This window comes from Malus sylvestris, chromosome 11, assembly GCF_916048215.2.
Source record: "Malus sylvestris chromosome 11, drMalSylv7.2, whole genome shotgun sequence".
NCBI classification, from domain to species: Eukaryota; Viridiplantae; Streptophyta; class Magnoliopsida; order Rosales; family Rosaceae; genus Malus; species Malus sylvestris.
The window spans coordinates 24,621,197-24,682,144 of NC_062270.1; the positions used below are offsets into that span (position 1 = coordinate 24,621,197).

The 60,948-nt window shown below is 37.5% G+C and overlaps 1 protein-coding gene and 2 long non-coding RNA genes across 10 annotated transcripts; 2 read left to right on the forward strand and 1 right to left on the reverse strand.

Annotated features, from left to right (window-relative positions):
• The first annotated feature begins 29,186 nt into the window (after positions 1–29,186).
• LOC126589735 (uncharacterized) lies at positions 29,187–43,240 on the forward strand. Of its 8 annotated transcripts, none has more exons than XR_007611905.1 (4): positions 29,187–29,439; positions 30,416–33,677; positions 42,755–42,968; positions 43,080–43,240. XR_007611905.1 is itself a non-coding variant. In XM_050255120.1 (3 exons), exon 2 carries the CDS (start codon positions 30,632–30,634, stop codon positions 33,647–33,649), a length of 3,018 nt encoding a protein of 1,005 aa, XP_050111077.1. In that variant the 5' UTR covers positions 29,187–29,439; positions 30,416–30,631; the 3' UTR covers positions 33,650–33,677; positions 42,755–43,076. The 8 variants fall into 8 exon arrangements, 6 of the variants coding, with proteins under 6 accessions (XP_050111077.1, XP_050111078.1, XP_050111079.1 ...); XR_007611904.1 differs by lacking the exon at positions 43,080–43,240 and adding an exon at positions 42,042–42,108 and having other exon boundaries at positions 42,755–43,076; XM_050255120.1 differs by lacking the exon at positions 43,080–43,240 and having other exon boundaries at positions 42,755–43,076.
• LOC126589739 (uncharacterized) lies at positions 39,708–40,804 on the reverse strand. Its single transcript, XR_007611906.1, has 3 exons — positions 40,613–40,804; positions 40,418–40,481; positions 39,708–40,321 (listed from the first exon to the last, which is right to left on the reverse strand). It is a non-coding gene; the product is annotated as an uncharacterized LOC126589739 (long non-coding RNA).
• A 2,525-nt stretch (positions 43,241–45,765) lies between the features above and the next one.
• LOC126590732 (uncharacterized) lies at positions 45,766–46,878 on the forward strand. The gene is made up of 3 exons (XR_007612146.1): positions 45,766–46,234; positions 46,403–46,588; positions 46,775–46,878. It is a non-coding gene; the product is annotated as an uncharacterized LOC126590732 (long non-coding RNA).
• Positions 46,879–60,948: the final 14,070 nt, after the last annotated feature.

Consider the following 60,948-nt stretch of genomic DNA (forward strand, 5'->3'; position numbering starts at 1 on the left):
TACAATTCCAAATTTATATACATAAGCAACGGAAGAATATTATCACAAATTATCAAAGCTATAGTTATGCAAATCCCTTTCAAGAAGCATAGGTTCATGTATGATGCATCTAACACAATATTGAAGAACAAAGTGAAGGTTGAGTTTTATACCTTTTGATCTAGACTTTGGACCAAGGATGGACCACCTCCAAGCTCTTTGTTCTTGGAACTCCTTGAGTTTAGCCTCCCTCCTTGACTCCTCCACCTTGATAGATTTGGAACTCCTTTGATTCTCCTCTAGTCTCCAAAGTAGAAGACCTCTAAAGATCCACACCCACTAGTGTAGTGAGATGGACGTTGGAATAACCAAAAGGAGAAGAGATGATTAGCTATATCTCCTTTTAGTGGCCGGCTATGTATGTATGCACAGAGAGAGAGACTTACTTTTCTCTTGTTGAAAAATTCACACAAAAAGCCCTAATGAAACCTTTTCATTAAACTCCCTTTATAAATGTCAAAGAAGTGAGTCAACCAATTGACTACTTCTCTCTCTTCTTTCTTTAGCAATGGCCAGCCCCTCCAGCCCCTTAGTGTGGGTTTGGACTTTGGGCTTTTGTCATCTCAAGTCATTCTATGCTTGAATAAAAAGACCTAATGGGTTTGGGCCCAATAGGCCCGAATGAAACCAAAATTTTCTTTAATCCCGAAACGATCTTTTATCGCTTCTATGAGACTTTCTAATTAATCATAACACTTAATTAATCCAATTAATTAATTCCATCATCCTTTAGTTGTCTAACCACAAGAGTGTATTGGTGTACAATCATTTTAGGTTCTAATTTGCGAGGCAGTGAGGTGATTGGTATCAATCCAATTGATTAGTATTTATCCAATCGCTTAGTGAATTAAAACTTACTTTTAATTCTCCTTCTTCTTTGATGACTACTTATTTAATCATCTAGAAGAACCTACAAGCCATGAGTGACATCTAACCATATATCATGGCTACCCAAGCTAATGTATAATTTGGTTGGAGAACTCATTCAGTTGGAATTACAATGTAATTCGATCATTCTCTAATACAATACACACAATCACATTACTAAGGTATGGATACTTAATGTCAAACCCTTAATGTGATTATACCAAGTTATAAGATTCAATTGAGTCATATAGGAATGTCTTCCATCATTACGCTCGATACTTCGGCTGAAGATTCCCGAATCATATCTTAGAGTATTCTTCCTCTCTTAACGAGGATTAGAGATCCCTTGTTGATCATTCACATGCCTCTGAGAATAAATCACTGACCCCAACAATGCATAGAACACATCCAAGATGAGATGTGGTCACGTCTCATTATCAAATGATCAACAACGTATCCCCAAGACAACTATGATGTCTCAGGTCAAAGGATTACTTACATTATTCCAACCAGTCGAGTTACTTGCTTGACATGTGAGTAGACCTTCATGCAAGTACTCTCGTTTGATTGTGTTCAGTGAACTCATTCCCTTAATGAGCACCTACATACTTGTCTTAGTGTCACTACACGAATGGCATGAGACTTTCCATCCTTCCATTTGAAGGGAACATAGTATGTACTGATCTATGTATTCTCAGTGTCCCCCTAACAATCCTATGACCAGGAACCTTTTGGACATTGTGGTTATGTGAAGAAGGTCTCTGCAGTCTAACATCATTAGATTACTTCTTCCATCGATCTGTTGTCCATGGATTCACTATTTTGGACATCTATTGTTTATTGAGATAGTCCTAATGAGTGACTTTGCCTTTTGCTGTATTAGAGTTATCTATACATACAGACATTGTCCTAAATGGTTTCTTCCAAAGATTGACTTTCAAGGCATATCTCCAACAAGGTGAATAACTTTATCATTTGCCTCATTCAGCTCAAGTAGCTATTTTCTGTTAACCTCATGATACATCATGGTATTTGCATTCAACACATGAATTTGATTCGTTAAGTTTTCTTGAGATTCTAGCAAGTTTTTAACATGAGCTTCAAGAGTAGTGATGACATCATTATCTTCAACTTTATTATTCCAATTATGAGCCTTCTCATTCAGCTCTTCAACATGGGCCTCAAAATAACCAATATTTTCATCTAGTTCAATTCTTACTAGACGAAGAGACTTGTTTTCCTTCTATAACTTAACAGCGTTCTTAGTTAGTTCAATCTTCTTTACTTTTGAAGAGCAAGTTTCATCAAATAGTCTATCATACTTAATGCACAATCCATCATAAGTCATCTTCTCCACCTTATGCTTAACTCCAATACATTGTTTTTCCCGACTATTTGATGACTCACTAAACCATTTAGAATCATGTCCTTTGTTTTTTAGAATTCTTCTGAATTGTTTGACGAATAGGGCAAGATCATCTTATGAGGCATGTCTACGCACATCACTAACACCCTCACAGTTCTCAACACTTTTAAAGGCTACTTCTTTTCACTTCTTGGAGTCACTTTCATCCATGTCAAGCTCCATCTCATAGGTAATGAGTTTCCTAACCAATTTTCCAAGCATGGTCTCATTTAGGTCCAGAAACTCTTGAATGGAAGCCTTCTTTGCTTGAAATCTCTTGGGCAAGCATCTCAAAATCTTTTGAACAACTATTATTTCATCAATAGGCTTCTCTAACCCTAAAAAGCTTCATTTGTTAACATTTCAACTTTCTCAAAGAAGACAGAGAAAGCCTCAGACTCGAGCATTCCCAAATGCTCAAATTTTGAAAGGGTCATTTGGAGCTTTAAATCTCTCACTTGTTTATCACCCTCATGAAGAATTCGAAGTTTGTCCCAAGCTTGCTTGGCAATTATGCAATAGTGAATATGAGCAAACTGATTAGGTGAATTGGCAGAAACAATAGCATTTTTTGCTTTCCTATTAGCAGTCGGAGCAATTTCTCCTTGAGACCATTCACCCTTTGGCTTAATCACATACTCTCCCTTTACTCACTTGATGGAGCCTTACACTCAAGAGTGAAATAATTAACAGCTATAAGATCTTAAACCACAAGGAATATTCGAAACTTCTCTTTCCAAGCAACATAATTTCTACCATCAAAGAATGGAGGTGTATTACACAAGCCACTGACAAGATCACGGTCCATGGTGAGATTCCACCGAATGCCAGCAAATCCTAGAGATCACTCTATGTATATCTAGAGCAAGGCTCTAATACCAATTGAATTGGTACCAAGTGAAATATTTTGTATATAAAAATTATAATCCGATGGACTAACTAGTCAAGCCCGTTAATCAACTAAGATAGATTTATTAGTCAATAAATCGAAGACTCAAATACCAATTTCAATTCCCAAAAACTATCCTAGTCAGCAAGGCTGTAGTTCATTGCAAGTTATTTGTGTGTCAAGTGAGCATGATAGTGAGCACATACCATTTAAATGTTCCAAGGATATATGTATCAGGTATGCGTATGTGGGATGTGAGACACCATAAAAATAACTTGAACACAAGATATTTTTGGCTAGAGAAACCCACCTATGCGTTAAAAAATCGAGCACTCTCCACTAAGTCCAATCCATTAGTGTAAACAAAGGTTCATACAAAGATCACACAATCTCAATTCCTAGATCCTTATCTACGAAGCAACTTTACCTTTGTGCAACCTTGCCTTACACGAGATGGACTCCTTCTGTCTTCACGAAGTGGCAGCTCCTTATGAGCTCATCACCTTATGGCACTGAGATCAACCCAATCAATGATATGATATTATTTTATGATTTACATATAAAATCTAGATTCAAATGACCAGTCAAATTCTCCATTCAAACAGTTGAAGGAAGAATCTAACTTAAATCCAAAAGCTTGGTCTAAAATCAGATTCAAGGCTTAAAAACCATACAAAAACATTAATGCAAAACCTAAAATAATGCAACCCTAATATACAATGATTGGGTGTTTAATGCATGAAGAAGGTTTGGCAATTAGGGCTTCATAAATGGAGAAGATGCAAGCTCAAAGCCTTTAAGGCAACTCTCTCTCTCTCAAAATAAATTCTAAACCTTCCCCCCCTCCCCCCCCTCCCAAGTTCAAAAGTAAAACCCTATAGAACAAATATACCCAAGAAAATTAGATTTTCCATCAGCCATTTTATCCTAAAGACATTTGTCGGTTGCAAAATAGATATAGGCAGATCAATGGCCAGCAACTGACTACCAACAGAAAGGTGTCAATCAGCCCATGTGGGTTGTCTTAATTTGTGTTCCAAGACAGCTGGAAGTATGCGCGCAAAACTGACTAAATAATTAAACTAGACAAAATGCAACACAAATAGAGATATGAGATGCACATGCATAAACAAACCTTTGAAGTGAGGTAAACCACGTCCTTGAACGTTTAATCCCAGTAGCAGCGTCCCATAATCAGAAAATGTAATCTAAAACTAAATTGAGCATGTGGTACACAAATACAATATTTGACAAGGAAAACCAAACACTTAAAACTAGACTTTACAGAAACTTTAGCCCCAAATCGAGATAGTAGGGGTGGATTCTAGTATAAGAATGGTTGGTATACTTGGAATTAGGAAGGTCGCTCGCTACATTGTTATAATCTTCCCACCAAACTCAACAGTTGTTATGAAGATGTCTACGACTTGCAGGGAAGGCTTCTTCTTCCATTATACTATGAAATATAGCCATAGAGGGCTCAAGAGAAGTGTTAAGACTAGTGTGAACAACAGTGTGAGCAGAAAAACTGGCTACCATGATTTTACTTGAATACAAGAAAGCTAACAATGCCGAATATAAAATTAAAGTGCTCTTTGAATGAGATTTGGGAATTTGGGAAGAGAGTGAAGGTTGTGGTACGATCGATATTTAAGTCAAATCCTACCATTGAATACGAACCAGTTTGTCTCTAAATCAACAGACTTGACTGTTATCGAATGAGATTTCTCATTTTTATGGTTTTACAGGTTGCTCAGGTCTACTCGGATTTGTGATCAACTCCCGCACATGGAGGCGAGTGAATTTGATTCCAAAATATGGCTTGCATGTAAATTGGGTTCCATCATTTTGTAAGCATCTTTGTTAAGTCATAATGTTGAGCAATCAACGTGCAAAGAGTTCTCATTCATTTTTCAAGCAATATGTGCATAAGAAGCACTCTTTGATTGAATTCTTGATTTGGTTTAATCGAGTCCTTGAATAGTGTGATTTGTTTCTTAAGGAAGAAGTCAGGATATGATAATGTGGCAGTGTACAAAGTACTAAAGAAGACTGCGAGGGTGGCAAATATGAAAAAGATTGGTGGTTGATACAATCATGGGTTATGCTAATTCCAACTGCAAAGAGATTAAGTTTTGGGGAGTTCCTTGTTCGGCACATATTGGCCTATTTGAGAATGAAAAGAGAGTGAAGAGGGAGCTATGAGTTCTCAATCCAATTCAAGTGGAAAGAAAAGTGGCATAAAAAACAAGTACAAAAGGGAAGCGAAGTCAATATCGGAATCGCACCAAAGGCTAAAAGAATTGTCCACGTCTAGATATATGTAACAAAATTAATTATTGCTTTACGCTTTACCTCACAATATATTAGTAGTAGTAATATTTAAAACAACTTTGGATTGGTTTCTTGTTGTCAAGGTCTTGCCCGACCGAACACGAAGAACACACACTGGCCACATCGAGCGCTGTTACCGGTAATGTTACCGAGGCAAATGAAGATGGTGTCCTTGTGTGTAATTTAATCCCAACCAAACACAGTAACCATCATTTTTTTATAAAGTTTTATGAATATATGTTGAATGACCCATTAAACAGGGTCTGAAAAGTAATTTATGGCGAGTCATTTTATATACAAGATGTGTTAAGTTTGTAAGGGAATGAATTAGTATTTCCTTGTGGTCATAGTTGGTTGTTTTAGAATGTTTATATGTGTCACAACAGTGATGGAAAATGTAATACACTAACTATGACTCGTGATGAATGTATAGGAATATTTGTGACACCATATGAACATTTATGTAAATAACACTTGAATAACTTACGGAAGCTTGAAATTACGATATAGTTAAAAAAAATGCGCAACATGTATAAAATAACAAGTCGTAAATACATAAGAAGGCAAATTTCAGCCTAAGGATCTTTAGGTGCCTTGTGAGCCGCCTTTAAGTACTCATGCTCCTCGTACTCACCACCATCTCTGACGATGTCATCCCAATCATATCCCTTGGGGTTAAGATGGAGTACAAACGAAATTTCTCAAACTGGTCATTGAAAGTAGAGTCACACTCTTGTTGGAGCTGCTTCAACGCAGATTAAATGATTGATCTACGATGTACATCTTCCTCCTCTTTTAGAGCCAGTTTATCATACTCCCACTTTCAACTATGTATTTGGCATTTGTACTCGGCCGATTTGTACAACGCCTCATTCATTTGTTGTTGTAACACAACCAAGGTGGACTCTTGTTCGATGCACTTTTAATGACATTCAATGACGAAGCTTGAGTTGGCACAAAATTTGATCTAATTAGTGAAGGAAATTATTTGTGAAACTAATTCATTTAAGCAACATCTATGCATGCAATTAACAATTAAATCATGCTTGTATGCACTCAAAAACAAAACTTTACCCATGAAATTCAAGGCCTAGTAATTGTGGTGAACCAAGACTCAACTAAAGAACAAAGTGAGTTGAGAAATATTATACCTTTATTGAATCCTCTTTGCATAAGCAAAGGCTAATCACCCAAGAGAGATGGCCTTCATTCCTGACTTCTTAGCTCCATGGATTTCTTGGTGGAGGATGGTTGAATGGATTTTCCAAGTTCCCAAGAAAGGGAACCTCTAAGTTTCCACACCAAGGAGGGACTTGAAGAAGAGATGAGTGACATTGGAGGATGATTCATACTAGTAAATCCCCTCCAAGGGGCCGGCCTCCTAGAGAAAAAGAAGAGCTTTTGTTCTCTCCAATATCCTCAAGAGAGAACCTTAATGAATTTTGGCTATAAAGTCCTATATATAGTCACTTGACTTAAGTGACAAAAAGAACCAAAATCCTTTCATTCATAATATGGCCGGCCTTCTAAAGGCTTTGGGTTGTTTGGGCCCTTTTGAGTCTTTAGTCTTTAAGTTGTCATACAACTTAAGTTAATGGGCTTGACAGTTCTAAGCACAATGGGCCTTGAGGTCCAATAATCACTCAAAAGCAAAAACGAACTTATTCATTTGATTAATTAACATATTAATTAATCCTAGCCAAAAATAATTAAACCATTTAATTATCTTTACTCATCTCTGTTGTTTCTTCAATCTCTGCCTTACACAGTGTACGATCCACTAGATTCCTTTTAGCAAGGCAATGGGCGATTAGAACTCTTCAAATCGATTGTGAATTGAAACATACTTTCAATTCTCCCTTTAGTGATGATACTCTTTTAGGGCTTCCACAAACCATAAGTGACACCTAATAGTATGTCATGGCTACCCAAGCTAATCAGAAGAGGTGGAGAACCTATTCAGTTTAGGATTACAATGCAATACGGTCTTTCTCTAATACAAAACTCTTGACCACATTGTTTGGTTTGATAGTTTATTCATGTCTACTATCCAATGTGATTCTCTTACTTATATGATTACCTTGAATGTGATTTTGAACAACTTCCTAAATCTCATTCATACTCTGGCCAGAGATTCTTAATCATATCATTGAGTATTCTCCCTCAAACGGTTTGAAGGTTAGAGATCCCTTGTTGTGCAATCACTTACCTCCATGGCTAAGTGGCTTAACCCCAACTATGTCGTGGACACCCTTTGAAGAAGTGACTTTGATATAGTCAAAGATCAAGGACCTAACCACAAGAGAACTATAATGCCTCGGGTCAAAATACTACTTTGCAATATCCCAACCATGAGTTCTCATGTGACATGAGTATGAGAACTCCTCGTTTATCGCGCTCAATAGACTCATTCTCTATTGAGCACCTACATGCTTGTCTTGGTGTCAGTCACACCAATGACTCGAGACCGGTCACTCTCCACACCAATAACTCGAGACCAATCACTCTCTCTAAGAGAAGACATAGCACATACTAATCTTAACGGACTGTCAATACCCAATTGGCAATCCTATGATCAGGAACGTTTAGTATATGTATACGAAAGAGAATGGTCTCATGAATCTAACTTCTTTAAATCACATTCTCCCAATTACATATTCCTTGGACTTATCGTTTAGGCATATAACATTTATATGAGACGGCTTTAAACAATAATCTTTGCCTTTTATATTAAACTAGATTAGTTTAACATGTGAAATGTCTGTAAAGCATCATCATATGATTGGCTTTAGGATACATTTCCAGCAATCAATCGGATCATCGGGCTCAGCATCACTCAGAGACATAGCCATGACATATGTGGTTGCCATGGTTGTGGAAAAAGTAAGTGTTGGCTACTGAATTGACCTTGGCTTCCATTTATAGATGATCAATTTAGATGTCATTAAATGCTACACCAAAAAAAATCTATGGAACGGATGGATACATGATGGTTTGTTGTAGATATATGATGACTTGTGAATAGTTGTGTAAAGTTGTCAGATAGTTAGTTTACAACCAGTTGATTTTCATTGTTTAAATTCTTAACCTTTTTCTTTAACTATATTAATGTTGGAACCAAATTATCGCACCATCGTGAATGGTAGTTGTGCATAAACTCAAGCAACCTACGAAACAATAAACAATCGTGAGCAAGCCTAAGACCGAGGGGATGGGGTGCCAGCCAAAGGCTTTTCGACGGTCAAGTTAGTGAATGATTTTAAACTCAAGCAGTGGGTAAGAGAATTCAAGTGTTTAGATTGTGTTACTAGAGATGAATCGTAGATGGGTGTATTTATATCGTGGGAAAAAGATCTTTTTAAGGTAGAATCCTCGTTCTAAGCCAGGAGAATCCTAGAGGATATCTAGAAGTAAATATTGCACTCTCTTAGGAGTTGATTACTTACGGCGCATGCAAATTTTAGATTGTAGGAACTCCAAGACTTATAGGATCTGATTGAGTCTATATCCAAATCAAATCGCATGTCTTGCAGAACAAGTATGGTCTTCCAGCGTGACTTCGCCTATTACCCCGAATAGGGTGATAATGTCACCATTGCTTCGTTTGATACAGCTCTGCCCAGAGCTGGTGAGTGCATAACCGAACTTCTGAGGTAATTGTATTCCGATCAACTTTACTCTGACCCTAAAAATTATGGTCCCACAATTGCCTTTAATTATCCATCTGAGAGGCAACTTGTTCCCCTTGAGGATGGATTGTTATCCTAAGACCATGGCTCTGGGAGTAAGTTGGGATAAGTACCGTTTAGTCTTCAGTCTTTCGGAGAAAATCCAAGCTTACTTACTCCAAAATGCGTGGTCTTTGGATAATAATCCATCCTTAAGGGGAATAGGTTGCCTCTCAGATAGATAGTCAGGGGCAATTGTGGGACCATGATTTTCTAATGCAGAAGTAAGGCTGATTTAAATACATTTACCTTAAAAGTCATATCATGGACTCACTAGTTTAAGCAGAGCAGTATCAGACAGAGTAGCGGTGCCACCATCACTCTACTCTGGGGCACTAGGCGAAGTCCTAGCGACTCCGCTGGATGACCATACTTGTTTCGCAAGACACGCAATCTGATCCAAATATGGACACAATCAGATCCTATAAGTCTAGGAGTTCCTACAATTTAGGAATTAGCTTGCACCGCAAGTAATTACAACTCGTCAATGTAAAATAATATTTCATTGGTATCAATACATAGTTTATATGTCGTTGATGTGTTATTGATTTATAGTCGACTACAGGATAAGAACAATACATTGCAGAAATGAAGAATTCCAAAGCAATTAATGAATTTATCATGTCCACGTACACAGTGAACCTCAAAGGAGTAATGAAGTTGAATTAATTCCTAGTTGGATTGTTAGTATGAGAAATGATAAAAAAAAAACTCTCTCAAAAGTGATACTCTTCATAAATTCTCTATCACCTCATGTTTTTGGAACAATGTTTTATAATTTAGCACAGGAATTGACGTTAAACTGTGAAGTGATATAGTGTCTATAGAGAGTCTCACTTTAAGAGTCTCCTTAACATTTCTCTTGTCAATGTATTTTAATGTCTTTCAAATATTGCATCAAACTACAAGTTTTCAAAAGTTTACCTCAAACATTTTACTTACTGAAACGTTTCATAAAATGCTTCATCTATTTGTGGTACTTATCTCAAGGCCAATTTTGTCAAAAAATAAATAAATAAATAAAGGCTAATACTAAATATATTTAGGGGCTGATAAATCATTCCATTGTCTTCCCACTTTTTAATAAAAAAATTTCTATTAATTTAATCCTCTTGTAAAGTGATATTAAGGACCAAAGCCAAAAAAAAAAGAGAGGAAAAATTATCTTCTATGTCCACTATCACATTGCAACTATCTCAATTACTTCAAATAAATATTTTATTCTTCGGCAAAAAAAATGTATTATTCATTTTTTTTCCTTTAGTGTAGTCATAGATAATAGTTGCAACGACCCGTCCTGAAATAAAATATATTATATCCCCGAAAGCGTGGAAATGACAATTTTGCCCTTCAAATGATGTGATGTGAACGTATGAGTGGGCTAAAGGAACGGACCAATTATTTCATCTCCTATTTTCTTGGGTTCGAATAAAAACTTGGTAAGGTTGTTTTGGATCTAATGGTGGTCCTAAGCTTGCAGCCCAATAGAAATTATGGCAATTTAAAATTGCCCAATCCGTGACAAGGACACACACACATGCTCCATCTTCCCTACTCTCTCCTTCTTTCTTGAACTCTCTCTTTCCGTATAACCCGAGCTCACAACTCCCAAATCCTTCCAAAACTTCACAGATCGAGTGTAAGGTTAGCATTATCGTGCTTCCTTCGACCTCACGAGTCGAGCCGTACCCTTGGTTTGAGGAGAGGACTTGTAGAACTCGAGATACCCGAACTCCGGCGAGGAGTGTGAATTTCTCTGATGACGTTGGGACACTCAGGTTTATCAAGTTACAGGCCTAGTCGAACTGTCAAAGGATTTTCCGACCATATTCCGTTCATATTAGAACCTTTGAAAGGTAAGATCTGTTGGAAATGTGCCCTAAAGCCAATCATGTGATGATACTTTACGGACATTTCACATGTTAAACTAATCTAGTTTTACATATAAAGGGCATACATTATTGTTTGAGCCGTCTCATATAAATGTTATATGCTTAAACGATAAAGTCCAAGGAATATGTGATTGGGAGAATGTAATCTAATGAAGTTAGATTCATGAGACCATTCTTTCGTAGACACATCCTAAACGTTCCTGATCATAGGATTGCCAATTGGGCGTTGACAGTCCGTTAAGATCAGTACGTACTATGTCTTCTCTCAGGGAGAGTGATTAGTCTCGAGTCATTGGTGTGTGTGACATCAAGACAAGTACGTAGGTGCTCAATAGAGAATGAGTTCACTGAACGTGATCAATGAAGAGTTCTTATATTCCATGTCACATGAGAACTCATGGTTGGGATAATGCAAAGTAGTCCTTTGACCTGAGGCATCACAGTTGTCTTGTGGTTAAGTCCTTGATCTTTGATTATGTCAAAGTCACCCCCTCGGGGTGTCCACGGCATCGTTGGGGTTAAGCCACTTAGCTATGGAGACAAGTGAATGCGCAACAAGGGATCTCTAACCTTCAAACAGTTGAGGGAGAATACTCTATGATATGATTTGGAATCTCTGGCCAGAGTATGAATGAGATTAGGGAATGCGTTCCAAATCACATTCAAGGAAATCATATAAGCAAACGATTTACATTAGATAGTAGACATGAGTAAATAAACTATCATACCAAACAATGTGGTCAAGAGTATTAGATTAGAGAAAGACCGTATTGCATTTGTAATCCCGAACTGAATAGGTTCTCTATCCTCTTCTGATTAGCTTGGGTAACCATGATATGCTGCTAGGTGTCACTCATGGTTTGTGGAAGCCCTAAACGTGTGTAATCACTAAAGGGAGAATTGAAAATAGTTTCAATTCACAATCGATGTAAAATGGTTTTAATCGCCCACTACCTCGCTAAAAGGAACCTAATGGATCGCACACCATAAAAGGTAGAGATTGGAGATTAAACGGAAATGAGTAAGAATGATTAAATGGTTTAATCATTTATTTATGGCAAGGATTAATTAATATGTTAATTAATCAAACGAATAAGTTCGTTAAAGACTTCGGGATAGTTTTGGACCTTAAGGCCCAATGGGCTTCGAACGTCAAGCCCATTAACTTAAGTTGTATGACAATTTAATGAATAAAGATTCATTAAAGCCCAAAAGCCCAAAATTCCTTAGGTGGCCGGCCATATGGTGATGAATTAGGGTTTTTTGGTTATTTAGGTCACTTAAAGAAGTGACTATATAAATGACTTTATAACTAATATTCATTAAGTGATTAAGGGTTTATTTTGGGGGAAAATTGGTGAGAATTGTCTCTCCATTTTCTCTCTAAAGAGGCCAACACCTTGGAGGGTACATCTAGCAATCCTACTACTCCAAGGTCACTCATTTCTTCTACAATCTAACCTTGGTGAAGAGACTTAGAGGTTCTCAATTTTGGGAACTTAGAGAACCTATTCTTCCATCCAAATCCATGGATCTAAGAAGCAAGGAATGAAGGCCCTATCTCTTTGGGTGATTAGCCTTTGCTTATGCAAAGAGGAATCTACAAAGGTAATAATTTCAACTCACTTTGTTTTGAGTTGATTATTGGTTCACCAATCTACTAGGCTTTGAATTTCATGGTAATGTTTTGTTTTTGAGTGCATGCAAGCATGATTCCGCCTTTAATTGTTAATTGCATGCTATATGATGTTGCTCAAATGAACATGTTTTTCAAAATAAATCCTTCAAGATCGTGTTCTACCCGCTCAGAGCTTCAATTTGGTATAAATTTCATAAAATTTGGTTGAAAAATGAAGAAGATATCAAGTTTTAAAGATTTTCCAAAAACCAACGAGTGCAGTAGCGGTCGGCAACGGATTCCAGCGAACCACCAAAGAAGACAGAGCATATTTCGTCAACTTTGACAAAATATTAATAACAGAGTCAGGTATATTTAACGGCTAGCACGCCTCGATTTGGGTCGGGGTGTGTCAATAGTTGTTCAAAACATTTTGCTAATAATATAATTATTTAAAAATTTGAACAATGAAATCGGAGACCAAAAGAAGGAATTGGGCATGGACGGGTGGGATTGGTTTGTCAAAAATTTGGGAAAGGGGCATGAGGATACAATTTTGGAAATACGGCATGAGGTTTGGTCGTGGGATTTAGAAGGGAGGGAAGGGCAATGAAGCCACAAATTGTCGGGGAATGGACGAAATTGAAAGGGCAAAAAGATTAAGAATAAGCAAGCAAGAAAATCAGAAACTCACCGGAAAAGGTAGGAAGCACCAACAAAGGCGATACAGAACACTCCATCTTTGATGAGTCAAAAAGAACCTCTGTTTTTGCGATAACCCTATCGCACAATAAAGATTTCAACTCTTTTTTCCCAGCAAAAGTTAGAAACCGCGACCCAAAAATGAAATTTATAGGAATCCAATCCTTTCCAACTATAAAAAAAGAACACACTGGCTATTCACTTAGGCAAAAAAAAAGATGGAAAAATCAGAAGTGGCGAAAGAGCAAGCTTTGAGACAAAAAGAAAAGCAAGCCAAAAGTAGGGAAGATCAGTGAGACAACCAAAGAAAACCCTAAAGAAGAACCAACGAAATCAAAGCAGGAGACAATAAACAATGAATTTTAAACAGTGCATTACCTGTTGAATCAGACGAAAAAACTGAAAACCCATACCATCCCATACATCCCTCTGTCATTCTCTCCTCACTGACCCTGTGTACTAACCCATTAATTAATCCCAAAAAATGCACACAACCATGCTTTCTCCTCTCCCTCCTTATCTCTATCTCCCTGTCCATCTCTCTCTCTAAAATCGAAGAAAATCGCATAAGCCCTAACCTACCTTAATCTCTCTTTCACTCAGTCCAAACCCATAGCTCCCATCTCTCTCCAATCCATCAGTCCCTCTGTCCTCCTCCTCCCCTCCCTCCAACAACCCTCTGACCGATGCTTTAGCCACAGGACACCCACCCGCACATTCCTCCCGAAATCCCGACAAGTCTCTCCCTCTCAACCCTAAAATGGAGGCCGTGGTTGAGAGAAATTGGACGAGGGACGGCTAGGGTTGAGAGAAATTGAGTAGCTAGGTTTTCTTTTAGAAAAGATGAAGAAGAATAGGGTGAGCGGCGCTGGGGCTAGGGGTTGAGAGAAATGAAGACAGAGAAAGAAGAAGTCGAATGCAGCGAACCCTACGCACAAAATTACCCTTCTAACTTTTAATAATTACCCTTCCAACCCATCCCAAATCTGCTGGGTGTCTTGTAAATAAGTGAAATCAAGGGGTAATCCATCCTAAACCCAGCTGACAAAATTACCCTTCTAAGTTTTAATAATTACCCTTCAAACCCAGCCCAAATCTCATGGGTTTGTTGTAAATAAAGTGAAATCAAGTGGTAAGCAATTGACTATAGCCATGAACAGTCCAATTGCCCACCAACTTTAGAATAGATAACTAAAAAAATTGCCCGCGCTTCGCTGCTGCGGGTTTTAAAACCTTTGTCCACAACAGGTATGAATAATTTGCACAGAAAGATGCACTACAAAGATGGTACAAATGGAGTCACGCCTTAAAATGCACAAATGTAGATAACACACATTTCACCAGAGTAAATCCAACAAAATCACAAATCAATACAGGCATCTCTAAAGAATTTGAATGACCAAAAGATGAGGGAATCGAGCTGATAAGTATTTAAATAACCAAGAGATGGGTGAACCGAGCTGATGAGAATTTAAATAACCAAGAGATGGGTGAACCACTAGAAGAAAAGCATGCTACCTTTTAGTATAATTGGAATGAATTTCAAAATATCTCACAATCACACAGCCCAAAACTACAACTCTTAAGGAGAAAGTGACAATTAAAGAGGTATTCTCCGGATGATTCTCAAAACATCCTTTTACAATTTTTCACCTAATATCTCCCATGTATGATTATATGCACAACAGTGAACTGGGTAAGGGGGGAAATCTATCTTAGGAGCCAATAACGAAAGGAAATACAGGCTAAAACACTCTTTGAATTGTTCCAACAATAGGATTCACTAAATCATTAGAGATTGCAACGCTGAGAGAGTATATAAGCCCACCAATGTTCCCCTCTACACATAGAACAAAATATCTGCAAAACAAGTAACATTCAGTCACCCTAGATACAAATCAAAATGCACAATCAAAACTTAAATAAGATTATACTGCTCAATAAACTTAATGTAAAGGAATCTTATTGAGAGTAATGTAGGCGCATGATGTTTTAACATGAGTCCAATAAAGATATGCTCCAGTTTAGTGAGAATTAGGATAAATCTAAAGTTATCAGTTATAGGTTCCACTGAATAAGGGTGTGTGAGCATAGAGTTCACCTGCAATGATACATCAGACCATCCTTCAATTTCACTGACAACAAACCTACCCTCTCCCTTCTCTCTCTGTCTGAATTCTTTTCAAATAACAGACAAATACAACCACGATACATGAAATCACATTTTCGCTTCTCCCAAGCACTAAAGCTGAAAAACAAAGTAGACTTCCAAAATCAAAATAATTGATTTTACCATCCTCAATGTGCTCGAAACCCAAAAAAACAAAAACAGAAATGAAAGCAAATGGAATAACTTCAATAATAAATGGACTTAAAGCACTCAATTCAGTGAATTCATTAATCTTCTATCTTTTTTCCCTCAATTTTCTTGGAAATCAAACAGAAAATGAGAAATGAGTTCAATGCTATTCAAAAGGGAGAAAAGCGCAATCACTCAATTTCTAATATCAAACAAACAAAATTAATCCAAACCCAATACAACATTAAACATAAATATTCAAACTTTACAGCATTTTAGCTCTCTGAATTTACTCTCAAGCCAAACACAGAAACTAAATCCAGTAAAAAAAAGTATCCATTATTTAAAACCACTTCTCAATTCAACATAAAAAATAAAATAAAAAAGGAACAGAAACAGTCCTAATTACTCCACGACATTGCGCTTTTTTTGGTCTAGTAATGCTGGATACATGAAAACTTAAAGCTCAAAAGTAGACATCCAAGAAAATTAAATCTTTCTGCAAGGGATACAACTATTAACAAATATTTGGGAAATTTCAATTTTCTGAATGAAGCATCTCTTCTGAATGACAAACTCAAATCTTGGAAATAAACAATAATATTACTATAGGCAAAGAAAAAAGAAGAAAAATGTAAGCCAGTATTATAGGTGGTCCGTGGAAATGACAAATTGCACTGCGATAAATCTCCAAATTGCTCATTATCTACCATCCCCAACTCAAACTCAAATAGAGAGAGGCACCACCAGGGTTAGAAATTTAATATTAGCGTTCAACTGAACTTCTAGAATCCCCAAAAAAAGATCATATTCTGCTAAAGATACCCGAAACAATGTATAATGCAATCCAAAACCCAATCAAATTAAAATCTCTAATATCAAATTTAAGAATCCCAATTAAACAAAAACTGACCTAATTAATAGGATATCCCCGTGAGTACTATTCAAATGTTTCATTCCAGAAAAGAGGTAGCTCAGAAACCTCATATCTGAGAACTGAACAGAGAAGTTGGTTTACGCTGCGGAAGTGAACTGAGAAATAACTTCTCCATTGCGAAGCCAGTAAATTAGAGTCTATAGCTGTCGGATTCTCTCTATCCCAATCAACCAAGTTCTCCATTTCAAACTTCCCATCAAATATTTGACAGCAATACAACCAATAACAACAACACAATTTAAACCAATCCAAAAACTAAAACCCTTTTAATTTTCCATGTGTATTCAATGATTTGGTTCCTATAAAAATAGGAAATATGGACTAATTATTTGGAGTAGAATCACATATAGAGCTAGCAGAGGAAGCAAAGAAAATATGCAAAAGCAAATTAAGAGATCATCATATCACAAAAGCTACATAAGCAAATTAAGAGATCCTCATGTTTGGAGACAACACACATATAAAGCTGACAAAATAAATTATTATTGCTGACAAAATACTTGAAAATCTAAAGGCTAAGGATTTTCACTCTCTCAATGGAAAAAAAATATCCCGTTTCTGAGTAATATAACCAAATTCATCTTATACAGCAAAGAAGCATAGGACTGAGAAATCAAATCCTAATTTCCAATATCAAAAGAGTATGAATTATTCAACTTAAACGCTAATTTCGTTAACGAAGATTAAAATAGGCGTGCAATCCATGCAATTTATACGTTACCATTGATTCAAGTTCTGGTAAGGTGTGCGACGGCGATGAGAAGGTGAGGTGTGCAAGGGAGATCAAATATACTTGCCAAAACCAAATGCAAGCAAAACCCATAAGAAAAACCCACGCAATGTAAACCATCAACCAAAACCAATAATTTATCAATTGTAGTAATTAAGTCAAACCCACATAGACATTTCAGCCAGAAAAGTAAAAAAAGAAAAGCTACCTTGCACTAGGCGGCCTCCTGGCTATTTCATGTTCAAACTCCGGGCACTTCATTGGTTGGTGGAAATACCAATGGAGATGAGAAGGCGGGGTGAACAAAGGAGATTGCAAAGCAGGATTGAAGAGAAAACGAAACAGAGATTGAAGAAATGGTTAATCGCGTTGCCGAGTGAGAGTTAAGATAAGGAGATACTCACACAGCCTAAAACGAATAACATCACCAACACGTAAATCAACATAAACCTTTATGTTCACCTGATTATTAGGCAAGAGAAAACCATTAGGAATAATCAAGAGCCTTTGTATAGAGTATAACAAAAATCAGCCATCCACACTACAAAGTTAATTACTAATTTGTAAACAACTCTTAAGATTTCTTAGGTCAATGCGTGTTTTCATTCTTTGAACCAAACGGTATGGATAAAAAGCGAGGAAAGCAATCAGCTGCATATAAATACCGAAAATATGGAAATTCATAACCCATACACCGAAAACAAAATCGGAAAGAATTCAAATTAAATTAAACAACACGATCGAACAAAAGAAGCGTTTGAATTACTCACCATTGTAGAAAATTCGAATGCAATAATGGAGGAGAAGTTGCAGAGATGAACTCTGTTCAGCTAGTACTAATTCTATTTACTGAAAAGAGGATGATGATTTTTGGTGTGGAAATAACCAACCCTACACCCGTACCTCAACCTACACCTCCTTCCCCACAACCCCCCCTTGGGCAACCATACCTCCCATTCTCTCTGCAGCAAACACGCGTCCCTTTCCCAGAACCTGACCCCCAAATCGAACATTACCACACCCACCCTCTCACCTTCTCTCCCTGTAATCCCGCACCCAAACCCCACTCTGTCCACCCAGAACCCCTCCCGTCAACTCTCTCTCTACCTGCAACCCATCAACCCCTCTAACAACCATGTCTCTAACGACATCGACAGCAACCACCCCTAAACACGGAATGACTAAAGTGCCTCCAGATCCTGTCTATTGGATCTGGTTTAAAGAGGGCAAAAGAGTGATTTTGACTCTTTCTGTGCAACGCAGCCCAACACATTAGACAACCCAATTCCGAAGCCCACACCTGGCCCAAAACCAGCAACCCAAAATAGGCCTAAATCAGGCCTAGGGCACCCAGACCTACGGACAATATTACCCTCCTAACTTTTAGTAATTACCCCAGCCCAACATAGATTTAATGGCAGCAGTGTGTAAATAAAGCAAAATCAATGGGGAAAATTTTGACTGAAGCTAAGCTACAGTCAAATCCTTCCTCAATTTTAGAATAGATAATTAAAGGTTAGGAATAATAGTTGGTGGGAAAATAGCATTTCAACTTTTTAACTTTCTTTAATTCTATAAGCAAGGGGATTTATAGCCTTTTAGAGAACAGAACCCTCAGATACTTAGAATCAAGCAAGTATCAAAAATCATTTTTGTCCACTTGTAGATGAAAATTTTTTGCAAATTATATCAGCAAAACAGGTGTATATCACAAATAGTCCCTGAAATTGAAAATTAATCAATGTAGTCCCTGAAAATAAGTGTTGCAAATCAAGTGGACCTTCCATCTCAATTCTATCAACAATTTTGTTATATGTTGATGTGACACATAAATGGGGTCGACATGATGTTAGAATTTTATCATAAATGATCCCCTGAAATTGAGACCTACACCATCAATATGGTCCTTGAAATTGAAAATTGATAAACGTAGTCCATGAAAATAGGCGTTACAAATCAATGTGGCATTATGTCACAATTATGTGAAAATATGTTGATGTGGGCTTAATAACTAATTAAAAAAGTTGTCAAAACATCATTTTGCACAATGAGATTATCTCAAGGCAGAGCTCGTCGTTCTTCGTGTCACCAAGATCCGGGGAGCGCCCCATAAAAGGTGGTCTCAATCCTAGTCCAATTCGATGAAGGTTGTCGAAAGATATAAAAATGGGTGTCTTGAGAATTTTTTTTCAAAGAAGAGATGCATAGGCTAACATAGATGGAGGTAGAGGAGTATAGGTTGGGATCATAGGTAACTGCAGGGCCGAGTTTCTTGGTTGACAACTTTTTAAATTAATTAATAAATTATTAGACCTATTTCTAATTTATTTAGTTAGACTTGTAACAAAATATTAGACAGAATTATAACTAAATGACCACATTGATTTGATGTGACAACTCGTCCCTAAAAATTATGATTTTTTAAATTTTAATGCGTGAAATTACAGAAATGCCTTATGGGCAAAGCGTGATTTTTCGAGGACGTATGTGATTCTCGTATATTTGTCATGTTTCTTGACATATTTGGATAGAGCTCGATCTTACGGATGCAAAGGCACAGGTAGAAGTGATTTTGGAGTTACTGTTAAAGTTTTATTGAGTTACGAATCCGAAAGTATTTGGAATGAAATACTATTTTAATTATTTTATACTATTTTTTTTTCTTATTATTACTAATTGAATTATAGGCTATTGGTGTGTGTGTGGGGGGAAAATGAGGAAAAATAGAAAAGAAAGAAAACCGGGGGGGGGGGGGAGAAAAGGGAACATGAGAGAAAATGAGAAAGTGGCCGAATGGGGAGAAGAGAGAGGAAGGAGGAGATCCAATCAGAAACCAGAGAAGGGAGAGAAGGGAGAGAGGTGTAATCACACTGGATCCCGTCGACCCGCACACCCAGCCCATTCGACCCGGCTGGATTTCGGTGGTTCCTAGCCAATTTTTAGGCGAATTTCACCCAAATACCACCTGTAATCACCCTCATACTCCTTCTCCTTCATCATTCATTCAAGATTGGATGAAAATTAGACCAAACTATAGCGTTTTACGGTAGGATACCTAAAAGCTTCTATGGTGGGAATCCGCTATTTTTGAATGAATTATAGTCGACCTCCACCACCATTAGGCTTCCCTTGAGGCCTAGAACAATGCCCAATCATTGGTTGGAGCGTCAGAGTCAAATTGGGGACAAATCAAGAACACTCATTTCTAGGGTTTCGACGGGTTTTAGCAAAATTGGGGCTCTTCCAGGCCAAATTGTACTTGGCCATAGGTATAAAGTTTACTCTACTCATTGAGATATTAATTCTTGTAAATTTTGATAATTTTTTGAAATAGTTAGATTTTCTGGCGAGTCGCGGCGGCCGACCGCCACTCACGATGGCGCGTGGCCAGGGGGCCGCCGATGTTATTCTTAGGCTAATTAGATGCTTTGAGTTTAGTTTTGGTAATTGTATGACGTAGGTTGATTGTTAGAATCTAAATTCTCTACGTTACGTTAATAGGTCATTATATGAATCGACGATCCGATCGTTGGATCATCACCAAACTTTGGTATGTTATAGTACATAATATTTGAGGACCATAGAAACTTACGAATCAGGAATCCGATATACGGATATTCCCGAAATGAAATTGTAAGTTCGAAAAATAAACATTAACCGCCACTTAGTTTTTGGCAATTGGCGGAGATACGACCATTGGATCGTAATAGGACTTTAGGATGTTGCTCTAAAAGTATAATGTGGATCTTTGGAAGCAACGGATTGGAAATCCGTCATGCAGATCTTCCGAATTGAATTACATAGAGATGCGTTTTATGTAAATTGTGTATTTTATCAGTATGAATTCTGAGATGTGATTTGATAATTGGTCATAGGCGACGATGGTTTGTGATGTCTCGATATGCGTTCTAGGAAGTCGTAGCGCGGACCTCAGGTGAGTGGGTCTTTTCCTTTCTATCATATATTAAATATATGATTGACAATTCCACAAATGTTTATCAATTGACTATTGCATATAACTAATGTGAACTATGAATGACTTGATCCATGTTAGGGTACCTAGGCAATCTAACGAGACGTTAGATGCAGCCATACAATAATTGAGACAATAGCCTTGTTTAGGGAATTAAGCAGTGTGAGAGACATTGGTGGAAAATATGAGATTTAACCTTATGATTTGGTGGTTAAATGTTGGTCATAAATCAATATGTATAGAATCAAGAATCTGAAGTAAGGAAGCGTAGGTAATGATAATTAATTAAACTAATGTCTAGTTGGGCTTGTCACCTATAATTATTCTTGAAAATAAATAATTTGGGAGTAGGGCGTTATAGTTTATGCATTTTTATGCCACATTATTTATATATATATATATATGTATATAATTGGAAATGCTATAAAGTGGTTGAGTATCAGATTTCATCGTGGTTTATCTATATGTATAATACTTGCACATAATTATTGTGAACGCTTAAAGTACAAAGGTGAACACAGGACACCCAGGTAAGTTCAGGTGAGTTTATGGTATTAGTTGAAATGATGGGGTTATGGCATGACTATATAATGTTTTAAGCAACTCCGACACTATTGTACAGGTTGCCCATGAATCATACATGTTATGTTGATATGCATTGAGAGCTCATAAACCTGCACCCCGGTGTTAGTGCTCCCGCCCATGGCCAGGGCATAATCCTTCACGTGATGTTCACCTCCCGCACTTTATGCTCACCTTGGATCCAAGGTAGGTGCACAGTCCCATCGTACAGACCACTATAGGTGGTTCCGACTCGTAAGTGACATGCGATTATTCGCATAGTCTTCACATGATCGTAGCGTTTGAGCGTATTTATTTACACCCAGCCCTGTCGTACAAACCACTTTAGGTGGTTCTGACTTGTGTGTAGGTATAATTATTGAGCTATGGATAAGTCGTACAGATCACTAGAGATGACTCCAACTTATGAGCTAGCATATATGATGAAATATGTGATGAGCTAGCATATGTGATGAGATATGGATAAGTTGTACAGGTCACTAGTGGTGACTCCGACTTATGAGCTAGCCTTGATTGATAAGATATGGATAAGTTGTATAGGTCATGTGAGGTGACTCCGACTAGCATGTTGATGAGCTATTAATTCAACCATACAGGCCACTATAGGTGGATCCGGCTAATATGCCATTTTATATTGATTTATTTCACCTGAGTACTTATTTTTATTGAGATATTTGACACGATATAACTGTGAGACTATTATTTTGGTTATGGTATTGATTTATAGTCACGCCTGTTACTTTCCGGGAAATTATACAGGTATTACGGTGAAGGGCTACTGCCTTTGGTAGTTGGAATTGGTTTGAAAAGTTTTGTTTCACTCACTTACATTTTCTATTTTTGTACCCCTCCATGTTCTAGCAGCAGAGTTCCGTATCGACTAGGATTCATGGCACTTTTCAGTACATATGTTTTCTTGTGATGGTATGATCATTGTCTCACCTTACTGTACTATACCTATGCTCTGTATCACACGTGAAATGGGTCCAGATCTGCTCATCGCGCACTCGCGTACTTAGGGACTTTTAGGTTTTAATTTATTCACATTTTATACATTATCACACTTTATGGCTTCGTCACCTTCCAGGTGTCGGCCAGCACAGCTCGATTCGGAGTCCTAGTGGATATTCAGGGTTGGGGTGTGTCATTTGAGATATATGTTTTAGGACTACATTGATCAATTTTCAATTTTAGGGATCATCCTGATGGTGCAGGTCAATTTCAGGGACCATTTAAGATAAAATAAATTAAAAATTAAAAATTAAAAAAAAAACTTGTGGGATCCATTTATGTGACACATATTTTTGGTGCATGACTTTTTTATTGGTGATTTTTGGCCAAGTTTAGACCCAATTTATCAATTTTATCAGGGAAAAGTCTAGGAAAGTCATATTTTTTGAACCACGTGATGTGATAGTTGATGGTTGGATTCATTTTTTTAATGATCTAAAAAAGAGTGTAACCATCAATTGCCACATCACATGGTTTACAAAATATAATTCAAGTAAATAGTCTCTCAAGCATAAATAGAAAACTATTAATTAAAAAAACATTTTCTTAAAAAAAATAATTGGGGGAGTTTTAATGTCAACCATTCAATTTGATCTGAAGATCGCACCTTAGATCATCTCCAAACCATAGAATAAAACTTAAAATATAAGCTTTAAACCTCCCCCTCCCCCTAACCATCTCCAACCATTATTGGTTCAAAAAAATCAAAAATCGAAAAAAACTAAACTGAATGCCAAATCGAAGCCAAAACAAATCGATCTGAACTGAAATTGGTTGGTTCGGTTTGGATTTTGGTGGTTTGGAAACTGAACCGTTGTGTGTGTGTGTGTGTGTGTGTGTGTGTGTGTGTGTATTATTAATTGTGAAAATCATATACAAAATTACAAAAACTCAAGGTCCACAATTATGATTACAATAATCATAATTGGTCACTGACTACTACATGGAGTCCTTTTACAAGGAATTGGATCCCCTCCTGAGCAAATGGTAGGGATCCTTATGACCACACAACACAGGCCTTTGGATTTTGATCTAACGGCTACAAACAGGGGGTCCCTCTAAAAGTTATAATAATTATAACAGTTAGATCAAAATCCAACGGCTTGTGTTGTGTGGTCATAAGAATCCCCACCATTTGCCCAGGAGGGGATCCAATTCCCTTTTACAGGTCTCTCATGGTAAAGTCAGTACAGTAACTTAGCAGGTAAGCAACAAGATAGTATTCTTAGTTTCTTTTGTGTCATAAATATTGAAGGAATTTCTCTGGAACCAAGGGATGTAAACCATCCATGAACAGAAGATTTGTTGTAATCGGAGTATTCTGCTTCCATAAACTATTGTAGTCTTGTAGGTGTTAGGTAGTAGTGCTTAATTGTGGTTTTATATATGAAACATGTAGGTTTTGACATGAACTTATAGACATTTGAATTAAAGGATTTGTGTGTCCAGACTGTATTGTTTAAAATAAAATAAAAAATCTGAAACCAAACTGGAAAAAACTAAACTGAACAAACATCGAAAAACTTTGAATTGAACCAATTGGAATCTAACCCACCCCTACCAACCGTTGGGCTAAAATAAGCCTTAGGAGAAAATAAATTTTTGGGCTAAATTCACCCCAGAAATTAAGTTGGCCTTACAATTATTCTAGACCCAATAATCTGTCATATTTCAAACATTTGTTTGTTTTTTACTTATAAACCAACGGTTGTAATCAAATGAGATCAAATCTAACGGTTAAAAAAAAAAGATTTGATGGACCAAAATTAAATCTAATATCTAAATAATTATCTAAATCAAGTTTCACTTAAAATTTTATAAATCAAGTTATAATAATTATAACAGTTAGATCAAAATCCAACGGCCTGTGTTGTGTGGTCATAAGAATCCCTACCATTTGCCCAGGAGAGGATCCAATTCCCTTTTATAGGTCTCTCATGGTAAAGTCAGTACAGTAACTTAGCAGGTAAGCAACAAGATAGTATTCTTAGTTTCTTTTGTGTCATAAATATTGAAGGAATTTCTCTGGAACCGTGATAGGAGCATATTTATGCGCCTTAGTTAGCTAGTTCTTATGCATTTATGTTGTGTTTTCTTAGTTAAGTCAGTCTTTTAAGCTATTTTCATGTGTTTTCAGGTTTTAAGGACAAAGTAAGCAAAAAGATGCAATTTGGAGCATTTTGGAGCAAAATTGAGCTAGAATGGAGCTCATGCATGTGGAGCACAATGAATGGACGAATTTGAAGGATTGAAGAAGCTAGGAATGTGTTTCAAAGTTGAAGAATTGAAGATGCAAAGTTTCCTAATTGAAGTAGGAAAGTGCTTAATTGAAGATGAAATCCTAGTCAACAATGGATTCCTAGTTGAAGAAGGATTCCTAGTTGAAAAAAGATTCCTAAGTGAAGTTGGATTTCTAGAAGATTGAAGTTTCCTACTCAAACAAGGTTTCCTACTTGAAGAAGGGAAGTTAAAGCCAAAGAATCAGCTCAAGTGAAGAAACCTTATCCAAACCTTATCCTATCCTATCTTATCCTAATCCTAATCTACCTATATTTCAGCTACAAAAGGGATTTCTTTTCCTATTTGGAGACTTAAAACCTAATTTCTAGAAGCCTTATCCCTTCCTACAAAGGTGCCACACCTTATCCTTTGTTTTTCTAGAAATCAGCCACAAAACAACCTTTCTAGAAGGCCTTATCCCTTGTCCTACAAAAGTGACGCCCCAAACCTTTCTAGAACTTCTAGAAACCTGATTATTCCTTTCCCCCTTGGTTTCTAAAAGCCTTAGCCTTTTCCTTCAAGGATTGTGTGTTATTATCCTATACAAATTAGGCCTTTAAATCCTTTTCCTTTGCTACATAGGGGCTGTGAATTTCAGCCTATAAATACCATCCATTGCTGCACCATTTAGTCACCACCCTCTACCATATTTTCACTACATCATTCACCCAAACATCCCTCTTGTGCCGTGAGTTTGCAAAGGAGAAGGAAGGAGACTCTTGGAGCCGTGCATGCCGTTCAAGGAGCTTGGATTGTTGGAGCGTTTCTATGTGTTTTCTATCTTTATGTCAATGTTTAAATTTATTTATCTTTGTTTATTTGCGAACATGAGGAACTAATTTCTTTATAGTTAGAGGGGAATTCAAAGCCATGATCATATGTTTTATATGACTTGATTTCCTCCAGTTATGATTTCATAAATCGTGAATGTGGTTTACTTATCTATTTGATTGATAACATGTTTATGTATGTTGATTGAGGGTCGACACTTAGTTTGCATGCTGAATTTGATGCTAGAGTATAAGGGAATTTCACCTAATCGTTATTAACTTATATTCATAAGTAGTAAAAGTCGCTAGTCACGATTGTGTTAAGTAAATCCTTGGCAAGAGTAACATGCGTATTCCATAGTTATGAATGCCTCGTCAAAGCTTATGATTTCCATTGAACTTAATGATCTTTGATATGTGTCTCTATCATGCGTATTCCATAGTTAGGGTCCTTGATAAGAATAATTTGGTTGTAATGCGTATTCCATTCAATTCAATGAATCTAGGGAAATCTGAGAATTAATTGGTGCAATCTAGTTAATTTGGGGCATTGTCATTCATGGTTTGTTGAAAGAGTAACTGGAAATCGAGTCGTATGCATATGTTTCATGTGTGGAGAAGGAACCCTCTAACTAGCCTTTCACCATTCTTTTTCATCCAAAATCGTTTTTGTTAAGTTTGTTTTTAAAGTTTATGTTTTAAAGTCCAATTTCGTCAAAACCAAACCTCTTACTTTTAAGTCTTGTTTTTAGAGTCAAAACTTGTTTCTTTTAAGTCTTTTGAGTCTTTGAAGTTCTATTTTCGTCCAAATCACTTTCTAGGTCTAGAATTGAGTCTTTTTTATTGTTATTTGCTGTTTTGAGTGTTTTGAGTTAGTTTTGAGTCTATAGAGTCTAGTTTAGTATTTTTGAGTCTTATTTGTGTTTATTAGCATCCCTAGTTAATCCCCGGTCTAGAACGATCCCTACTTGCATCATTACTACAATTGTCATCAATAGGGTTTAATTTGTCTGCTTAACTTTTATCACATCAAACCGAGGGATGTAAACCGTCCATGAACAGAAGATTTGTTGTAATCGGAGTATTCTGCTTCCATCAACTATTGCAGTCTTGTAGGTGTTAGGTAGTAGTGTTTAATTGTGGTTTTATATATGAAACATGTAGGTTTTGACATGAACTTATAGACATATGATTTAAAGGATCTGTGTGTCCAGACTGTATTATTTAAAATAAAATAAAAAATCCGAAACCAAACTGGAAAAAACTAAACCGAACAAACATCGAAAAACTTTGAATTGAACCGATTGGAATCTAACCCACCCCTACCAACCGTTGGGCTAAAATAAGCCTTAGGAGAAAATAAATTTTTGGGCTAAATTCACCCCAGAAATTAAGTTGGCCTTACAATTATTCTGGACCCAATAATTTGTCATATTTCAAACATTTGTTTGTTTTTTACTTATAAACCAACGGTTGTAATCAAATGAGATCAAATCTAACGGTTAAAAAAAAAGATTTGATGGACCAAAATTAAATCTAATATCTAAATAATTATCTAAATCAAGTTTCACTTAAAATTTTATAAATACCTATGTATTTGTATGATTTTTTAATTATTTATCAAAATTCAAATATTTTTAGGTTAAAATGTTCATAAAAATAAATTAGTATAATTTATATGAGTTTATTTTTTTTAAAAGGTTACCTAAAAAAATAAATTAGGCTAAAATCATTATTTAATAATTTCAGACTAAAATTTAAGTGAACTTTCATGAAAATGACTTGGGTTAAGTATATTTTAATAAAAAAAACTATGCCATAACTTTGTTTAATGAAAAAGACTTAAATTTTAAGGAAAAACTCTTAAGTTTTAATAAAAATGACAAAAGAATTTAAATTTTAAAAAGGACATAATTTTAATATTAAAAAAAATTTTTAAAAAATTCTAACGCGTGTGTCCTCACAAAATTGTTTATGAAACTTAACGGTACTACACTATTTATGAAACTTAACGAAACTACATTGACTACACTGTTTATGAAACTTAACGGTATTACACTGTTTATGAAACTTAACGGCGCTACACTATTTATGAAACTTAACGGTACTGCATTCTTCTCTCTCCTCTTTTTGAATTTTCTTGGCACATTCTCACCTTCCAAACACATTTTCTTCTTCTAATTTTCTTTGATACTCATCAAATTTTCTCTGTATCTCTTCAATTTCTTATCTTTCTACGCCAATTACTTAATTTTCTTCTATTGTCTGCCCATTTGTGGCTTTCTCTTCTCATCCACCTACAATCTCACCTTCTCCCTCTGCAAAATAATTTTAAAAAAAATGCAAATGAAATCAATAAAATCGAATACACCCACGAATATGAGCCTAGATCGTATCCCCGCTTCATGTCCTTCAAATACAGAAGCATCTCAAGTCTTCAATCATTTCAATATGTATGTGTACTTAAAAACCCTAAATTTTGGTTACTATACAATTTCTAAAGAATCTCATGGCGCAAGTAGGATTGTGGATAAAAATTGCTCGTCTCAATGGTGCATCATGTAAATCAAAATTGTGTGTATAAAAGGTATTGGCTTGGTAAATAAAGTTGCACAATGTACTCTTCAATGCTTCATATGTCTATAATATATAATATGTGGTAGGGTGTTCATGTATATATAGTACAAATATATAGAGGTGTCTTTATAGATATTGGAGTAGCCAAGATTGGAGTTGCTTCGCAAGGCAATTTTTGGACCCCAATTGATGAGTACTAGAAAAAGTAGTTGGAAGATGCAACGGCAAAGGGGACTACACGCGCTTTTGATAAGGTTTTTTCTCTTTTTCTCGTTCTCTCCCTCCCTCTCTCTCTTGTTCTTATTATTAAATAAAGTTATAAAATGACTTTTGCTTAAAATTAAAAGTTTTAGAGCCCTTTCATTAATTTTCCTAAAATCTTAGGCCATAAGTATTTAAGGAAAAAAACAATTTCTGAGTTATGACTTAAAATTTTCTAACTTAAAATTTTATGCTTTGTCTCTAAGCTTTGGAGATGACGCATTCTCAATACCGTAGACGATTTTGAAATGAGTAATGTTAAATAGACTAAATATTCAAATTCAATAATACGTGACAATAAGAAATAAGCACATAAATAACACTTAAATATAATTCAATCATCAAATTCAGTATTTTTGTTTACTAATTTTGTTCCGTAGCATTTACCTTTCGCGATACTTGGCTTACTCGCACCTCTGTCGCCACGCTTGCTTCGTCACCGTTTGCCCGACCTTCTCTTCCTCCCGCGCCTTTTCTTCTCAGTCACAGCGGCCAAGTAATCAAGTTCGCGTCGAGCTCCCCCAAGATATCGTATAGTCGTGTATGTAAGTGTTCTTCTTTCATGAATACATACATATATATATATATATATATATATATGTACTCACACATATATGTATACGTATATCTGTAGAGTTGATGTTTCCTATTGTCTGCTATCCACCAATCGTTTTCATAGGCTCCTTGAAATTGAAATTCTTGGTTGTGTATACCTTTGCCAGTTAAGAAGGTGCTGGCGCGCTGGCCGTTTTTCTGGATTGGTTTTGGTTTCTTGGCCGCGTTGCACACCAGGTGTTTGTTAAAACGTCTGAATATGGTATTGCTCCATTGCATAATCACTTGCCCTATCCAGCTTAATCTCTAGTCATGAAGGGCTAAATTTTATAGGTTTAACGAAACAATTTCGTTTACTTGCCGATGTTATTATACCGTTCATGCTAAATGTCAGAAAACCCTTCATACCTATATTCATATTTGTATTTTACTAATATTAATGTAGGATTCTGAACATTTAATAGTAAGATTATTACATCAATGAGGTTGCCTTTTAATAAAAAGAAAATTCTTAGACAAAAAAAAGGAAAAAGAAAACATTACGTGAATGAGGTTGTGCATAACCCACATGCCTAAAATATAGTTTCTATGAAAATAGTTTCAGTCAAAATTGACCGTTGCTCTATAATTACCATCTCTACTGCTCGTGTTGTATACATTCTCTCTAATTTAGGTGGGTATGTGAATCCCATATCTATTAGAGAGATCGTAATGAAGATGGTCGGTTGAGATGGGAAAGAAATAGGACTTTTTACGATGTTATTTCAGTCTGGAGTTTCTTAATGTATTGTACTAGTAGTTTTGTTGCGAGTTTCTTTTTATCCAAAAGAAAAAGAAGCTGGTACAATGCTCTCTTGCATTGGATATGGCTTCTTGATTTACTACCTGACTAGACAGAGTGTTGGGGTTCTCTGCGATAGCTCTTATGTAAACATTTCTTAGATTGTTTTTATTCTACTCATGTAGGTGTGCTCGATGAGCTACTATGAGCAGTGGCGTGATCCAAGAAGCCACTAACCAGTGCCCAACTTTTTGTTATTGAAATATACAAATGATCTGCTATGAGGTGCTCCCCTCAGCTATTTCTATGTCTCCATTAAATATGATTTGCTAAGTTAAATTTCAGTAACCTCTGAGTCTCTTAACTCAATTCTACTACCATTATGCCCCAATTGCACATAGATGGTCATTACAGCTGTTCTATATAAACCAGACAAGGAAATGAAACTAATTCAAACCTCTTCCCATGAAGCCGAAAACCCAATAGAGCTCTCTCTGAGACAAGCCTTTGAACTTCTTGAACCAAAACTGAGGCCCCCTTTTGCATTAACAATTCCAAACCCACAAGAATACTTGTTGCTCAACAAAGCGATCCTTTATGGTGTATTATGTGAAAGCCATGTTGGAAAAACACATATGAAGCACTTACATGCTATTGTCACTGATGGGTATTTCTGGTTTGTTAGCTTGCTAGTCAAGGTCGTGAATGAACTGTATGTGAAACTTCTTGAACCGGTGAAGTCTCAATTAATTTGGGTTACTAAGGAGTTGATCAATGTTCTAGCGGTAGGTGTTGATGGTTTGTTGGTTTGCTTGTTGAGGCAAATTATTGGAGGGGATTATAGTGATGGAAATCTGTGGCTTTGCTTTGAGATGGTGAGCATTTTTATGACCAAATGGGATTGTTTGTTAGAAGTAGAACCGATGATTTTGACTAGTGGATTGTATACATATCTTCGGTTATTAGCTGATCACTGTAGGTTGTTAAGCAATCCAAATTTAGAGGCATTAAAGCAATTGGAGGTCGATTTTTGCATTAAAGTTTTTAAGGAGAAGTTTCCTTTGTGTTTGAAGATTGGCAGGGATCTTGTTCGACTTCTACAAGATTTGGTTCATTTACCTAAGTTTAGAACAATATGGAAGGATTTGGTATTGAATCGCGGCGAATTTAAAGCTCAGGGATTTTCAGGTATTCCACAACTCTATAACACAAGGACTCCAAGCGAGTATATGTTACTTCGGATTACTCCAGAAATGGAGGCCCATTTACGATTTTTGCTCACTCATGTGAAGTTGGGAAACCAGAAGCGTCATCAGGCATGGTTTTCCAAGAAGTTTCTATTTGAACCAAACAGAAAGACTCTCATAATTGACATTGTTCGCTTTATATGTTGTGCTTACCACCCAACCAATGAAATCATTCAGTCAGATGTCATTCCAAGATGGGCTATTATGGGTTGGCTTTTCAAATCTTGCACAAAGAATTATGTTGAAGCGAATGTGAAACTAGCTCTACTTTATGATTGGCTCTTTTTCAAGGAAAAAGCAGACAATATTATGGATATTGAACCAGCAATGTTATTAATGGTCTATTCTATACCCAGATACATTGATGTAACTCACACTATTCTTGAATTTTTGTTCCTTCTTATGGACAACTATGATGTGGAACATTACGATATCTTAGCTAAAGGTGTGTCATCTTCTTTTAGTGTACTTGTTAAGAGAGGAGTGATTCGTTCACTTGATGTCTTGACCTCTTGTGATGCATTGTCTCCTATATTGAAAGAGAGGCTTGGTAGGTTTTTGTCAGGTAGGAAATTTGAAATCTCTAAAGAGTTGCAACAAGCTTGCCATCCTGCTGATTTTGTGAGTTTGAACTCTTCATGTATGGAAACTCCATTACCATTAACAGAATGGCAACCAAAATGTAGCCAAGGAGACAAATTTGGTACCAAATCAGCTGAAACTAAAGTTATGATATCAGATGATGCAGCTTCTTCCCATAGTCCATTAGTAGTGGCCAGGGAAGGTCAAGTTCATGATATAGATAATATGATTCATAATCTTGGAGAAGCAATTAAAAATTCAAATCCAATGGCTCTTCGTACTTTGGAAGAACTGTTACTTTTATTTGTGAGTTTTGATGGCCAAGGACCAGAGAGTGGCTTCATTCTGCATGATGTTTTATCTTCTAAAATAAAAAAGTTGTATGAATTGAGTGGGTCCAAATTATTTTCTCCTCTCAAATTTCATCCAGATAGTCCTGAAAACAGTGATGAGGTTGGGTCTGCTACATCCTTAATTATCCGTATGTTTGTTCTTTCTCAACATCAAAATATGCAAGCTATGCTTCTATTCTGGTTAAAGAATGGTTTTCCAGTTGGAGCAAGGTTATTATTGTATGCATCAAGACTAGCTTATGAGGCACGCATGGTGGGTTTTTTTGGAGATGCCATGGTTGACGTTAATTCTATTACTCCAAGTGATTCAGGCATCCGTCTGCTGCTATATCATGTCAATGGGTACTTTTCTTTTTTGCATGGTAGAACTGAAAACTCATATGAAACCATTGAGTCTATTTCTAAAGCGGAAAAGAAGTTAGTTGCAATGTTAGTCGATGGTGCCTTTGCTGCCTACAAATGCTTCCTTGTGTATTCAAGAACTGCCTTATTCAAGGATGCTGAAAATTCTTTGCCGCAGCTCCTTTTTTCTGACATAATTACTTGTTCTGTGTGGGAAAGGAAGCGATTAAAATTCTTGTTTTCCAGTGTCTATTGTCATCTTTCTGATATATCCATTGGTGAGGAAGGCATCATCAAGCTACTTGTTGGTCAATTAGATCATGCTGATCTTGTTAATATACAGATTGAGATTGGCTTGAAAAGATTTTCCATTTTTGGTGAGAATACTGAAACAGTTTTCCGCTTAATGAAGAATTCCCTTAATTGGGGTTGTATGGAACAACATAAATTCTGGGGCTTGATTAGATCAGAGCTAGCGGTTTCCATGGTGCAAGTGCAGGGACTACTTTCAAAGTTTTTCTGGTTGGAGAAATTAGATGCAAATGCGAGTGCCATTGCGGTTGAAGGTCTTCTTACACTCTGTAGTTGCTGCCCACCCACGCCTGAGCTTGTTGGGGCTCTCATGTTATTACCTAACAGTGTCTTTCAGGATTTTGCTTCTGCTGTTATGGCTAAATGGGCTGTATCTAATGGCTCCATGCTATTTGAAAGCTTGGCTGAGTTTTCAGAAAAAGTTGAGAGCAAAAATGGGGATCTCGTCATTCATGATTCAGCAGGAATGTTAAACCGTTCTGCCATTTTGTGGTTATTGAAGTATTTTAATGGGAGTGACACTGATATTTCTGGCAACTTATCCTTAAATACTATGTGCAAAAATGCAATGCGACAAGTATGATGGGTTATGTAATGCGTTTCATTGGAAGGTAAGCTGTTCAGGCTTCTATATCTCATATTGTAAAATTTGATCTTGAGTGTATGATTGATCTATGATACAATTTAGAACTAACAGACAAATCAGACTAGTTATAAATCTTATGAGTCCATTCTATATATGTGACATTTATCAGATTATTAAATGTTACACGACATTTGACTCTTTTATACGATCTTTAACTCTTCTCTTCAGTGCATGACTATAAATCTGTAAACTGATTCATAATATGACAAATACAGATTTTTTTTCAGATTGAGAAATACACAGACACACCGGCATATATATTAAGCTTTCTGCATGAGAGTCATATTGTATTATCAAAGGAATTAGCACATGACTACATGAGTATTCGACATTCAGTGTTATATTTTTGTTATATTTTATTGGGTTAGAATGAAGGCATGTTTGCTTGACTACAATATGCTCTGTAAATGCTTGTGAAAAGTTGTAGGACGTGAACCTGTATATATTTTTTATTAGTTTTCTGTTTTCACCTTTGAACTCCGCCGTGTAAGTTTATCTTACATTGCCGGTCCCAAGCCCGGATAAAGGAGGAGGGGGAGGGCGTCAGGTAGTCGACAGCCGGCACTCCATGATTACGTCGAATCCTTATGAAAATGAATCCAGAACGAAATCGCGCTAAAGCTAGGGCGTCACCCGTAAGTGGCGCGCTGTGTGGCCCGAGCACAGTGATAAGTGAGCAAGGGTCGCTGTATCTCCATCGGCACCCGGATGCAGTGTTAAATGAACAAGGAGGCTATAGAAACTTCTTTTCGAATGACTCCACTCAAAGTTGTTTGGGAGCATATGCTCCTATCAACTTTACACGGGACACACAAAAGAAGTACTTTGATCCTATTAGACGGGGAAGGGTGAAGAAGCTAGGACAGAAGGGTAGAGTTCAAGAGAGCAAAATGCGTTTAGGAACGTGGAATATAGGAACCTTGACGGGAAAATCTATGGAAGTAGTAGAAGTTATGGTGAGGAGAAGGATAAATATTATGTGCCTACAAGAAACTAAGTGGGTTGGTCGTAAGGCAAAGGATCTAGAAAACTCAGGGTTTAAACTATGGTATTCGGGCACAAATAGAACGAGAAACGGTGTTGGCATCATCGTGGACAAGACCTTGACACAAGATGTTGTAGATGTCAAGAGGGTAGGAGATAGAATCATGGCAATCAAGATTGTAATAGGACAAGAACTTATCAATGTGATTAGTGTGTACGCACCTCAAGTAGGGTTGGATACGAGTTCGAAGGAGAAATTTTGGGAAGACCTTGGAGACTTGGTGCAAGGAATTGCTCAGACGGAGAAGTTATTTATAGGAGGAGATTTAAATAGACACGTGGGCAGGGAGACAGGCAACTATGGAGGTTTTCATGGTGGCCATGGTTTTGGGGAGAGAAACGAGGATGGGGAAGCTATCTTGGATTTTGCAATGACATATGATCTCTTCTTAGCCAACACCTTCTTTAAGAAGAGAGAAGAACATGTGATCACCTACAAGAGTGGGTCGTCAAAAACACAAATAGATTTTCTTCTAATGAGGAAAGGGGATCGTATAACTTGTAAGGATTGCAAAGTTATACCAGGAGAGAGCGTGGCTAATCAACATCGCTTGTTGGTGATGGATGTACATATCAAAAGAGTGAGAAAAAAGAACAAGACTTGGAAGTGCCCAAGGACTAGATGGTGGAATCTAAAAGAAGAAAAACAAGCCATTTTCAAAGAGAAAGTAATCATCCAGTGTGTGTGGGATAGAGAGGGGGAAGCTAACCAAATGTGGGATTCCATGGCTAGTTGTATCCGAAAAGTAGCAAAAGAGGTATTAGGAGAGTCCAAGGGCTTTGCCCCACACCAAAAGGAATCTTGGTGGTGGAATGAGGAGGTACAAACAAAGGTGAAGGCTAAGAAGGAATGTTGTAAAGCCTTATACAAGGATAGGACCGATGAAAATGGTGAAAGGTATAGAAAAGCGAAGCAAGAGGCGAAGAAAGCTGTGAGAGAAGCTAAGTTAGCGGCTTATGACGATATGTATAAGCGACTAGATACCAAAGAAGGAGAGTTGGATATCTATAAACTAGCTAGAGCAAGGGAAAAGAAGACAAGGGACCTAAACCAAGTGAGGTGCATCAAGGATGAGGATGGAAAGGTTCTTGCTACAGAGAACGCGGTTAAAGACAGATGGAAATGTTGTTTTCATAATCTTTTCAATGAAGGACATGAAAGGAGTGCTTCTTTAGGGGAGTTGAGTAACTCAGAAGAGTGTAGAAACTACTCTTTTTATCGTAGAATCCGGAAGGAAGAAGTGGTTGTAGCTTTGAAGAAGATGAAGCATAGAAAAGCAGTAGGCCCAGACGATATACCAATCGAAGTGTGGAAAGTTTTGGGAGAGACAGGTATAACATGGCTCATTGACCTTTTCAATAGGATTTTGAAAACGAAGAAGATGCCAAATGAGTGGCGAACGAGCACTTTGGTGCCTATCTACAAGAATAAGGGCGATGTACAAAATTGCATGAACTATAGGGGTATTAAGCTAATGAGTCATACAATGAAGCTCTGGGAGAGAGTCATTGAGCATAGATTGAGGCAAGAGACACGGGTTTCGAACAACCAATTTGGGTTCATGCCAGGGCGCTCAACCATGGAGGCAATCTATCTCTTACGAAGATTGATGGAAAGATATAGAGATGGGAAAAAGGATTTACACATGGTCTTTATAGATTTGGAAAAAGCGTATGATAGGGTCCCAAGAGACATTCTTTGGAGGATTTTAGAGAAGAAAGGAGTACGAGTAGCATATATCCAAGCTATACAGGATATGTATGAAGGAGCAAAGACTGCCGTAAGAACTCATGAAGGACAAACCGAAAGCTTTCCCATAACTGTAGGATTACATCAAGGTTCATCCTTAAGTCCTTACCTTTTTGCGTTGGTAATGGATGAGTTAACAGGACATATTCAAGATGATATTCCTTGGTGTATGCTTTTCGCAGACGATATAGTGTTGATAGATGAAACTCAGGAAGGGGTAAATGCAAAGCTTAACCTTTGGAGAGAAGTGTTGGAATCTAAAGGTCTTCGTCTAAGCCGATCAAAGACAGAATATATGGAGTGCAAGTTCAGTGCAAATGGAGGCCAAAACGAGTTAGGGGTGAGGATCAGAGATCAAGAAATACCAAAGAGCGACCGTTTTCGTTACCTAGGATCTATCTTGCAAAAGAACGGAGAATTAGATGGAGATCTCAACCATAGAATACAAGCTGGATGGATGAAGTGGAAGAGTGCATCCGGCGTGTTGTGTGACCGCCGTATGCCACTGAAGCTCAAGGGAAAATTTTATAGGACGGCAATAAGGCCGGCGATGCTGTATGGCACAGAATGTTGGGCGGTGAAGCATAAACATGTACACAAAATGGGTGTAGCGGAGATGAGGATGCTTCGTTGGATGTGTGGGCACACGAGAAAGGATAAGATTAGGAATGAGGATATCCGGGGTAAAGTAGGAGTAGCCGAAATTGAAGGAAAGATGAGAGAAAATCGGTTATGGTGGTTTGGACATGTGCAAAGAAGGCCTACTGACGCTCCGATTAGAAGATGCGACTATGGGACAGAGGTTCAGGGCCGAAGGGGTAGAGGAAGACCTAGGAAAACTTTGGAAGAGACCCTAAGAAAAGACTTAGAGTACTTGGATCTAACGGAGGACATGACACAGGACAGAACACAATGGCGTTCTAAGATTCATATAGCCGATCCCACTCAGTGACTTGGATTTTCCAAGTCTCCAACCGAGAAGTTTTCCTCACTTGGGAAATTAAGGGAACACTACCTCAACCTACATGCTCCACTCACAAAGCTTCAACATACAAGCTTCAACAAAAGAAAATTCAAAGAACTTAGCGAAGAAGGCTTTGGTGTATTTAACACAATACGTTGAAATGAAGGAAAGCTTATTTATTGATATCCCCGATAAGTTACAAATATGTACATATACTCGAGTCAAAATAAACAAACAAGAGGGAGCCTTCACAAAGGTTGCTTAGGAGAAGTTTCAGCAGTCGGTAGAGCCCCAGAAAGAGAAGGCACCGGAGGGGGATCATTCGGAGCCTCAGTACTGGACAGAACCCTAGAAGGAGGAGGCATCAGAGGTTGATCATTTGGAGCTTCATTACGCGGTACAGCCCCAGAAGACGAAGGCAATAAATGCCTTTGGAACAAACCCACAAATCTCTGATGATCAAGTAAAACCTGACCATTAGATTCCTTCATCTGGTCAAGCTTCCTCTTCATGTTTGTAGCATAGTCATGTGCGAGCCGGTGCAACTGTTTATTCTCATGCTTGAGCCCTCTAATCTCCTGTTTGAGACTCATCACTTCAGCCGCCAATGATTCAACTTGGCGGGTTCGAGCAAATAGGCGTTGGGCCATATTAGACACAGAACCTGCACACTGAACACTGAGAGCCAGAGAATCCTTAACAGCCAACTCATCAGACCGTTTGGAAAGTAGTCTGTTATCTTTGGGAGTGAGAAGGTTCCTGGCCACTACTGCAGCGGTCATATCATTCTTCATCACGGAATCCCAAACGGTAAGAGGACCAGTAGGGGAGACGAAGGATGGGCGCCATATGTTGTCTGGAGAAGGCGGGGCTGCCTCTTCAACAAGGTTCAAGTCAAAACGACGGTCGGAGGGGCCAGACATTTTCAAAGGTGTTGAAGAGAGAAGAGGTCGGACAAATCAAGATCTTAGAAGTGCAAGAATGGAGCTTCTACTGGTGGATATTCAAGTGTGCTTTGGAACTTAATGTCAGCCCTTATAAAAATCTGCACTCGACGAAGCTTCAGAAATCGAAGAGGCGCCTGCTCAGAAATCGAAGAGGCGTTTGCTTTCTCAAAAGCTGGGCTGCTTAGAGACCACGAGGGTTGATCTCAGAAATCGAAGAGGCGTTTGCTTTCTCAAAAGCTGGGCTGCTCAAAGACCACGAAGGCCGATCTCAGAAATCGAAGAGGCTTGCTTTCTCAAAAGCTGGGCTGCTCAGAGACCACGAGGGCCGATCTCAGAAATCGAAGAGGCACCTACTTTTCCAGCCTTGTCAGCACCTGTCACACGCACACTCAGCTTTGCAGAAATTATAGGCATTCTGTCGAAGATTTCTGGCGAAGTAGAAAGCACATGAATCGTACTATTCAATCACCCACTTCCCACACGCAACAGTATCTCATGGGTACCACAGATAACTTTGCCAAAGTTCTCTGACAAAGTTGAGACACGTGAAGCTTGCAGCTCCCACTACATCGCTCTGACCAAGAAGGGTAAAAGAATAGCAAAGAAACAACACTAACAAAGTTTAGACACATAAATTTTGAAGGTCTAGCTACCATATTATTACCCACAAGGGTAAAGGAACAGTACCACTGCTGGATAATTGGAAAGTTCCGGTGTGTCAACCTCTGTGCTTCGTGGCAAGGTAGACTAGCAAACATGCCCAACCTTTACTCACATTCGAGAAAACACTCCCAACAAGATTGCTTGCTCCAAAATCGAAGAGGCACCGCCCTCCGAATCTCGAGAGCCAGACTCCCAACATGATTACTTTCTCAAAAATCGAAGAGAGGGTAAAGGAACAGTACCACTGCTGGATAATTGGAAAGTCCCTGTGTGTCAACCTCTGTGCTTCGTGGCAAGGTAGACTAGCAAACATGCCCAACCTTTACTCACATTCGAGAAAACACTCCCAACAAGATTGCTTGCTCCAAAATCGAAGAGGCACCGCCCTCCGAATCTCGAGAGCCAGACTCCCAACATGATTACTTTCTCAAAAATCGAAGAGAGGGTAAAAGAACAGTACCACTGCTGGATAATTGGAAAGTCCCTGTGTGTCAACAACCTATGTGCTTCGTGGCAAGGTAGACTAGCAAACATGCCCAACCTTTACTCACATTCGAGAAAACACTCCCAACAAGATTGCTTGCTCCAAAATTGAAGAGGCACCGCCCTCCGAATCTCGAGAGCCAGACTCCCAACATGATTACTTTCTAAAAAATCAAAGAGACACCGCTCTCCGAATCTCGAGAGCCAGACCCCCAGCAAGATTGCTTTCTCAAAAATCGAAGAGGCATCGTTCTCCGAATCTCGATAGCCAGATCCCCGACAGGATTGCTTGTTCAAAAACTGAAGAGGCACCACTTTCCCAACTTCAAGAGCTGGATCTCATTGGATAAAGCTTGTCTGTAATCTTCACACGCAACATCAGCTTTCCAGATACCACAGACCACTTTTTCAAAGTGCTCTGACAGAGTTAAAACATGTGAAGCTGGCAGCTCCCACTACCGTGCTATGACCAAGCAGGGTAAAAGAATAGCATTATTACTTGATGTTAGGGAGACTCCTATATATGTCAACCTCCATCCCCAACGGACAGGCAGACCTGCAAAAATGCTCAACCCTTCCTCTTATCTGAGAGGGCACTCCCAACGAAGCCTTTCGAAATATTCAACTTTCTTTCCCCCCGATAACACCTCTGTAAACAAGCTATACTAGAGCAAGAATATCTCATATCATCAGGGTTAAAAGCAAGAGTATCCCATATCATGCTTTTTCCCTGTCTTTTCCTTTGGCCTTGTTCTTACCTGCAAGACAAGGAGAAAGAGAGCAATCAGTCAGCACTTGGAATCAAGCTTCCAGCCAGGAACTGACTGCCTGGAACCCCTTACCTGATTACTTACCTGGCATTGCTCTCGAGTACTCATCTTCAACATCTTATGCTTCCAGGGAAGATACTGCATCTGCCTGAGGAACAGATAGGGAAAGTGAGAAGGATATAAGGAAGTATGTGGAGACAAGCGTAACAGCACACGTGCCGATACATCCACTACTCTGTCAAAAGCAAAAGTATCCCATATCAGCAGGGTCGAACGTACTCTAGATTTGATGGACTTGTTTTGACCCTCAAATTCTTCAGTCGGCCTTATACTCTGGAGGAAACCAGAAAACCCTCCAGCCCAGTTCAAGAATAAGCTTGTGGAAAGTTACTTCTTCAAAAGCAAAAGTATCCCATATCATCTCTTCTCATTTTTCTTCTCTTTATCCTTCATGCTGCCTGCAAGATAGGGAGAATGTGAACAATCAGCCGGAGCTCTGATTGCTTACCTTGTCTGTCACCTCTTTCAGCAGATCCCCTAGCTCGGCGACTTGGGGGACTCCTACTACATGGTTTGTATCGCGCTTGACCAAGCCTGAAACTACAAGTAAGCTTCAAGTGAAATTGATACATTACCTTGTGCATCTCCACCAGTTACAGATACCACCCCTGGATGGAGGAAGAGTACTTCCAGAGAAGATGCCACATCTACCTATGAGACAGATAAGGCAAGTCAAGACGATACCACACTCCGGTACTTAGAAGTTTCGTGGTTACGAGATCATTCTCCCACAATATTTCCTAATATCATTTGTACTAAATCATTCACTTGTACTTACTAAAGGAGAGCTTGAACCTATGTACTTGTGTAAACCCTTCACAATTAATGAGAACTCCTCTATTCCGTGGACGTAGTCAATCTGGGTGAACCACGTATATCTTGTGTTTGCTTTCCTATCTCTATCCATTTATATACTTATCCACACTAATGACCGGAGCAATCTAGCGAAGATCACAAAAAGTGACCGTTTTCGCTACCTAGGATCTATCTTGCAAGAGAACGGAGACTTAGATGGAGACCTCAACCATAGAATACAAGCTGGATGGATGAAGTGTAAGAGTGCATCCGGCGTGTTGTGTGACCGTCGTAGGCCACTGAAGCTCAAGGGAAAATTTTATAGGACGACAATAAGGCCGCGATGTTGTATGGCACAGAATGTTGGGCGGTGAAGCATTAACACGTACACAAAATGGGTGTAGCGGAGATGAGGATGCTTCGTGGGATGTATGGGCACACGAGAAAGGATAAGATTGGGAATGAGGATATCCGAGGTAAAGTAGGAGTAGCCAAAATTGAAGGAAATATGAGAGAAAATCGGTTCCGGTGGTTTGGATATGTGCAAAGAAGGCCTACTGACGCTCCGGTTTGAAAATGTGACTACGGGACAGAGGTTCAGGGCCGAAGGGGTAGAGGAAGACCTAGGAAAACTTTGGAAGAGACCCTAGGAAAAGACTTGAGTACTTGGATCTAACGGAGGACATGACACAAAACTGAGCGAAATGGCGTTCTAGGATTCATATAGCCGACCCCACTTAGTGGGAAAAGGCTTTGTTGTTGTTGTTGTTGTTGTTCTGTTTTCACCTTTGATTTATATATCTTGTTACTCTTTAAGTCAATGCTCATAGCTACACTGTTTTTCGTTCGCAAGGTCTTTCTTTTGAAAGTGGACATGCAATCTGAAGATGAAAAGGTTGTATTCAGAATGTTTTGATGGGGTAATCCTTGCCAACTGCAAAATTTTAGTATCTAAGAGATATTCTAATTGTTTACATACTATGGTGGTTTCACAAAAGTACCTCGCTAAATTCTCCTTAAAAAAAAATAATTCTCTTGTTCTCATGTTACTCTTCAACTTCTGGTAACCTTGGTGTAGTTCTTGTCTACGTACTCACTATTCAATCATGCTACCATTATGATATATGGATGGCTAAGTACTCTTTCATAAACTATCGTGATAGTTTGTTAAAATTAAGAGTACAAAGTCTCACCTACATTTGGTTTAATGTACACAAGCTTATTACTAAGTAGGTATAACATGGCAAATTTGTTTTAGGAAATATTGGATTGCTTCCGCTTTCATCAGCGTTTATTCTTAGTCAGCTGTTAATGCTACACTTCTATCATGTAATGAAAACAAATCCTGTGATGTGTATCTTTATTACAATTTTTTTTAGTTTTTGAAATGATTTAGGGTTTGTTGTTGTTGTTGTTGTTTGAAATGATTTATGGTAGCAAGTAGCTGTTACGTTTTGTTCAGCTTTGTTGTTCTCCAAGCACTTTACGCCTTCTATAACATGTTGTACCTACTCATTTAATTTTGTTTACCTTATGTATTTTTGTTCTATGCTCTCGTATGGCCAGGTTGCCTTGCCATCTTGACAAGGGCCACAAGGGTGCTGCTTGTGCTCTCTTCTCTTGACCTGTGAAATGGAAACCCAACCAACCTTAGTAGAAAATTTCTCACCAAGATTAGTCGAAACTCCAAAAACCACAAATATTGCTCACTGAAAATTCGCTCGAATGCAGGGTTTGAGCTAAAAGTCATGCAACGCAAGGATCTTATTTTTCCATACTGGTAAGTTAGATACGGACAACTTAAGTACATCTCACTCATTGGCTATTATGCGTCTCGTTTTTTCGTTATTTAGCTATTGATGTGGGTGATTATTTCATGTTGACCCAATAGAGCTCATGTTGTTGACGACTTTTATGGCAAAAGCTGACATGTAGGAGGATCCCTCCTTTTGGTATAAACGTTCTTTATCTTTCATTGCAATTTACTTATGTTTTGACATCATTTGTGTGATATGGATTCAATCTCGCTCATATATGCACTTAAATTTGTCACTTTTAGGTTTTAATTTATTCACTCTTTCCACATCACTACACTTTATAGCTTCGTCACCTTCCAGATGTCGGCTAGCACATCGCGATTTGGATGTCCAGGTGAACATTCCGGGTCGGGGTGTGTCATCCCAGAAAGTAATCACTATTTCTAGAAATAGTGATAGTAGTGTATTAAAAATTTGTTGATAATAATTTTGTTGAATTTTGACATGCAATAAATAATTCATATTATTATTTCTTAAAAAATATGATTAAGTTTTAAATTATATACCTAACAAAAATAAAAGAGGGGAGGAATGAGTGACATGAGAGAGAGAGAAGAGGGAGAAATGATGGTGATGGGTGAAAGAGAAGAGAGATGATAGTGATGGGTGAAAGAGGAGAGAGAGATGATGGCGAGGCATAAAGAGAGAGGGGCAATGGTGAGAGAGGATGGGAGAGAAAGAAAGGTGTATTTATTTTTATTTTTTATTTTATCATGCTAAACTTTTGGGAGCTTTATATATAGAAACAAAAACTTTCATTATATTTCAATGAACTCCATTAGTTCTTAAACATGTGAAGGAGAGAAAAGGCATAATGACAACTAATGCCCAACCCAAAAACTTGAAAAGAAAGTTTTAAAATACCAGCCATATCCTTAAGGCTTTAGGGTTGTTAATAGAATCTAGCCCCACAACTCTAACAATATTAATATGTGCCATAAGCTCAATCCATCATGCAAAATCAGTTTTTGAAATTATATGCAGAATCAATTTGTATGCTTTATTACTAGAATCAATTCAATCAGTCCTCGATCATCTTTGCAGAATCGGTTCAACCTGTCTTTGTTCATTTTTGCAGAATCAGTTCAATCAATCCTTAACCATTTTTGCATAATCAGTTCAACTTGTCCTTGACATTTTTTGCAGAATCAGTTCAACCCATCTTCGACAATTTTTGCAAAATCAGTTCAATTAGTCATTGACCATTTTTGTAGATTCAATTCAACCCGTCCCCGATCATTTTGTAGAATCAATTCAATCAATCATCAACCATTTTTGCGTAATTAGCTGAACTCGTCATCGACCATTTTTATTTTTGTAGAATCAGTTCAATCGGTCTTTGACCATTTTTGCAGAATTAGTTCAACCCATCCTCGATCATTTTTGCATAAATAGTTCAACCCATCTTCAACCATTTTTGCATTATTAGTTCAACCCGTCTTCGACTATTTTTGGCAAATTAGATCCAAATACATGTCGAACTAGTTTTGCATACTTTTTTAGTAGAATCCATTTGTATATTTTAGTTGAACTAGTTTGTATATTTCAACAAACTGCATACATGTAATCAGTCCAACCCATCGAATCCTCCTCCCCATAATTTTGTTTAGATTAAATCATATCACAGTTCTAGTAGGAAAAAAAAATGTACTATGTTTTTTTTCATTTCCCACTACTTAAAACACAATGGTTCAAAAAATAGTAGACAAAAAGAGACACAAACGTGTCCGTTCTATCTCTAACCTTTTGAGGAATTTCTCATTATCTTCTACAACAATGTTTAATATGTTGTCCATCAACTGCTTCTTGTCTTCAGTCATAAGCTTAATAACATCAACCTTGCCATGCACCGCCATGCCATCAACTGCTTCTTATCTTTAGTTTGTAACTTTCTTACTTACATTCCAAAAGAAACCTAAAAAGTTAAAATTAATAATTTAGTGTTTTTTTTTTTGTTTGGTGTTCTTTATATGGATCATAGTAGTAGTAATGTAAAACATATGTGTGTGTTGTGTGTGTGTGTATTTTTGTTGAATTTTCTTATACGGGGAAGAAGTCGTGAAAGTACCTTGTCATTTGGACAGGACAGATTTTGGAGAATCCTTATTTGGGGTAGCAGTGGTGGGCAAAAAATTATTATTAATATTGTTAGAAGAAATGGTGGTGGCTCTGGTTGGTGCTTTTAATTCTACAATTTCATTGAAATATGACAAATCTCTGTTGCTCTCAATACTGACCACGCTCTCTCTCCTACCCATGTGTTTTTTCACTAATTTTTTATTTTGAAAATTTGATAGCCCAATTGTCTATTTTGCTGAATTGAAAAACTCAATTGTTTGTTTTTGGTGAAATTAAATTTCTTTATCCTTTTCATGCTATGCCGATAATGGCTGTTTGTTTACTGTATGGATGGTGAAATGGGGAAAGGGAAGGGAATTTCTTTATCCTTTTCATAGAAGAAAAGTGTTGTCTCAATACGAAATTAAGGATTAGAAGCATACTCAATGTGTAATTTTTCCTAAATTTTTGTCATTTTCATTTGAGTTTGAGATTCAAGCATTTCGCATTAAATAAAGTTATTAAGTTATTTTTTTGTTAAGAAAAGTTTAGAGAAACCTTTTTATTTTGGGAGTTTTAACGAAACACTCTCAGTTAGGGCTGGGCAAACGGGTCCTAGACCCGCGGGTAGGGGCGGGTAATACGAGTACGGGACGGGTACGTGGCGGGTACGGTCCGGTTCTTAGTTTTGTAAAAATAGATCGGGGCGGGGCGGGCCGGGTAATTGAAGTTTTAGGGGCGGGCCGGTTCCAAAATTATAGGATCTGCGGGTACCCGGATCAGGCCGTTTGTGTTAGATTGGACGGACGAGATTTAATATCATCTCTCCATCCAATCTCAACCGTCAGTTCAAGTTTTCAACTTTCAACCCTAGCCAACCTTCCCCGAGTCCCGAGTTCCAGAAGCATCCTCTCAGCAGCCTCAGACCTCAGTCTCTCGGATTCTCAGACTCTCCCTCGACTCCCTCTCCCTATCCCTCCCTCTCCCTTGAATCCCTCTCCCTATCCCCTTCCCTCGACTCCGACTAACAGTGCTCACCTCACCACTCTCACAGCGCTGTCGCGAGTCGCGACCAACATCATCACCCCCCATCACCACCTCCGCCGTTGCAACCACCATCATCACCCCATCACCACCGTCGAGGACACTGCTACTACCAGTATCAAGGCAAGTACCAACCATCATCCCTCTAAAATTTAGGTAATTTTGAATTAGGTTTTACTATTAATGTGAATTTCTGGTGTAGGGATTTTTAGGGGTTTTAAGTTAGAATTTGTAGAATTTGTAGATCGATGATTGAGCTATAAAAAATATTCCTCTTTTGATTTTTTTCTGAAAGAGAGGAAATGCTTACGATATTATAGATATTTGAACTCTTCCCTGTGCTGCTCAATGTTTTGTGAATTTTCTCATGTGATTGATGAAATGAGGTTAAAGGAATCCGTAATAATTGGCTTTGCAATTCAATTTCTGTGACAAAGTTGTGGGGTATGGCCCTGAGGCTGTTCAAGGACAGCTGATTAAGGTAATTAATCAGGAATTTATTTTTCCAGATAATCAAAGCCTATTACTGGATTCTACAAAATGGGTTTTCTTGTTTATGTATTTAAATTCTTGAAGCAAACACAATATTAAGAATTGTAATTAACTAATTATGATTAGGGTGTTTTTGCATGTGGGTTCTGAACAATTTTGTGAAACAAATGCACAGGCACACTATGTTGGGAAATTGGAGAATGGAAAGGTGTTTGATAGCAGCTACAATCGTGGGAAGCCTCTTACTTTTCGTGTCGGTGTTGGTGAGGTGTGTCTCTAATTGTACATCCATGAGTTATATGAATGTGTTCATAATTTTCAGCAATGCTGTGCTTAATTGCCTTGACCAATATCAAATCAAGAAATCTGTTCTTTGATGCACATATGAGGACTCAAGTCCTTTATCATTGTAGCTTGTCATTTCTTCTTTCATTATTATATGTAAGCACTTGGTGAATTTGTTTTGTGCTCACCTACGATCAATGTATTTTTTATTTGGTGAGTTGGTTATATTTATATACCTGTAGGTGATATGAATTTTACAGATCGGCAATTGCATGTATATATGTGTGTGTATATATTAGTATCTCTATAGAAATGCCTTATATATATTTCCATGTTCAAGTTGTGGCTAGGGATGGGCAAAATATCCATGGGTATGGGTAACCGCAGTTACCCGCCCATTTAAAGTTGATGGTTATGGGTATGGGTAACCGTTTAAACAAATAAACGGTTATGGGTATAACCGTTTATCCATGAAATTTAAATGGATGGTTATGGGTATTATCCGCGGTTATAACGGGTATCCATCGGTTATGGGTAATATTCATGGTTATAATGGATATCCATTTACCCATTTAATTTAATATATGTAAATTAAAAACCCTCAGAGTTACAACAAAAATGATCAAATAGCAGAAAAAAGAAAGGGGAAGAAATCGAGGAAGGCGGGCCGTTTTGAATTAGAAATTTTACGGAAGCGAAGGTGTTGGACGGAATCAGGAGGAGAAATACTTACCATTGTGGAAGACGACTTTGTGTTGTGTTGTGCTCCTCCTGCTCGGGATGTATTTATATATGCTCAAGGGGTTGCAGTGTCGGTTTGTACACTTGATTATTCTTAAGCATGATGGGGTTGTACTTTGTCATTAAAATGATTTTTTTTAATAGGCCACTAGTGGCAAACTACAGTTATCTATCATTTCCGGGTCCAAAGAAGCTATGGAGAATTTCATCATGTTCATGGTCACAGTCAAATAGACTCACCAGCTTGGAGCATCGAACCTGAGACCTCCCACATCTTTTGTTTATTGGGGAACTGCAGTCCGTGCTCTTACCACTGGGCCACTTGGTCTTCCTAGCTGGCTTACCACCAATTGTCCTCCTTTTTGAAAAAGAAATAAATAAAAATCCAAATTTTGATAACGGTTGCATCGGTGCTTTACACATTAAAATTGATGATCATTATAATTTTGATTAAAGGTTGGTTTGAGGCAAACATTTGGTTGGTGTTTTAAAGTCGTTGATAATGTGTATCAAGAAAAAAAAACATATCTAGAAAGGCTTTATGGACATACCTGATCAGAATGTCAAGCCACGGTTTAAGTTGCTCTTATTTACTAGGTATAGTCTCGGTAGTAAAATGAAATCGCTAGTGCAAGTGCGGTGACTGATGTTGGCAAAAATCAGACGGACGAAAAAAAAGGATAAATGGGTAAAAAAAGAATAAACGGGCGAAAAAATGGGTAAACGGGTAAATGGTTATGGTTATGGTTAAATGGGTAAATGGGTACACGGTTATGGGTATGGATAACCGTTTATAAACGGTTATGGTTATGGGTATAACCATTTATGTAATTACCCAACGGGTAAACGGTTATGCGGGTATGAACATAAACGGTTATGGGTAAAATAACTGCGGTTACCCGCCCGCATAACCATTGCCCATCCCTAGTTGTGGCTATGAATTTCTTGTAATTTTTCTATATTTCCGGGTTTTTTGAATTGTTCCTGCTTCTGTATGTGTAAGGTCAGTAAGGTCAGTTTTTTGAATTGTTCTTTGATGCACATATGTGTGTGTATATATTAGTATCTCTATAAAAACTGCACAAATTGCAGTTTGCATTTTGCAACTACACAGTCCCACACTGCTTGCAATTTGTGCAGTTTTTTCAAACTGCAATTTGTGGAATCTGTGAAATTTGTGGAATTTGTGCAATTTTTTCAAACTACAATATGTGAAATCTGTTATGTGTAAAAATTGCAATCTATGCAGTTTTTTCAAACTGCAATCTGTGTGCAGCAAACATTTTTAAACAGAAAAAAAAAGGACCCGTGTACCCGGACCGAATCGGCCCGTTTCAACCGGGTCGGGTAAGGTCCGGTTCCTATTTTCAAAATTGTAATGCCCGGCCCGGTCCGCCCCATCTCCTTTAATTCTGGGTCCGGTCCGGTCCCTTCAAAAATGGGCCCGGCCCGTGCCCAGCCCTACTCTCAGTACCATTCACTTTTAACGAACAACCACATTTTTTCCTTTCTCTAGTACTATTCACTACATCTTTATTTGTCATTTTTTATTAAAACTAAAGTTTTTTTTTTTTTGAATTTTTCGTTAATTTTCCTAACTTTTTTTTCCTAATAATGAGTGGTACATAAATTCGTCGGGCAAACACCAAATTTTCAATTCTTCCCTAAATTTATTTATTTATTTTAAAACGGTTAAAAGATGATCCAATTTGATGATTAGGCTAACTGAGTGTGTGGTATCACCTTCAACTAGCATCCTTGCAAAAAGTCATCAAAGGTGATATAGCCCTTCAATAGTGATGATACGTTTGTAACCATTGAACCTTTTATCCCGTTACCTGACCATGAAAGTTTGTTTTTGGTGATTTTTGCTGGATGCGATATCCTACTATATTCCAACAAATTTGATGGTTGGATCATGGAAATTAGTTTTGTAGACTACGTATCCAATTAAAATAAGAGAACTTTTGTGAAAATAGATTGGGCTAAGTTTATTTTAATAAAAAAATCATGTTATAACTTATTTAAAGAAAAGGCCTTAAATTTTAAGGAAAACTAATGAAAAGGGCTTGAAAACTTTGAGTTTTAATGATAAGGACAAAATAAAGGGTAAAGTGAATAGTACCAGGATTGACTTTTTAGTGTAAAAATGTGGTTTTTCGTTAAAGTGAACAGTACCAGGAGCTTTTCGTTAAAGTTCCCTAAATTTTAATGAAAAACTTTTAAATTTTAATAAAAATGACAAAATAACTTAAAATTTAATGAAAAATACATAATTTTAATATTAAAAAAATAAAAATAAAAAACAGACGCGCGTACCGGCGCATCCTGTTTATGAAACTTACTACACTGTTTATGAAACTTAACGGTGCTATAATGTTTATAAAACTTAATGGTATTACACTGTTTGTGAAACTTAACAGTACTACATTCTTCTCTTTCCTCTTCTTGAATTTTCTTGGCACATTTTCACCTTCCAAACATTTTCTTCTTCTAATTTTCTTCGATACTCATCAAATTTTCTCTATATCTCTTCAATTTTACTACTACACCAATTACTTAATTTTCTTTTATTGTCCGCTCATCTGTAGCTTCCTTTTCTCCTCCACCTACAATCTCACCTTCTCAAAATAAAATAAAAACCCAAATGAAATCAATAAAATCGAATACACCCACGGATATGAGCCCAAAGCTTACCCCCGCTTAATGTCCTTCAATTTTAGAAGTATCTCAAGTCTTTAATCATTTCAATATCGGTGTGGACTTAAAAACTCTAGATTTTGGTTACCATACAATTTCCGAAGCATCTCATGGCACTAGCGGTTTCACGGATGGAAATTGTTGGGAACATCGCATTCGTCCTAATGGTGCATCATATAAATCAAAATTGTAGATCTAAAAGTAGTGGCTTAGTAAATAAAGTTGCACAAGGTACTTTGCAGTGCTTCATATGTCCATAATATATAATATGTAGTAGGGTGTGTATGTATATATACAGTACAAATATATAGAGGTGTGTGCTGTAAAATAGATATTGGAGCAGCCATGATTGGAGTTGCTTCGGACAAGGCAATTTTTGGACCCCAGTTAATGGATACTGGAAAAAAAAAAGCAGCTAAAAGACGTAGCAGCAAAAGAGACTGCATGCGTATTCGATAAGGGTTTCTCTTTCTCTCTCTCTTTCCTTGTCCTTATCATTAAATAAATTTATTAAATGACTTTTGGTTAAAATCAAAGTTTTGAAGCCCTTTTTATTAGTTTTCCTTTAAAACAATAGATTCAACAAATACTTAGAGTTTATTCTATATGTCTATAAAGTAGAACGTAAGATTTTGTGGTAATCACTAGTGTAAATATTTCAAATTGATGATCATGTCCATTCATTATATTCTTCTAGGGTGAAGGAGTGTAGTTGTAAAAAATAATCAAAATTGGAGGTATAAAAACCGTTAAATCATGATCCGTATTAAACCAGGAGAATCCTAAAGGATATCTAGAGATAGATATTGCTTCCATTTAGAAGTGTGATTACTTGTTGCGCCTGCCAATCTCTAGATTGTAGTAATCTCCAAGAATATATTAAACTTATCTGACCATCAATCAGATCAGGTTTCTATGTCGTGTTGAACAAGAATGATGAGTCGGCAGACTTCGCCCACTATTCTTGAACATTGGATGATGGTAGCATTGCTGGCCTATTTATGTAGCTCAGTTCTATCAGAGTTGTTGAGTCCATGGCTAGACTTTTGAGTTAAGTGTATTCCAATCCGCCTTACTTCAGCTCTATCAAATCATGATCCCACTGTACTCTAATCCGATATCAACACATGTTCCACGTCAACTAATATTTGTTATCATGTTTGACCGAGTATCATCAAACGTTAAATCCCACATAAAATCATAAAATCATAAAAATACTTAAAATAAGTAAGAAAACTTAAAAATTGCATCCCACAAAATTACCTGAAGTGAAAGAACACTGAAATAGGCAAACAAGTATACATTCAAGACATTGTATAAAAGCATGTGTTTGTACCATACTTAGGGTCTCCGTATTTAGACCTCGTGTAAATACTCGGGGGACACAAATGTAATTATGTAATAAATAAAGGGGCAAATATGTAATAAGTGAGGAGCCCTTATTCTATAAAAGGACCCCTCACTCTCCTCATTAAGGGAGGCCAATTCTTAGGCCATGGGAAAAAGCTCTCTCACCCTCAGAAGCTCTCACCCTCTCATCCTCTAACAAACAGAGAAATACAATATCAGTGTGGACGTAGCCTAAACATTGGGGTGAACCACGATACATCTTGTGTTATTTACTTTCTTGCAGATTCACGGCCGGATTTACGTTGTTACAAGACCTCCGTTTTTGTGCATCAACATTTGGCACCCTCTGTGGGAAATGATACGAAAAGTTGTGCCGGTTCTCTATCATTTTTTCACCTCCACCGTGAATTTGCAGAAACCCAACACCCACACTCAGAGAAACACCCATTCAATCTACAGAAAGAAAGAGAAACGCATGTGCATCTCTCTTGAATCCGCTGACCAATAGCCTCCAATTCCACAAGCAAATCACAGAGACAGACAACACAACCAATTGGGCATTGACCTCCAACTGATCTCAGCCATCCATCAGATTTATACTGTCAAGGTGATGGCTTCGGGGCCTAAAGTAGGAGAAGGTGATGGAGCCAAAGAGAAACAGAGGTTCACGGAGAGCAAGGTCTATTCTCGAAAAGCTTTCAAAGGCCTCAAGAAGAACAACATCGTCAACACCATCACCAACACTGCCCCTCTTCTCCTTGCCCAACGCCTCCGTGACGCCTTCCCATTCGTCAGCTCACTCATAGTTTACTCCCGATCGCCCTCTATCGTCCAGATCATCTCTCATCTGTGGCCAGGATTGCGCCGCATCAAGCTCGTCCGCTGGCATTAACAGCCCCAATCACCCCTCGGCGCCGACTTCAATCCTCTGTTCTCGGCCTGTCAGTCGCTTTAAGAGCTCGACTTGTCAGAGTTCTACTACTGGACGGAGGACCTCCTGCCGGTTCTGGAATTCTATCCCAACGTGGCTCGATCTCTCACCAAGCTCAATCTCTTGACGACGTCGTTTACCGAGGGGTTCAAGTGTTCCTCTTTAGCTCTTTCAAGTGTTGATCCTATGGAAACTAAAGAAATCACTTTGTTATCTGCTGTTGAGTCCTCATTACTTTCAGTGATTTGATCCTCAGATGAATTTGACTGTTCATCAGTTTCGTTGATTAACTTACTGGTGTCAGATTCGATATTTTCCACCATGGAACCAATGTTGCTAAGTCTTCGTTGGATGCCAAGGTCCAAATCCGGCGTGCTATTTGAGGCTGAGGGCATCCCCCACACTTATGTCTCCAGCAACTGCTTTGCTGGCTACTTTTTGTCGTACAAGCAAAGTTGGTTTGACATGCCTGCACTAACCATGATCCTGGAGTTGCAGAAAGATCTCCAATTACTCAAGAAGTTTTTGTGTTCAGTCGCCAACCTAGATCCCATCTCCTGCAAATACCACGGGAAAAGCAAAAACAGAGATAAGATTCTTTTCTTATTATTAATTCTATTAATCATTCCTTGTCTGACATCTGCAAAAGGGAAAAGAAAAAGAAAAAGCAGAAAGTAAAAGCAGAAAGCAAAAGCAGAAAGCAAAAAAAGATAAAAAGAAGCAGACATAATTGAAGTGGTGATGGCATGCAGAAGAAGGAATTATAGGCGTGACCTATTGAGCAGAAGGTCGGATTTATTTTTGAATGATGTAATTTATTTTTCTTATCTTTCGGAGACATCTGTATAACCCTATCAGAGGGTAATAAAAAAAAACGACAAGCCCAAAATAATGGGCTGGAATGTTATGTGGAGGGCGAAGGCCCATATGCCCAAAAGAGTTAGGCCCTATAACTCCAAATTTATTCGGCACCCTACCACTATTATCACCAACCAGGTGATCAAAAGTACACCCAGCACACCAAAATTATTCGGCACCCTACCGCTATTATCACTAACCAGGTGATCAAAAGTATGCCCAGTACTCCAAAATTATTCGGCACCCTGCCGCTATTATCACCAACCAGGTGATCAAAAGTACGTTCAGTACTCCAAAATTATACATGAGCATCACTCATGTCAATCATACATAAACATTCATGAACATCACTCATGTTAATCATACATAAACATTTATGACCATCATTCATGTTAACATTCATGAGCATCACTCATGTCAACATCCATGAGCATCACTCATGTCAATCAACATAAACATTCATGAGCATCACTTATGTCAATCAGCTTTGAAAGCTTCATTTACAGAGCTCTAGCTTCAAAAGCTTTATTTACATAAAGCTCCAACTTCGAAAGCTTCATTTACAAAGCTCCAGCTTCAAAAGCTTCATTTACAAAACTCCAGCTTCAAAAGCTTTACCTGCAAAGCTTCACCTACAAAGCTTCAGTGTAGGGTATACAAATACCGCCTCCGAACAACCGCCACTTCAGCCCATACATGGATTCAATTTGAAGTCTCCAGCCAACAGACTCTATTGACCGAAGACTTAGGGGACTACATTATGTACCATATATTGGGCCTTAACTGGGCCTCATAAAAAATACTTGGGGGACTTAGCCCATTATTTATGTACTGAGGAGCGAGCCTTTATTCTATAAAAGGGACTCCCTCACTTTCATTAGAGAGCACCCATTACTTATCCCTCACTTTCATTAGAGAGCACCCATTACTTATGTATTGAGGAGCGATCCCTTATTCTATAAAAGGGACTCCCTCACCATCATTAGAGAGCATCAACTCTAGCCCATCATCCATGTATTGAGGAGTGAGCCCTTATTCTATAAAAGGGACTCCCTCACCTTCAACCCCACAAGCCGAGCCAACCAAGGCAACATAAGCCACAAGCAGAGCAGCCTTGCAACATGTGCTACTTCTAGTTGAGCATCATTTCAGATTGGGCACCACCTTATATCGAGTATCAGTTCTAGACGATATCTAGTTACTTCGGCCCACACATGGACTGAATTTCAAGTCTCCAGCCAAAAGACTCTCTTAACTGAAGACTTGGGGGACTACTGTTTGTACAATACTTAGGGCCTCCGTATTTAGACCTAGTATAAATACTTGGGGGACTCAAATGTAATTATGTAATAAATGAAGGGGCAAATATGTAATAAGTGAGGAGCACTTATTCTATAAAAGAACCCCTCACTCTCTTCATTAAGGGAGGCCAATTCTTAGGCCATGGGAAAGAGCTCTCTCACCCTCAGAAGCTCTCACCCTCTCATCCTCTCACAAACAGACAAATATAATATCAGTGTGGACTTAGCCCAAACATTGGGGTGAACCACGATACATCTTGTGTTATTTACTTTCTTGCAGATTCACGGCCGGATTTACGTTGTTCTAAGACCTCCGGTTTTGTGCATCAACAGCCTGAAACCCTTGTATGTTAAGAGTTATATGAAAACACTAGTGTCGTACCAACCAATACACATGCCACAGAAAAACAAATACAACTGCAGTGACTGTAGCTAGCGAAAGGCAATGTATGGAGTCACAAATACAACTGCAGCGACTGTAGCTAGCGAAATGCAATGTATATATATAGTCACAAATACAACTGAAGTGACTGTAGCTAGCGAGGTCAAGTAGAAACGTATAATACGATCCACATGGAATCATGAGACCAGAAGCCCCACAGTAACAAGTCATGGTCAGAGTAAGCCCCAACATAGCTATCCTCTGTGTGCTACTTGTAATTTATAGCTACAGCAGACTAGAAACTGATCTGCTCTCGATGGACGTTTGAGTTTCGACAGAAATAGAGAGTTTGGTGCAACCACATTGCATATAGTGATGATCTGTGAAGAAATTTAATACCCTCTCCCTCTCACTGCTTTAAATTTTCAGGATATGGTAAGTGCTATGGAGAAATGGTTTCGGTTGTTTCTCCATACCCTTGATCTATTAACGCTTTTTCTTATTTTCTTTTCAAATGAAAAATACTTTGCAGTTACTTTTGTACGATATCAATCACTTTTAAAACCATAGGGCGGGAAGTTGTCGATGGATCATGCAGTAGCAATGGAGACCGCACATACATAATACACCAAGTACACGAGGACCATATATTTGTGGAACCCGACGAGATTAGATGCTAAATATATATGGTATCAGCTCCATACTTAAAGAGAACTTTAACGAAAAACACCTGGTACTGTTCACTTTAACAAAAAACGATATTTTTACACTAAAAAGTCAATCCTGGTGCTATTCACTTTACTTTGACAACCACCTATCTACATTACATTAAAATAAAAAATAAAAAATAAAAACCCTTTTTGTCAACAAAAAAAGGGTAAAAATATAATTTTGTCTTCTACCACAAAACAAAATCATGGGCAGTAATGTAAATTCATACAAACTAAATTTAACAATTTTTTTTTTTAAAACCTCACCCAAGGGTAATCCTAACATCCTCCAATTTAAAAAAATAAAATATAAAAAAGAAAAGTTCTCTCTCTAATCCACATTTCTTTTTACTCCCTTTCTCCTTCCCATTTTAAAATAAAAATTATTTTCACAAAGTCTGGGGCATATACTAGTGCATTAAAAATACATAATTTTAGTTTTATTTTTGTTTTTAATCAATCAATTCATATTAGTAATATATAAAAGACTATTTGTGATAAAACTCTTTATTGTAATAACTTTCTACGGTTAGAGAGAAAATACCCCATAATTTGTTGAACACACCTCATATAAAATTTCAATTTTGATCGCCCTATATATAATTAAGTTTTAAAATAAAATTTTGTTTTCTAGATATGCCCAAAAAAATCTAACGGGTTAAATTACACGCTAAGAATTTTTTCATGCAACTCTTAAATCTATTGTTGGAATTAGATTCGGGTATCGGCATGTAGTATATGAACTTCTGCCGAAAGCCTGCAAGAAAAGAAGACATGATCGTGAAAGAACCTAGGCACTGTTGAGGTACTGGCCAAGGACCTTTCGACAATCAAGTTAGAACGATATTAAAACTTTAAGCAGTAGGTTGGAGCGTAGAATGCAATAACTTTACCTTGAATCCTAGAGAGTGTATTTATAATGTTTAATGAGAGTTTTTATGAGGATAGAAATTCATATTAAAACTGGGAGAATCCTAATAAGAAATCAAAGAAGATATTTCTATAATAATAGAAATTCTCAAGATTCTCTCTTAATCAGAGTAGGATTAGGAGATATGTTCCTTGGGAAATTTGGAAATATAGCCCCACTTTGAGAACCACCTAATGAAATATAGCCTCTCTTTTTCAACTATTATAAAATTAACAAAAAAATAAGTGAAAAAGACATAATTACCCTTAGTTTAAAACGCTCACTTGTTACTTAGTACTACGGTCTAGTGGTATTCACTAGTAAGTGAGAGGTCTTAGGTTTGATTCTCGCCAAAGGAAAATTTGAATCACATTATTGCTAGCCCATTGTGAGGATTAGCTCACTCTCTCACCCCTTAGTGTAAATAATATCATTTATTAAAAAAATAAAAAAATAGAAAAAAAACTCTCTTCTCCTCCTACCTGTTATTCTCCTACCTGTTATTCGTCCCTTAAAGGTTGAAGAAAGAGAATCATTCCTTACTGCCAAAAAAATTCTCCCATCCAACACAACACTTTCTTATTTCCTTGCCCTTAACTGAATTCCTTAAAGGAGGAAGACAATCTTATCAAATATTAAATTTATGATAATCTATTGGTAATCAGTGCATCCAGTGCACCCAGTGCATCAAGCTTTGGATCATCGCAGACACGATTAAACACTTAATTAGAAGCATCAAACTAGAACCAGCCTTGATGCATTTTCATCCAACAACTTGAAAATAAAATATTGCATCATCTTATCTGATAAACTTAATTAAAATATAGGAGTTTTTGAATATTAGTCCTTGCAAAAGTTTAAATTTCAGAAAAAAAAAAAAACCTCATGCTTGATTACATATTTAATTTAATCCCTTTAAGTGTACTTTTATTATAATTTATATTCAATTTTTGTTATCTAATGTGTATTTTTTAATATATTATATTTTAAGGAACCTAAATGTGTACCAAAATGTATTATATTGAATTAAAGTACCTAAATGTTAATATCGAAATGTAGTACCAAAATGTATGTACCTCAAAGTCAATACCCAAATGTGTGTACCAAAATGTAAGTACCGAAATGCATTATATTGAATTAATGTACCTAAAAGTCAATACCCAAATGTATGTACCAAAATGTACGTTCCGAAATGCTTTATAGTGAATTAATGTACCTATATGTTTGTATCGATGGATATACCGAAATGTTCAAATGTATTAATGTACCTAAATGAAGAACATACAAAATTGTTATCAAAATAATTATTATAAAAAATAAAATAAATTAGTTTGCCTAAATGTAGACATTAAAATGTACCAGCAAAGGTCACACACTCTGTGTGAGAAATATAATTTTTATATTTTCAAATATTGTTTTTTAATTTTTAATTTTTAATTTTTTGGGTAGGAGTTATGTAGGCATCAGGAAAAAAAAAGTGTCGGTAGTTATGGAGAGAGAATGACATACCCCGACCGAAATCAAGGCGTGCTGGCCATCACGTGAAGGTGACGTAACCAAAAGTGCAAGTGATGTAAGAAAAATGTGAATAAATTAAAACCGAAACTAGAACTTAATTAACTAATAAGGTGAGTGCGCAGTAGTGGTTATAACCCAAAACTACAAATATTCAAAGCATAGAAAACACAAGGGTAAAGCAGTCGAATTAGAGATGTACTTAATACACAACTGGAGATAAGTTCCTACGTTAAGAATGGGGATACGTCAGAATCGCCTAGTAATCCTCGAATGCCACAGAGTAGGTCAGCTATCTAGGAGTGGGCAAAAAAAATAAAAGGTTTATAAAATCCATTTGTTTTCTAAACATACTAACCCCTCGCTGTAAAACAAGTATAGTTTCTCGAAATCCATACTAAGTATAAGTATGAAATCAAATGCATGCCGACAATAAATCCCGAAATATGCCACAATAAAATATCTCAACGGCAATATGAATAAAATCATGTGCTCAACAATCTATATTAGCATGCAGTCGGAGTCAGCTAATGTGACCTGTACGACTGCACCTGTTGCTCATCCATCTATGCTAACACACGAGTAGGAGTCACCTAATGTGACCTGTACGACATGGCTAGGTGTAATAATATACGCTCTAGTGCTATGATCACGTGAAGACTAGCGCTATGCGCGTCACCTACGAGTCGAAGTCGCCTAATGCAACTTGTATGACAAGACTAGCACCTACTTGGATCCAAGGTGAGTGTGGGATGCGAGGTGAACATCACGTGAAAGACTGGCCTTGACCCGAGGTGAGCGTTAACACTGGTGCAACAATGATGAGCGAACTATATGAATATAAGCATGCCATACAATTCAATCATTCCAAACAATACAATAAACTCACCTGAACTTACATGCGCGTCCCGTAGAATGATTTGGCCTTACACAATAACATAATATTTATCAGCATGTAGAATGCATATGAATATGCCATGATCAACTATAAATCTCAACCACCATGGCACTATTTTAAAAGTAAGTAAAATGTGGCATAACATGCATAAATCAACTTAAAAGCATTTGTGGAAACTATACAATATATATATATATATATATATATGGAAACAAAATGCCCACTCACTGGTATGTCATAGGATCATAGCTCCCTAGTCTTGCTTGTCCTCGTATGTCCTTGGGGTAAGTCTCCCCTATATGCGAAACAACTAAATTAAATTAGTTACTAAGGACATACACTAAAACTAGGAATAACTCCCCAAAGTTTGCTCAAATAGAAGGTTTGAATATATGAAAATGTTCTACTCGAAGTCACCAACTTGTACGTAAAAACCACTCGCTGGTCGGAGGCCGGACGCACCCTCATGCGCCGCCCAACCCATGGCCACGCGCAGGCACGTGCATGGCAGAAGCTGAGGGAATCCAGGAATATTCTGTCAGACTCGACAGAATATTTCGTTGAACAGTTAACGGACGTTAACGACGTTACCTGACGTCGTTAGAATATTCCGTCAAGTTTGACGAAATATTTGTTGTCTTCTCTGGTGGGTCGTCACCGGTCGCCGCCGTATGAACTCACCGAAAACTAGAAATCTTCGTCGATTTTTGGGTAAAATTTTAAACCTTAACATCTTGCTCATTTCTCAACCATTTTTCACGAAATTTATATGGAAATAAAGCTTGAGAAGAGTAGAAAAAAGTTGTACCTTCCAAAAGTCCAAAAGTGGATAGGAAATGGCCTAAAAATGGCTCAAACGTCTCGGCCAAAAGCTTAACTCCTTGAATGTGCCTGTTTTGACATCAACGTTTCTCCAAAACTAGTTTAATGGCCATGGGGAGTTGAGTAGAAGCTTTCCCACGTCCTAAAACCTTGTAACTCGGCCAAGATCACGACGATGCCAACTCGATCGAGTTGGAGCTTCTGAGTTGCTTTGCGTTGACCACTCAAAACTCAACCATTAGAGAATCAGTTGGTATGGTTGTGATCGTAAGGACGAGATGATCACGATGGTGGTGTTTTTGGACTTAACCTATGAGTGGTTGTGAAGGTCCTTGTAGTTGCAAAGAGGAGAGAGTTAAATGATGATGAGAGAGAGAAAGAGGTTTCTGATTGGTCCCAAAAAGAAGGAGAGAGGGAGAGCTGATTGGGTGAGGGGTGTAAGGGACAGATTTGATTGGTGGGTGAACAACAATTCACGGTTTTGATTGGTTTTTAGACTTAAATAGTAAAAAGTGCTCAAAAAATCTATCCAAAATAGTGTTTCTAACAATGATAAATTAGCACACTTGTGTGTACAATTCTACCTGTCGATTATGTACTTTAACGAGATGTAACTTTTTCGTTATGAACCCGATTCGGGTCAAACTCATGCTCACGTGATCGTATCAACGAATACTATTTTGTAACAACTCGTTCCAATTTACTGTGCATAATTTTGTCCTCAAGTATGTAAATTGAAGTTTATGCCCTCGAGGCTCAGTGACAGGGATGTACGTATATAGTCTAAATTATTTCCTCGCCAATGTGATTAAGTTGAATTCGACGTCACGATAGTGTGGAGGCAAGTTAGGGCCTAGTTGGGTGTGTAGGATAAATGTTATGAAGAATAGGGGGTTGGGTTGGTTCTTTTAGACCTAATTGCATGGATCTTGAATTAATGCAGAGA

Bases quoted from the DNA above. Each gene is read 5' to 3' on its own strand.
- LOC126589735 (XM_050255120.1), top strand. From the start codon at position 30,632: ATGGTCATTACAGCTGTTCTATATAAACCAGACAAGGAAATGAAACTA.